Source organism: Cyprinus carpio, chromosome A22 (genome assembly GCF_018340385.1).
Source record: "Cyprinus carpio isolate SPL01 chromosome A22, ASM1834038v1, whole genome shotgun sequence".
NCBI classification, from domain to species: Eukaryota; Metazoa; Chordata; class Actinopteri; order Cypriniformes; family Cyprinidae; genus Cyprinus; species Cyprinus carpio.
The window spans coordinates 11903498-11975586 of NC_056593.1; the positions used below are offsets into that span (position 1 = coordinate 11903498).

Here is a 72089-nt window from a genome sequence, read left to right on the forward strand (position 1 = left end):
GAGGGGAAAAAAAAAAAACACCACAATACCACAACTGGAACAACAGCAGATCTACTTCTGTCAGATAAATAAGTTCAAGTTTTCAATAAGCTCAAGTTTTTGCTAGCAGTTCAATTTTACCTATTGTTCATAACCGACCAGCAAAAAAAAGAATAAAATATAACAATTAGTAAATCTGCTAAAAGACAAATACTTCCAAATAATATAAATTGTTTATATATTTAAAAATACAAATGTATACAAATAAAAGGAAATTTGCCCCCTATAAACAAGTCAACACGGTTATTTATATAGTGTTCATCTGTTAGGATTAGGGGTAGGTATAAGTAGGACTTTTTAGTCCCAACAAGGCGGCATCTATTTAATTATTTTAATAAATATAATAATTTACACTCAGTATTTTACAGAATATATTCTTGCATACTATTTTATAATGTATACCTTACTGAGGAGCAAAAGTCTGCCACTAAGTAAAAACAGCATCTATACAAATATTTACACTTAGGCCTACTGCAAAGAAAATACTGCTATTCTTATATAGTGTAAATTGCACTTAGTGTAAATAATATATTTTTAAGAAACTACTGCTATTTTTACATTGTGTAAAGACCACTACAGCATTGTTTTGGAATAAAAACCAAATTCACAGAAGTTAAAAAAATGAGCAATGATATATATGCCTTTATACTTCAATCATCAGTGGTATGATTTGATTCTTAAAGGGATAGTTCACCCAAAAATGACTAAGTAATGTGAACCAAGTAAATGTGTGTTTGATTACCAACAAATCTTCAAATATCTTCTTTCACACACACACACACCTGGAGCAGTGAGCAGCCATTTATGCTGCAGCACACCGGGGAGCAGTTGGGGGTTCAGTGCCTTGCTCAAGGACACCTCATTGTGGTATTGCTGGCCCGAGATTCGAACCCACAACCCTAGGGTTAGGAGTCCAAACTCTCTAAACCTCTAGGGCCATGACTTCCCCTGACGAGACACACACTGACTGACTGATGCTGCTGTAAACACTTAATTCTGATCTATCTCCTGATTCCAGCTCGTCTTCCCGTTCCTGTCATCACCAGTTACTGTCCTCAAAATCCTCCATCAGGATCATCAGCGTCCAGATGTGAGCTGCTGTGTTCAGTGGTGAATGTGGGTCATGTGACTCTCTCCTGGTACAAAGGAAACAGTTTATTGTCCAGCATCAGTGTGTCTGATCTCAGCATCAGTCTCTCTCTACCTCTGGAGGTGGAATATCAGGATAAAAACACCTACAGCTGTGTGCGCAACAATCCCATCAGCAACCAGACTCAACATCTGGACATCACTCAACTCTGTCACATATGTTCAGGTTCAGCAGAGCTAATACTTGTATTATGGATTATTTTGTTGATTTTATATTAATAACTTAAGATGGCAGAAATAATAAAGCATCTGTCGTCATTTGCCTTATTCCCGTCTTTCTAAACAGGTTTAATTATTTTCGCTATGGGGAGAACAAAAAATAGATTTTGAAGATTGATTGATTGATTACTCTCAAGTCTGCTTGTTTAAAAATAACCATTATGTTTGATCACTACTCGCTTTTCCAGAAGTCCCTGTCCATTGTTGTGATACAGTTGAAGCTGTGATCCGATTGGTCGTCACTGTTCTGGTGGGCGTGGCTGCTGCAGCAGCTGCTGTGCTTCTGGTCAATGACATCAGATCTACAAGAGGGGAAAAGAAGAAAACAGAACAATTCAAACTCAGTCATGAAAAAATGAGAACATCGTCTATATAATCAGTTTCACTAGTTCACTCTTCCATATTATTAGCTGAGGTATGAAATGCGTATTTGGCGTGCTGTACGGGGTAAGGCTCCGAGCTCGCGAATGGCCCGAACCTAGAGTACCCCACTTCCCCGTCTAGTTGTAAAGTGAACTTGAAGTGGAGGCGTTGGGGTGGAGGAGGGATGCTGATAAACCGTCAATAGATAGAGGTAAATCAGCGGAATTTATCCTAGTGGTATTGATTACTTGATTGTGCTCCACCGGTGTTGATTAGGCTAATTATCTGACGCGCTCCTCCTCCCGAACCTTGTAATAAAACATAATTTAAATTCTGGATGAGATCAGTGAATCAGGTCACTATGTGATGATTATGTCATTATCAAAACATAATTAACAATAGCTGATTTTCTCGTAGCAACTAAAAGCAAACACTGACCCATCATAACTGTGATGAAACATTTTCAAAGAAAACATTAACATCTAAACCTGTTTATTCTCAATAATGCTGTGTTGAGATCTTGAGAGGTTTAACGTCTTCAGTCGGGTCTTAATGGTTAGAGAGTGTGTGTGGTGGCTCCGTGTGTTGTGATCACTTCTCACTGCTGTGTGTGTGTGTGTGTGTGTGTGTGTGTGTGTGTGCACTTGAATGAGTGACACAATGGGTGGCACAAATACTCAGTATGGGACACCACACTTGGCTACAGTATGTCACATCATTTTCACTTTCACTTCTTTTTTATGTCAGCTGATTTCATGTAAGTCTGTGGCTGGAAGTAAGTTAGTTTGTGATGTAGGCTTAATTATTTATTAAGTAATTCATTTTTTTTAGATACACAGAGTATTTGAGTGGTGTTTAATTTTATGTTAATAATTTTTTTGTTGTGTTAGTGGAACTAACATTACTAACAGAGTTTAAAATATTAGTTTTTGAATGGTTTAAGGCAATTACAGTGATATCACTTACGGTGAAATGAATTACTTATAGCTACATGAATTTGGAATTATTTTCAATTCAATTCAGTTCAGATTTATTGTGTAGAGCTTTTCCACAATAAACATCATTTTAAAGCAGCTTTACAGAAAATGCAAGTGTCTTCATTACAATCTGTTATCAGAAGTGAATGTTTAATGCACAAATTAGCAGTTCAAGATAATTGAATCATACAGTTATTTATTATATATCTAATGAAATGAAAATACACCAAAATACAATTCAATAATAAAACCAGCAGTGACAGCAAACTGCAGGAAATCTGAAGATGACGATAGTTGTTTTATTATACACAGACATTTATCATCTTTCTCATGCATAAATAAATTTAATAATACAACACAAACAGTGACAGAGTAATTTTTGTTCTGGAAGATATTTGTCCCATTCAGTTTCTTTCTCCATAATGATGTCAAAAAAAAAAAAAAAAAAAAAAAAAAAAATGTTTCTCCTGAAAGCATATGTATACAGATGAACTACAACATTACAAACTTTTGATTTGAAGGAGGAAAATAAAAACATTTGTACAAGCAAAACAAGACCTACTGTACATACTGTAAAAGAACATATAATTAACCTGTGATGCAAAACTTGCCATGCTTCTCTAATTTATTTTTCTTGTAATTTTTTCATGTAATCTGGATTACATAATCAGATTCCAAAAACTGTACTTGTAATTATATTACATTTTAAAATCCTCATAATCAGAGTACAGTTTTTATGATAATATTACATATTACTCACACTCATTGCTGTCATTGCTGCTTTCAAGTAATGCAGGAATTCCTAAAACTTTTTTTTTTTCTTTCAGATAAACCCCTTCGACCTAAAATATTTAGTTGAAATCCCCTGAGACTTTTAACAAGTTGATTCAAAATGAATCTTAAAGTAGTCAGAATACATTGCCTAAAATAAATAATCAAGCTTACATTACAAACTGCAGTTTTCTTCATGTAATTTGTAATAAGTAACTACACTTTGCAAGTAATCTCCCCAGTGCTGCTTACAGGTCTGTGGTTTATACAGAATCATTTAATCAGTTTCTCAATGGAGAAAATGAATGGGAATGCCAGAATGGACTTCCAAATATTGAGTAACATTACAGACATTACATTTCAACCTCTGAGGTATAAATAGAAGTAACAGTAACAGCTGCATCATCCGGATTTCTAAAAATGATTTCCCTCCTCCAAAACTTTAATCTGTTCTGTTGAGCTGTAAATAGGGTTGTCGCAGTGAATGATTTTACCTTGCAGTAATTTTGAGTGTCTCAAATAGCGTGATATGCAGAATTATCACCATATATTATAAGTGTGAGTGTATGTGTTACAATATAATGAAATCATATTCAGAAACCAGTGAAACCGTAACCAAATAGTGTTTAAACAAGAAGTGAAGTGAACAAAAGAGAATGACAAAAATAACGGTCCCACCTAAAAGAACATAAACATGGACAATAAGATTGTTAGGGCTATTGCTAGCCAATATGTATAACAATTACTTCTGATCTTCGAATCTGACTAGACTTTTATTGATATTTCCACCTGTGCAGCTTTCTAGACTGGCTGTCAGTCCATGCAGTTACATTGTTGTTCCACAAGGTGGCGGCAAGGGACTGTGTTTGAGTGAGTCTTTAAAACCGTTCACCTATTCAAAACACAGATTCATGCAAAGAGAGATGCATTAAAACGCGCTGTTGAAATCATTTTTAACTTTGGGCATCACTTTAGAAGACTGCATCGATGCTAAGACAGAGATTTTGCTTTCCTTGGACATTGACAACCTATTTTCACAAACATATATGAATTGCAAGTTATCGCACATGCTCTCTCTCATTCGCTGTCTGGTTTATAGTCAAGTGCAATTATACAGAGCATCTGAATAAATCAGCATGGTACACATTATGTTATTATTACTAACATATTGAATATTCAGTAGACATGCACAAAGTATAAAACAAGATGAGCATACATGAAAAAAGAAAACACGCAGAAACCACGGTTTGCATACCGCTGCGGTTTGTTCGTCAATAGCGCGGTATTACATATTGCGGTTATTGCAACAGCCCTACCTGTAAGCAACAGTATCTGTCCTTCATCTTATTTTAATAATTATTGTCATAAAGTGCTTATGATGCTCATCTGCTACATTTGTTTAAAAACATTTGCTAAATGAACTCATTTTACTGCTAGTGTCACAGTTAACAGATGGCATAATAACTAATTGTAATTGCACACATTTTCAATGCCCAGACTTCGCCTGTACTTCATCCCTACTTCCTCCTCTGACCAGCACAAAATTTTACAAGCAACGTTATAACCAAAGCCCTACCAATGTCCTACTCTTGAAAACAAATCCCCCATGGAAACCATGCGATTGGAAGATAAAACAATAGAAATCACAGTAAGAGCCCGAAAAACAATGACATAACCATGATTAAATGATTACATGATTATAAATGAATAAGTTGTTTTCACCAAAAAGAAAACTCACTCATACGGCCTAACAATTAGTGTTTTCCAGTGTTGCAATTAGTGTCTTCTCAAGTTAAACAAAACCCAGAATGATACGTTCTTCTAAATTTGCATCCATGCTAAAATTTTTCAAAGTCGCAGTGAAGATTGTTTCTGCAGCATTTTTTTCTCATTTTATAATCACACTTTTGGGGTTGTCTGTAAGAAAACAATGAAATCACAGAAGGTAAAGTTAGAGAGACAAACAGTGCTGTTTGCAGTCACAATCAGACCCAGTCAGCACATCTGTCATCTATCAGTGAATTAGATTCAGTTGAAAAAGCTTTATTTGCAATTAGGATGATTTGTCTGTGCAGGTAAAATCAAACACAGATCTTAGTGTGATGTACAGTATCTTACCTCATCTGTGGGCAATCCTTTATACATGTTTTTCTCCCTTTCTGCTGTGAAAAAAAAAAAAAAAAAAACAATCACACCTAAACACAATTATTAAATTATGATTTATTATCAGGAAACATTTGGAATGTCACAACTGACCAATCAGAGTCAAGTATTCCAGAGAGCTAAATAATAATTTGCATAAAGCACATGATGTTCTCCTCTCACTCAATATCAGCATGCAATACTCACCATTTTTGGAGATCTTCTGGCGATAGTAAATCACAGCAGCAGCAGCTTACAGCAGTCACCAGCAGCAGAACAGCAGCACATATTCCTGCTACAGCAGCTGAAGACACACCTGAACCTGGAGTGAGAAAGAGAGACAGTCATGAGTGTGAAAGATCCTCACTGTGTTGTTTATATACCATATTCATCTATATATATATTCAGTTCTCTGTGGAAACTTTTTGCATGTTCAAAAGGCTTTATTCCTCCGTATGTGACCTCTTGATACAAAATTGTTGCATGTCAAATTGTCATGTACTTTTACATTTGCTTGCCACAGCGACATGTTTTCTGTTTGCCTTTCTAGTACCATGCATGCATGGTTTGTTGAATTAAATCTTAGGAGGAAACATGTTATGGTCTTCCCAAAGAATACAGTTGGTAAACAGTGCAAATTATTTTTTTTTGACATCTTTATTATAAGTAGCAGGTGTTAAGTTTGACAAACATTACTCATATTATTCATCATAGATCACTCATTATTCAAATGAACATTCATATTTAAACAACAGCAAAAACAGCATTTTAAGTGAACTATAAAGTCAAGTTCTCATTAAGAACAATGCATTTATATATATACTCTAGTACATTATATGCAAGAAAAAAAAGGAAGGGTGAAAATATACTCAAGACTCTCTTCTCCACACGGGGCTCTTCAGTCCTGACTTGATCAGAACAGAGCAGCTGGAAGACACAAATGAATAAAGATATGAAGAAATACAAATAAAACACAATGATGTTAAAAAATTATTGCCTTTTGGTAGTTCTGCAAGGATAAAATCACTTACTGCAATATTCCCTTAAAAAATAAGAATCATCTAATTTAATTTCATAGGACTTGAAAGAAACTTCAGTGATACATTATATAGTATGTAAGGTCGTCATTACAAGGTTCTTAAAAGACCAGTTATTAAATTATAACTTTAATAACAGCCCTCCATCCATCCATATCTTATCCTCTTGTGTTATGCAAGATCACAGGATTTCAGTAATGACATATTTAATCAGAAATGCAGTTTTATGTTCAGAATTCTGTTATAATTATCCCTACTATTTTATTATAATAGAAAAACCACAGATTCATTTTCTAATATTTAAAGTCCTTAAAAAAAAAAAAAAAAAAAATGAATAAAAAAAAAACTAAGGGTAAATTACATTGAGTAACTCACCAGTCACGATCATACTGAAAGTTTTTATGGTGTCATCATGCGTGATGCTGATTTTTTTTTGGTGTTTTTGTGCTGTCGCACTTGCGGTTTTCTGTTAAGCTTTGCCTTTTTCCTGAACTCTCGCTTCTGATGATCTCTGGCTTCATAACGTCCAGTGTGTTCAGATCTGATGTCAGTGATGGTCAGAGATCCAGTCTCATAGTCCACCTTCAGTCTGTCTCTGAATCTCCCGCCTTCACCATCATATAAGCAGCTCGTATTGGGACGTCCATTGATCAGAGCTATGCGAGTGTCTTCAAAATACCACAGCACCTTGTCATGCTCTTTTTTAGTGGATATCAGTGTGTAGAGTGGACCTGAATCTCCCTCCATCACTGTCACCACATCATCACCAAAAACACCTGGAAACACAAATAAACAATAACTCAATAATGTTGAATTAAATCTAAAAACGAAAAGGAAAGGACGGTAAGGCAGGGTTAGGGGCTTTGGGATAGGAAATATAAAAACAATAGAATGGAAATCCCCCCACAAAAAATACAAAACCAAGCCTGTGGGTCTGTGATTGTCACGATATGCTGCCAGAAGGAGCAAAGGAGCGATGGATAAACAAAACTGTCATTTATTAAATTCAACACAGGGACAATCCACACTTGGAAGGGAAGGAAGACGCACGTACACAACTGGTAGACCTGACAAACACTGCCTGAACAGACCGGGGCTTAAACTTACACCTGATAATTGGGAGGCACACCGGTGAACAGAATGACTAATTAAGAGACAATGTGGACAGGAACAGGCTCAGGAACGACCAAATAAGGGCACATGAGGGGTCACGGGGAGCAAAACACAAAGACTGTCCAATCCTGACAGCTGTTCATCAAGGACAATGTTGTTTAGAGTCACAGATCGTAGCAGAAAGGTTCTGGCGGGACATATTATAAAAAAATTTAAGGGTTTCCCTCATGGAATAATTTTAAAGATTTAGTATTAATTATTATTTAAGTTTATTTTTTCTTTAAAACATATATATATTATATATATATATATATAATAGATATATATATATATATATTATATATATATATATATATATTTTATTTTTATTTTATTTTTTTTTCTGGAGAAATCTAGAAAATGAAACGATTTCTTGAGGTAGAGAAATATTTACAGCCTTAGATATTTCAATATTGGTAGAGATGAAAAATCTATAATTTTTACATACTCTCCTCATGCAGAGTTTTATATTTTAAAAAAGTAAATGCATCAATGAGCACAGAGTACAATTAGAGTATACAGAACCAGAACAACACAGAAACGGTTTTTTTTTTTTTTTTTTTTTTTACATTCTCTCTAGCCTACATGTTTAAACCAGTTTTGTAAGAATGAGAGATGTAGGTGTGATATGAATAAAGCGATCAGGCACTTTCCGCCTACAGTCCGGAACAGGAAAGAACTAAATAAAATAAAATACAATAAAATAACAAACGGTCCAAACACACCTAGAACAAGGCAAATCGTGGCACTTTTATTTCTAAAATATACTAAAATTGGGACTAAATACAATACATACAAGATAATACTGAAGTGAAATTTCATTTTCCATCGCTGAAAACGTTTTAAGTTACAAATGTAATAAATGTCTTACCAAGAATGAGCAAACCGAACAGAGTGAGCACAAAACAGCATCCCATCATTGTCAACAGCTGAGCCTGTTAGAATTAATTCCAATAGTGTTGCTCTACTTTAGGATAATTATGGCTTTCTTTTCCTCAAAACGCCCCCGCGAGAACTTGATATCCAGTGTGTAATATAAATAAACTTAGGATAATAAAAAACATGACCTATTTATCCAGATAAAATGACAATAATCGTTATTTTGTGTTGTCAAAAATAAAAATACACGCATATTTGTTCGCGATTCTAGCTAAGAATGAAAGAGAAAGTAAAATCTGCGTGATACCAAGCCCAGCTGAGATTCATTGGAAGTCCCTTTGAATAAAAGAACGGGAATGTAACTCATTGATTAAGCGCAACACTGTGCTTTTCCTTAAAAGAAAAAAAAAAAAAACCGTGATTCACTGAATCAAGCAGTTTAGACAAAGTGAAACCAGCAGTAGTCTTAGTTATTCACACAATTGTAGGCTACAGAAACAAACTTAATCTCCACTCCATACAAACTGTAACCCTTCCCAGTGTGTGCAACGAAACATTTACAAAGGGGTTGCACATTCGATTTATTCTGATTAATTTAAAATTCAACATGTGTCAAACTTTAAACATACAAACACCATTCTATAATTCAGTAGGAAATGATTAGAACAATATCTCCGCTACATTCTCCATAAACAACATGCGTATTATCACATGAACTAATGCAGACTCATAAAATCAAGGCATGGCCCGATTAATACCACTAGACTTGCTTCACACACTTTTCAAACACCTCGGGAAAAAATACACAAAACACTATAACATATCTCACATATTTCCCAACATCAAACCTGAAAAGCATGAATGAATAGTTTTGGTAGTGCATGGCTCACACGCATCACTCGAACAATATTAAGAATAATCACACTGATCCAAAACCCAACAAACAAACAAACATAGTATATAGTGTACTCCTACATACATTTCTGCCTGTTTCACACATACTCCGTCTGCAGTGCGTGTGCAGTCCGTTTGCGTTACGTATACGGTGCAGAAGCAGCACGGACTGTGCTTTCACGCAAGACGCGTTTGCAGTCCGCTACTGATCCGCGGCTGTTTAGGCCATAAACATAACATTTGTCCTTTATTTTGATTTAAAATCATGTAAAAATAAAAAAAAAAAAAAAAACGAAAAATAAAAAAGCTTTTTCAGCATTGTGATACTCTATCACAGATACAGTAACAATCTGTCATAGACATTAGTTTAAACTCAAATATAAACAAGGTATTACTTATGCATTTGACTTAGGTTTGTATAATAAGTTGCTCAAGCAGGCGGCATTTAAACATAACATTTAGCCTACTTTTCTTGTTAGGCTATCACAAACATTTAAAATTAAAACTCACCACTGACAGAAACAGTCGACTCTTGATTCTTTTGCATTTAAATCTTTATTACAAGCAATCCCAAGGGTCTTAAAGAACTTTGTTTTTCTGCCTCCATAAAAGTGCATATATTGTTGCCTTGTTTATCTTAAAGTGCCCTTTTGTCTTGTTTTTAAAATAGCCAAAAAGCCACGTGTGTGACTTTGAAACACAGTAGACTTTAATTGTATCAATTTATTGTGAAATTACTGCATTTCCCGTGTCAATCCATGTTCATTTTTAGCGCAAACAATGCTCTCACACTATAATTCAGCGCGTGCAGCACAGCAAAAATAGACTCTACACAAAAAATAACACCACACCTCCACAGCGCAAAAATGGTTCCTAAAAAAAAAACCAAACCAAAACCACACTGCAGACGGAGTATGTGTGAAACAGGCGTTACTCATTGCCTTACAAAAGCACAATTTCAGTTGAAATGCAGTGATGAATCCCTCACTAATTCTGGGGAAACGGCAGGATTCATAAGCTATACCCTTCATGCATCATTCATGAACTCTTAAGTTTAAGGACGTTTATTTTTAACCTTAAACAGAACACAGTGCAATGAATCATTAAAAATACAGGTAAAACCTGTGTAATATCAATGCAGAAAATTCCTGCACATTCACAAAATATACATTGTACCCTATTTGTGGAAAAAAAGATACATCCGATTTGTGACCCACTTATGTTTATAACTATGTTAAAGTTTCCTGTTAGTAAAGAGCAGTGTTTTGTGGCTAATGTGTCAATAAGCCTCTGTGGTCACAGCGCTTTATGTGGAGGGTGGTCAGATCCTGTTGGGGGAGGATTCACACACTAGTTTGTTATCTCTCTTCTAGCAGTCTGTTTTTTCAGCATTTATAATCATACTGTGCTGAAAGAAAATGGTTTATGTTGTTATTTTGTTCTGCATGTGTTTGTGCAAAACGCTTGGTAAGTAATAAATGTACATGTTTTAATAAATTTATATATATGAATGTTTTTACTGATTTAGCTCATGCTTTAGTCGAATAAGATGGATATACATTCGCTATTATTTTCAGATATTCTGAAATCGAACCAGTATTAAAAATCTGGTTTGGATTCGAATCTATCATCTCAGAATAATTTAAGGACAGACTCAGATTCTCCTACCTTTCATATTTTAATCTTGTGTTAATTTATTTCTTCTTTTATTTAGCTTCTTTCTTGTCTGTGGTGCTCTTTTGTGTTCTTCATTTTGCTTTTAAATAATTACAGTGTATTAAAGTAAACCAACATAAAGTTATTAACCCTAAATCTGTGACAAACTCTGTATTCTTTGCGTGTGTTTGTTGATACAGATGGACTGAACCCAGTGTCAGTGATAGAGAGAGATTCAGTCAATCTAAACTCTGGTCTTACTGAACTGAATGAAGATGATGATCTGATTCAGTGGAGGTTTGAATATAACAAACTTTTATAGCTGAAATCGATGTACTGGCCGACTGAGCAGCATGACTGTATATGATGATGCTCTTGATGGAGATTCAGAGACCTAGACCTGAAGCTGCGATGATCAAACTGGATCCTCTGACCATCACAGACATCACAACTGAACACGCTGGAGTTTATCAAATTAAAATCAACAGTGTGATCAAGAATTTCAGTCTCACTGTTTAATGGGAGTTTTAAAATTTTTTAAATTGCTATAATTTAAAATATATCCTAGTTAATTTTTAATCTTGAAATTAATATATATCTTGAGAGACACATTTATGTTTGACTTTTCAGGCTTCTCAAATAAAAATAAAAAAATAAAAATAAAAAATCTAATCACAATCACAAAAACAGCCCTCTTATTTACTAATAATATAATTTAATCCGATTTTACTGATCTTCCTCAGCTCGTCTGTCTGGTTCCTGTCATCAGCAGTAACTCTTCACAATGTTCTTCATCATCATCATCATCATCATATTGGTTCATTGGTGTGTTCAGTGGTGAATGTAGTCAGTGACTCTCTCCTGGTACAAAGGAAAACAGTTTATTGTCCAGCATCAGTGTGTCTGATCTCAGCATCAGTCTCTCTCTAACCTCTGGAGGTGGAATATCAGGATAACAAACACCTACAGCTGTGTGCTCAACAATCCCATCAAGCAACCAGACTCACCATCTGGACATCACTCAACTCTGTCACACGGGATATTAATATACAATGGTGATATTAGCATTTATTCACTGATCTCAGTCTACTGATCATGTGCTGAAAGGATTGGACAGTTTGCCCTTACACAAAGAAATTTAGAGGGTGAATTACAGTCAAGTTGGTGCAACTTGATACGCAAATTAGTAGAGTGAACCAACAGTTGTTCTATCTACATTCAGCTACTCTAACAAATAATGTGTTTGTATCTATTCGGCCACTTCTTTATAACTGAACTTGCATGAAAATAAAATGCACACATTAAAAACGGCTGCTTAGAAAGTAGTTATGAGTCAGAACTAAATGGTATTAATCTACAGGCCAAAACAGGCTTCCACACACAGTTTTTCAGTACATTCAATCCCACTTTCTCTGACTTTACCTGTGAACCAAATTTGACCATGCAAATGTGTATGGTAAATGTGACTCTGTAATAAAGGTGGGGTAAACGAGAAGGCAGGCAAAGAGACTAAATTGCAAGATCTAAATGTAAGAGGTTATTATAAAAAAAAAAAAACAATGGGGAAACACAAATGAGGCACACCTGGGGAGAGAATCACCTGAGAAAACTACAAAGAACTACAAACATGGCTCCCGAGACAGGAAGTAACAAGACATAGGGAACATGTAGCATTTGATATTATGTTGTATTCATGCCATGTTGTAATTACCATAATTCCGAGTTGACAACACGTGACATTTTACTTAAAGCTTTCATTGTACTTGGACTCAGAGGTAGTGCCTAAATAAACCAGGCGGTGGATTTTCAATTATCGTTCAGACTGACACTTTCACCCACACTAATGATTGTGTCTCTCTATCATTACAGGCTCTGGATCTCTCATAGTGCTGATCTCTGTTGCTGCTGTTGCTGGATCTCTATTGATTGTGGCTGCATTCGGGATATTTCTCATGCGTAGGAAGTGTAGAAAAACCGATCAAAAAGGCAAGTTGTTTGGCTGTTATCTATAAAATGACATTTGGCAATGCTCTACACTCGTCTAGCTCAGAAAAACAGATTCTGCATTTCTCAAATTGCATTAAAAAATACTGGAAATACAAAGACAGAAATGCACTTCTGCAGTAATTTAAAGATACAGTAACTAACTTGACAGCCCTGTGATAAACAACACATATGTTATGAAGAACCAGAATCTATTTAAGATGGAGTAGTTGCTGTTGTGTTTAATGCATCTATTATTATTTTTCAACAGTTTCAGACTCCTGAAGAGATCATTTACATTGAGCCAACATTCACAGAAGTCAAGCGCATAAAACAGTAAGATTTCCTGTTTCAGCTGATGATATCACTGTTCAGATTTTTACTCAACAACTTAATGTATTCACTCTCAGGTGCAACAGCCTTAAAATGGAACCTATGTACCTTATTTACCACTAAAAGCTTCATAGTATGCACCTTTTAGGGGCAGATGATGTACAAAGTTGTCCTTCTTAAGACGACTGCTCCAGTCAACAAGATGTTGCACCTCTATATTTTGCATACTGTACATACTGGTCCTTGGCTGCATTCCCAAAAGCATTATTAGCTTAGGTAGATTGTAGAGACCATTTATGGTAGGCCACTTCTCAACCTGATCACTGATCACTGTTACAAGAAAAAACAAAATTCACACTGAATCTCCAATGTATCATCAGAGTTTTTATAAATATATGTATTTTAATATTATTATTGTATTTTTTTTTTTTTTTTACAGAATGTAAAAGAGGAAGCTCAAGTAGAGTATGCACCAATTGCCATGAGAAGATAACATATTTTTTCTAAGTACCAGACCTGACAAGCAAGTTCTTTAAAAATTATAAATGAGTATTGGGATTGTTGACAATCACTACATGTAGTATCTAAAGTCCTGTTCACACCGGCAGTGACTAAAACCATGCACTTTTCCACGATTTCCAATAAATGACAGGCTTGCACGCAGAAGTTTTGGATCTGTTGTAAACTTCGGATGCAATTAAATATTTTCCGAGTACTGTGAATTCGGATATGCTTCTTTTGTTGCATACAGATTCAGTTCTACTAATGCTCACAAATCTGTGTTTTTATAACAGTAAAAAGTCTTTTCTTGTAGCCTAATCTTAATGTAATATCGTGCCATGACTATCAAAATAAAACATTTTATAGACGCACCTTACTGGTATTTAAATAGTATTGAACTTTATACTTGATCATACAGACACTGCATTAAACAGGAATATTGACTGAAAAGTGTTTCTGTTGCTACAAGAAAAACATCTGTGTATTTGACACACATTGCATAATCCACTTAATGTGGTAAAGTAGCCCACGCAAAAAACACGCTAACTTCAGTACAGGAAACAGAAAGTGTTCGACGTCAGGTCTCTGTTTTTTAATTCCTCTCCCAACTGAAGGAGGCAAATCCACCTTTCGGTTAAATGCTTCTGAAGATGAACACACCTAGAGCTAATCTGGCTAAAGCAACGAGGAAACACGCCATTTAGTAGTGGTCAGTGTACTGCTATGTACAGAGTTGTCAGACCCTCTTTGGAGGCCCCTGGCAGCTCTGGCCCACATCAGCTCAGATTTTTGAGTCAGATTGAAACCTGCTGTGCTCGGATTTCTTTACAGCTATATAAACATTATGGTCAAAGCTGTTGGGCGTATTAAACGGCTTCTTCATGAGAATATATGCTGCTGGACTGCTGTCAGTGTGTGTGTGTGTGTGTGTGTGTGTCTAAGGTGTTAGTTGTGTGCTGTGTGAATAGCGTGGGGTTTAGGGCTTTTTCCATACCTGTTCACACAAAGTCTGAAAAATAAAAAAAGAGATTCAATTCACATAGCAATATCAATGTCTAAAAACTTTGACATTGATATTGCTGTGTGAATGCAAAATGTGAAAATTTTCTGCAGTGTAATGTAAAATATAAAAAATTGATACGTATATGCATATGCATATCTCTCCATGACATGCCTGATCAGCAGTGTTAGTTTCAGTTGCAGCTCCAGTAAGAGAGCTACATTTCTGAGAAGCATTCTTGACATCACACCTTTTTGTCATATCCTGTATATGACAAAAAGGTGTGTCAACAAACCTTTTATTTTTAGCGCCTGATTACAATTCCTGTCAATGTCAAGGAGTCATTTTAAGAAGAAATGCAATCTGTGATTTACTGTTGTAATGTTTATTTATCATGCTGATGTTCAGAGTTTCTTTAGTTTTCAACAGTCTTGGGAGTAACAAATTAAAAGTAGCAACGCTGCTAACAAATGTTTTTATTTTGTGTTTAGTAGCATTTCAGTGTTGCTGTCCAAAAGCAAAATGCAGCAACTACACATTAAGAGGTGATAATGATGTCATACATGCCATCACTCATCTTCACCTGGAAAAACTTGTCTATTTTAAACCGCCTCCAAGAAAAAAAAAAAAAAAAAACTCAGTGTGGAAAGATGATTACACCATCTAAGAGGGAACTGGCCATGTTTACCAGACAACTCTTGACACTTGATACTTGTTTCTGCTTGTCTCTTGTTGTTTCTCGTTCCACCTCTTATCTGACAAGTCTTCAGGTTTGAGTCATTCTTTCATCATGTGACAGCCCCATAAGCTTCATAGACTGTATAAAAGGAGTTACCCTGGCAACACAATCTGTGTGTATATTATTTTTTATTATTTTTTTTGTCTTTATGATTTTAAGTGTACTGCCTTAATGTTTTATGTTTTGTATTGTTTAATAAAAAAAAAGACTGTATAAAAAGGCTTTAACCTATCGTCGTTCTTTTGTCACGTGATGTGACAGCATTGGATAGAGAAATTAATTTACAAGCTTCATTACCAACGGGTGCATAGTCATTATTATTAGCCTATCATCATTATTATAATTATTATTTACTCTTACAGTTACTGCATTTCTCCTCTCAAATTGTAGCTTTTTTACTTCTTTACAGTTTATATAATGTGTGAATTTCTGTCATGATGGTTATTTTCCATACACTGAATGTTGTAACAAAGGTAATAAAGAGTTGGTTATTATTATTATTAAGTCTCTTTCCGGCTCTAGACTGCATTGGTTATGCTTATGGGTCTGTCACGTGATGAATGAACGACTCGAAAAAACCAGAAGATTCATGAGATGAACTAATCAATTCTCTTTCCGGTTGTCATGGAAATCGAGTCCCCCCTCAAAATCGGGTCCACTTAGGACCCCGAGTGATCCGCAATTCCTGCAAAATCGCAATAAGGGGACTAAATTTCTCGGGGGGACTTGATTTCTCATGACACCGGCTCAGACTGCATTGACTGAAACAGTTGAACTACTAGACTAATTCCAGTACAGAATCTAAAGAATTTTTGCGCATGCGTGACTGAACGAACGAACACTCCCCCGAGACGACTCGTTTTTCCCAATCCCATTAAAGATTCGTTCAAAAAATGTAAATATAAACTTTTCTCTTCTGTGAGCACTTAACTGCATCCTGGGGTGTATTCCAGAAAGAAAGCTTTTTTTGAAACAAACACCTGGGGTGTATTCCAGAAAGCGGGTTTTGTTGGAAACTCAGAGTTTTGTTGAACCTCCTTTCTGGAATGTCGCCATTAAATATGTAAACCTGAAGTATACTTATTTTTTGAGTCTGGACAACATAAATTGTTTTTTGTAGCATTGATATTCACAATTTTTGCTTTATTGTTGATTTTTGATTTTCTTCTGACAGAACACTTCCACATCCACTGTTGTGCGTCCTACTGTGATCGATTCTTCGATTGGTCGTCTCTGCTCTGGTGGGCGTGGCTGCTGTTTCCTGATTTATGACACTCAGATCTCACAAGATAAGGAGACAAGAAACAGATATCAACAAATATTGTGATGCATCTTGGAATTTTGATCTGTAAAGAGGAAAATAGATGATATGAAAAGGATTTGAATTCAGATATAGTTATTAAACAAAATAATTTGTGGATGTAAATGGATTTCTCAAGTTTTTAGTTTTTTTATTTTATGTGGAAAATTTAATACACACTATGTGAGAAAAAATAAAATAAATATGTATATAAATAAATAATAATAAATATAAAAGAGTCTTTCTTCATAAATATTCCAATTCATATAGGCCTGTCCAATTTTAGAAGGATGGTATTTTTTGAAACGCTAGTGATGACTTCACAGCTTGTTACATAGCTCCTCCCTGTGGACATGTTAAGAACAACAGTGAAACAGTAAAACTATTTTTTCTGTAATTAAATACATGTCGACATTCACCACATTAAAGCAGATAATTTAAAAATAAAGACACAGAAAGTACAATATAGTGTGTGTCCAACACAGAATATCTCAGAAAATAAGGTGAACTCAATACGGATGCTCAATTATATTTCATGCATTCCGCTTCTAATGGGCTTTTTAGAAAGGCAGGTATGAGGGGGCCATTACAATACTCCACCCTGCTGGTGATATATATACGATATAGAATATATATATACAGTACAGGTCAAAAGTTTGGAAACATCTCTTATTTTTAATGTTTTTGAAAGAAGTCTCTTCTGCTCATCAAGGGCAGCCTGCATTTATTTGATCAAAAACTACAGCAAAAAACAGTAATATTGTAAAATATTATACACACTTAAAATAATAGTTTTCTATTTGGAATTATACTTAAAAAAATATATATATTCCTGTGATGCAAAGCTGAATTTTCAGCATCATTACTCCAGCCTTCAGTGTCACATGTAACATCCAGTCTATCACATGATCATTTAGAAATCATTCTACTATTCTGATTTATTATGAGTGTTGGAAACAGTTCTGCGTCTAATATATTTGATGAATAAAAGGTTAAAAAAGAACTGCATTTATTCAAAATAAAAATAAAAATCTAATAATATAGATTCTAATAATATATTTTCTTACTATCACTTTTTATCAAGTAACACATCCTTGCTGAATAAAAGTATTGATTTTTTTTTAAAAAAGAGAAAGAAAAAAATTACGACCCCAAATTACTGACCAGTAGTGTATATTATTATTACAAAAAATTTATATTTTAAAAAACATAGCTCTTTTTTTTTTTTTTTTTTTTTTTTTTTTACTTTTTATTCATCAAAGTATCCTAAAAAAGTATCACGTTGTTCTGAAAAAATATTAAGCAGCAGAACTGTTTCCAACTTTGATAATGAATCATCATATTAGAATGATTTCTAAAGATCATGTGATAATGATCCTAAAAATTTCAGCTTTGCATCACAGAAATAAATGATATATAAAGTATAATAAATTTAAAACAATTATTTTAAATTGTAATAATATATCACAATATTACATTTTTTTTCTGTATTTTCGATCAAATAAATGCAGGCTTGATGAGCAGAAGAAACTTCTTTCAAAAACATTAAAAATAGGTAATGTTTCCAAACTTTAGACCTGTACCTGTATATATATATACAGTCGTGGCCAAAAAGTTTTGAGAATTACATAAAATATTGGAAATTGGAAAAGTTGCTGCTTAAGTTTTTATAATAGCAATTTGCATAATACTCCCAGAATGTTATGAAGAGTCATCAGATGAATTCCATATTACTTCTTTGCCATGAAAATTAACTTAATCCCAAAAAACTTTTCTTGCCACTGCATTGCATTGCTGTCATTAAAGGACCCTGCTGAGATCATTTCAGTAATCATCTTGTTAACTCAGGTGAGAATGTTGACGAGCACAAGGCTGGAGATCATTATGTCAGGCTGATTGGGTTAGAATGGCCAGACTTGACATGTTAAAAGGAGGGTGATGCTTGAAATCATTGTTTCTTTTTGCCATTGTTAACCATGGTGACCTGCAAAGAAACGCGTGCAGCCATCATTGCGTTGCATTAAAAATGGCTTCACAGGCAAGGATATTGTGGCTACTAAGATTGCACCTAAATCAGCAATTTATAGGTTCATCAAGAACTTCAAGGAAAGAGGTTCAATTCTTGTAAAGAAGGCTTCAGGGCATCCAAGAAAGTCCAGCAAGCGCCAGGATCGTCTCCTAAAGAGGATTCAGCTGCGGGTGTCTGGTGCCACCAGTGCAGAGCTTGCTCAGGAATGGCAGCAGGCAGGTGTGAGCGCATCTGCACGCACAGTGAGGCGAAGACTTTTGGAAGATGGCCTGGTGTCAAGAAGGGCAGCAAAGAAGCCACTTCTCTCCAAAAAAAAACATCAGGGAAAGATTGATCTTCTGCAGAAAGTATAGTGAATGGACTGCTGAGGACTGGGGCAAAGTCCAATTCTCCGATGAAGCCCTTTCGATTTCCGATTGTTTGGGGCATCTGGAAAAAAGGCTTGTCCGGAGGGAGAAAAGGTGAGCGTCTACCATCAGTCCTGTGTCATGCCAACAGTAAAGCATCCTGACACCATTCATGTGTGGGGTTGCTTCTCATCCAAGGGAGTGGGCTCACTCACAATTCTCCCCAAAACACAGCCATGAATAAAGAATGGTACCAAAACACCCTCCAACAGCAACTTCTCTTCCAACAATCCAACAACCGTTTGGGTGAAGAAAAATGCATTTTCCAGCACGATGGAGCACCATGCCATAAGACAAAAGTGATAACTAAGTGGCTCGGGGACCAGAATGTTGAAATTTTGGGTCCATGGCCTGGAAAACTCCCCAGATCTTAATTCCCATTGAGAACTTGTTGTCAATCCTCAAAAGGCGGGTGGACAAACAAAAACCCACTATTCTGACAAACTCCAAGAAGTTATTATGAAAGAATGGGTTGCTATCAGTCGGTTTGGCCCAGAAAGTTGATTGAGAGCATGCCCAGTCGAATTGCAGAGGTCCTGAAAAAGGAAGGGCCAATACTGCAAATACTGACTCTTTGCATATAAATGTCATGTAATTGTCGATAAAAAGCATTGTGAAATGTATGAAGTGCTTGTAATTATATTTCAGTACATCACAGAATCAACTGACACAAAGATCTAAAAAAAAAAAAAAATCAAACTTTTTTAAAACAATATGGATAAGATATTTTATATTAAGCATTGTTTTTTACCTACTACTAAAATTCAGTTTGCCCTTAATGAAGACTGGGCAAGTTATTATTGCAACATAAAACATCAGTTCATGAACAGTGCAAACAATACAAAAAAAAAATACAAACAACAACCAAACAAACAAACAAAATAACAACAACAACGAAACTAGAATTTAATCTAAGGGTTCAGCATCACACACCTGAGATTATATCCCTTTGGTATGTTGTTCTATCTTCTATTTTGCATGCCACATTATAATTAAACTTAAAAGTGGATATTTCATTTATTTCAATGTTAGTACTATTTACTTATAGATCCACACACACAAAATGTTGTCCATTTATTTTTGCATCAAATTATTAGATTGTTTTTTTGTCAAATTCAAATGTATTATATGTATTTTAAATAATTAAGACTCTGTCAAACCAAAGACTATAGAATCCCCAGGAGGACTTGAACACAGGACTATAGCACGGAAATAGGATGTCATTGGTCCTGGCTAACAGCAGGTCGCAGTAATGCATGCATTATTTAGTTTTTGATCCACCGTTTAAAATGAAGAAAGAAGAAGAAGCTCTTATGACAAGTATATGGAATGTCCCTTTGATTAAGCTCCCTCGTGCAGTCCTGACAAGAGATGCATATTTTCAGACACTTGGATTGCAAACCTGGTTTGTTCTTCTAGTGTTCATTCTAAAATACATACTGTTGTGAAGTATGAGTACAACTTTATTCACCTTAGTTATTTGCCGTGGTTATTTTTCTTGGCTACATGAAATACCACCTTGGTAGCTAGTATGTTTTTATGTAGACTAAGAAAATAATCACAGTGAAAATCTATACTGTTTCTTTCTTTAAAGTGGGATCAACTAGCAACATGCATGACGTTACATGTATATAAAATATCTGTCCAGTACAAAGTTTGTTTGAGTGACAGAATAGATGGACTTACATGTAGTTCTAGATCAGCTGTAACACACAAAAAAAAAAAAAAAAAAAAAAAAAAAGAAACACACTGATCGGCCTTGTTTGCATGAAGAAATTGATGCTATGAATTGCTATATTACAATATTACTTTTCCTAACATTACAGTAGACTGCCTATAAAATTGCATTACTTAATATATAATACATAAGCACTGTGGTAACTATCATTTTTTTTACACTCATTTGTTTTGACTTTTAAAATATAATTAGGGCTTGGGACGTATGTTTCTGTGTTCTCTTCTGTTTCAGGTTGTGTATCCCTTTGCTTTAATGGCAACATATCAGAATGTGTTGCCTCCAGTACCACTGTGTCCAGCGGAGAGCAGTTTTAAAGGAGAAATACAGTCAAATGTGCCTTTAGTCCTGTTTTAACCCTCAGATGTCCACTCAGATATATGGTTGCCAGTGTTCAGATTGTAAACCTTCCCTTCTAAGCATGACCTGAACCATTTGGGGGACCATCCCTTCTATAAGAAAACAATGAATCAGAAGGTAAAGAGAGAGAAATTAACCATGTTTACAGTTATAGAATCTCAGCACGTCTGTCATCAATAATAGGTTAATAAGACTGAGTTGAAAGGTTTTGTTTCCATTTCTGTTCAGTCAATGGAAATATAAAAATACAGTTAATGTACAGATACTAAAGATTTCTCCAAGCATTTTGAAGATGCCATGCATTTACTCTGTCTGAGTTTTTCTGTCTCTTCATGTAATCCCAGGCTGACTGGATGATGGTGATATCAGATCTCTGTTTGCATTATAACATCTGTTGTCACAATCTTTGTTAATATAGAAATCTCACTGGAAGATTACGATTAATGGCAAAAAGAATGTTTGGAAATTATATCTTCTACTGGCACCCTAAGCAAAAGATACATGTGACCCTGGACCACAAAACCAGTCATAAGATATATAAATAAGAAATATAAATAAACTTTTCATTGATGAATGATTTGTTAGAATAGGACAATATTTGATTGAAATGCAACTATTTGAAAATCTGGAATCTGAGGGTGCAAAAAAAAAAAAAACAAAAAAAAAAAAAAAAATTAAAATTAAAATCAGAATATTGAGAAGATCGCCTTTAAAGTTGTCCTTAGCAATGTATAACTACTAATGATTATACGTTTTTGAAAATTGTTTACAATAGAAAATTTACAAAATATCTTCATGGAACATGATCTTTATTTAATATCCTAATGATTTTTGGGCATAAAGGGAAAATTTATCATTTTGAGCCATGCAATGTATTGTTTTTTTGCTCCAGGGTCCTATATATAATTGTCTTAAACATTTTTTGGTGAAAATTCTAACATGTCATTTGCATACTGTATATTTTATACATGCTACAGTAGTACAATATCTTACCTCATACTTGGACTGTCAACAGATGCTCAGACTTGTTTTTCTTCATGTCTTCTGTTAAAAAGATAAAAAATCACAGACAATTAAATACTAATTTTGCTTAATGAAGATGATGTTTTCCTCTCACTATAATACTTGCCCTTTTTAGAGCTCTTGTCACGACAGTAAATCACACCAATAACAGCTGCAGCCACCAGAATAACACCAACAGCACATATTCCTGCTATAAGACCTAAAGTCCGAACTGAATCTAGAACAGAGGAAGATTATTGTTAGTGCATCATTCATTGGATAAATTCTCTTAATTGGACTCTTTTAGAGATACATGGTAGAGAAGTGAAAGACTAATTCCTCTGTTATAAAATATAGAGATCTTTCCATATTGGAGATGGTTTATGAAATAGGGTATATTGCTAAATCGTTTGACTGATTATTTTTCCCACTTTATGTCAGGCATAAATAAATAAAACAACACTTTAGATAAAAACAAATAAAAAAACAATATAGTAATAAAACTAACACTGAAATCAAAACTGGCACACTTGAACATTACTGAAAGAGATCAGAAGAGGACTATATATGAAGCTGTCACCCTTTGTAAATAAACTAATACATGTATCATCTATTGTAAAATAAATAAAAAAAGGAAGCGAATAGAAAACATACTCCTTTTACACTTCTGTTCATTCCCCTCACTGTACCATTCTTTATTGGATTTGTCAGGACCAGACAGAGAGGCTGGGAAACACAAGGAAATAATAATAATATATATACATAATTAGAATTTGTACATATTTTTTTTTATTCATTTATTGTTATATAGCCATTTCTAGCTGCAGGAAACCCTTTCCAAACACGAACAAACCACCTGCAGCGTCTTGTTACTAATATTGGTTGCATTGTGGCATAAAAAAACATATCACCAGTCAAAGTGATCAATTTGATAAAGGGTCTACTAATTATAATATTTTGAATATCATGAAAATGTTGAATTATTCACAAAAGATGTCTACGGAAAAAGACTGTAAATGTGTTTTGAATGTTTTCAAAGAAAGAGTCTGAACCGGTTTGATGGTCACTGTTCAGATAGTTCACATTCAATCATGTTTGTACTGTAAATGCGGAAAGGGCATATCTCTGAATGACTCACCACTAATGACTGAATCATCACTAATTGACTCACGACTGATGGACACACTGAATGTCTTTTACAGTGTCGCCAATGTTGATCTTTTTTTTGATGATTTTTGTGCTGTCACACTCGCTGTTGCTTTGGCTGGTTTCTGAGCTCTTGCTTTTGATGATCTCTGCTTCATAGCGTCCAGCGTGTATACCCCTGATGTTTGTGATGGTCAGAGATCCAGTCTCAAAGTCCACTTCCAGTATGCCTCTGAATATCCCGCCTTCACCATCATACACACAGCTCTTACTGGGATCTCCATTGATCAGGGCAATGAGGGTGTCGTTAAAATACCACAGCATTTTGTCACGTCCTTGCTTGGTAACATCGCTTTTCAGAGTTACAGAATCTCCCTCGATCAAAGACAGCAGATTTGATCCAACCACACCTGGAGACAAAAGTAAACAATAATTAAGTGTGTGTGTGTGTGTGTGTGTGTGTGTGTGTGTGAGTGTGTGTGTGTGTGTGTGTTGGTGTGTGTGTGTGTGTTGTGATTTTGATCAGGGCAGGCAGGCTAAATGAGGAGAAGTGAATCTAAAGATGCATTCACGCCATGTTGAAATTTAATTTTGAAATGACAGCGTCACGGCAATTGGGAAAAAATTGGAGAGGCAGATCTAAATGCAACACTTTGTGTCAGGAATAGCTGAGAAAAACATGTAACAGTGATTTAACACAAAACAAGGAACCCATCAAACTGAAGGCAATATATACACAGGATAATAAAATCTAAATGAACCCTTTCGTGCATGAATTATTATCTGAAAATACCTTCTACTGCCATGTCTTCAATATATATGAGTGCCATTGTCTTGTCTCAAGAATCACATCAGGAAAGTTTTTAAGGCATTTTTATTAAAGACATTAAAACCACGATGGATTATAATACTACATGATCTCTTGGTGCAGATTTTTTAACTACTTATTTTAAAACATTCTCAGATTTTATTTGACACACAACACAGATATGTCAAATGCAAAATTATAATGCATCTTCAGCTTCATTCTTTAATTTAATTTTTAAATCTGAATGACTAAAACACAAAGAACAATGTACATGTTAAAGTGAGAACTGGGGCCAGTTTCAAAGAAACAAAACAAAACCTATCTTATTTCTAGTTTTACAGGCAAGTCATCTATTTTTTTTTCTTTAAGACTGAATATCATTTTACTTCATATCCCTAAACTACACGAAATTATTCAAAACAGCGACGAGAAAAACAGAAGACAAAGGGTTAAGTGAAAGACAGAGTTCAAAAAAAAAAAAAAAAAAACCTAAAAATAGGAACGGTTGAATATCCTTGTAACTTACCATCAAGGACAAAAACAAACATAGTGAGCATAGTAAAGACTTCCATTTTTTTGTTTTTGTTTTTTCTTCACTTGGTCAATCGATTAAATTGTATTCAGACACATTTGCTACGTCTGATCGATGTCTTCTTTTCAACGATTAGAAAGCAGTTCTGTTAAAAGGTTTTCTTCAATTCAGTGTAAAGATAGAAAAAGACACAGGTGAAGAAAAAAAGAAACAATAAAGGACAAGTATTAGGCTACATATTGGTCGCGATGTTCCTGGTTACATGATTGTGACAGTATCCAAAGGTGATGGGTGTGTTTTTATTTAGGAAGGCGAGGCAAATTGTATAATGTCAACAAGCACGATAGCTTACTTTGAATACGATTTCTTTGTTAGCCCTGCTGAAGAACATCTTAAACCAGTCTCAGCTTGTTTGCTGGTTTCAGCTATTGTGCAGCCAAACAATCTGTTTGTTAACTGCTTTTAAAACCAGCTACACCACTCTAAACCAGTGAAGAGCATTTATGTTAGTTTATGTTAACATTTAAAGCGTGTGTATTCGAGTATGCAGCGCATTTTAAGTTCCATTTCGTTCCTCATAAAATTACGTGATCGGTGGCAAAGTGTCGTGTCGTTTTGTTATAAATTGTCCTGTGAGTAGGCTATGCCACCCGAAATAGTAAAGGGGATTTAAAACATAACGAAGCAAGTGCTGTCTGATTCACGGGAAGCTCGCAAAAATGAATGTGGGTGATGCATTTACGCCCGTGCGTAATTTGTCCGAAGCAACTTTTAACACAAACAAATTGATAATTCTTCCAAAGCAACTTATAAAACAACCAACTTGGATTTGGAAGAGACACTGTCCAAAGCAACTTAACACATGCGAGTTAGCTACACATTTTCAATTCGTACATTTTCTAATGCATTTGCTGTATAGTAGCCTATAGCCATATGTCAATGCAGCTTCAATGAGAAAGACAAAACACATGTTCACCACTGATTTGCAAATAGGTCCGAAACAGAAGAACTGAAAACTGAAGAAATAATTACAAGGTAAACAACACCTCTATGATTACATTCGAACACAAGACTTTTTTTTAACCACACTCAAAGGAAGTTTCTTTTTTTTTTTTTTTTTTGGAGCGAAGATTGAATGTGATTCACGGTATGCGTCACCAACAGCTGTTTTGTTATCTATCAAAGTTAAAACATTCTTTGGTCACATTCATTTACAAAGAAATGTAGTTTGACCTGATGCATGGAAAAAAACCTGTGCGCATTTTTGGTACAAAAAAAAATAAAATCTCCATTTCCTTTCTTTTTAATATGAAACTCACAATCTGACTTCCTTTTTACAAAAAAAATTAAAAAAAAAAAAAAAAAAAACAACAAACAACAAACAAACAAACAAACAACAACAACAAAAAACCCGGCTTAACTGATGTTTGAAAACAGTCCAGTAAGAGTCAATGTACACATTATTCTTACTTAGGCTATCACTCATAGACATTAATATATGCTATTCTAAACAGTTTGAGCATTATAAGTGAAGTTGTGATTTTTTAAATTATTACTAATTATTGTTGTTCTGGTGTGTGTGTGTGTGTATAAAGATATACACACGTTTTCTGCCACTATACAGTGAGTCTTAATAAATGTTATACATTGTAACTGTAATTTAAGTGAAACCCTAGTGTGTGTGGTCAGTGAAGGGTGTAATAAATGCTATATTAACCTTAATTTAAGTGAAAACCCACACACTCACAATTAAATCACACTTCTGTCTAAACAGACAGCATGACTGTATATGATAACGATACTGACGGGAGATTCAGAGACAGACTGAAGCTGGACGATTAAACTTGATCTCTGACCATCACAGACATCACAACTGAACATACTGGAGTTTATCAACTACAAAGCAACAGTGTGATCAAGAATTTCAGTCTTTCGGTCTCTTGTGAGTTAAATATTGGTCTTTTATTTGTTAGAGCTTTAAAGTATATATATTATAAGTATTTGATTTTTTTTTTTTTTTAAATCTTGAAATGATCAAATCTGAGATACGTATTAATTTAATTCTCTCAGTGTAATAAAAAAAAAAGTCTCTCTCTACCTCTGGAGGTGGAATATCAGGATAAAAACAGCTACAGCTGTGTGCTCAACAATCCCATCAGCAACCAGACTCAGCATCTGGACATCACTCAACTCTGCACACATGTGCAGGTACAGCAGTGCTCATATTAGTGATTATTTACTGAGTTGATTTTAATGACTTGAGCTGGTTTCAATGATAAAAGACATGTTCAACATTTTATTGCGTATAAAGGACATTTATTGACTATTCTTAAGCTATGTTCCTTCTTTTCTTTACTTTTTTTTTTTTAGTTCAACATAAACATCTCTGTCATTCGGATTAATTATATACATATGTAAATATTTACTTGCCTGCATATAGAACATCACCACCCTTTGCTGCGAAATCGGAATAAACTAAAAACTTGTTAATTAATTTGTAATTTAATTAATTAAATTAATTTTTATTATAATTAATTTTAATGTAAGGCAGCAAAATAACTGTGATGTTCACTTATTAATAGATCACACCAATCATTGTTTCTGTATTGTTACAGACTCAGCATCTAAAATAATGAAATTAATAAGTGTTATAACAAAAAATAATATACTTTAATAGTGTAGTTCCTTTTAAACTGTTTTCTTGAAAATGCCAATTCATGTTATCACACAGGACTACAACTTCCTGACTTTGCTCAAACAAGATATAACAACAATCCCACCCCCCCAACCCCCACCCACCCACCCACGTTGTTACACTTGTGGTGTTCCCAGTCAATAAATAAATAAATGAATAATTAACAGCCTACAAAAATTGCTTATAAATTTCTAATAATGTTACCAAATACTGCATTCAATCTTTTTGTTCTCTTTCAATTAGCACAGCTTTTGTGTTTCTTCTTGGAACCGTTTGATCGTAGGCCTTATTTTTCACTCAAAAACTAAGGTACACAAAATCGGGTCAATGAGGCCAAATTAGGTATAGGACTTTCAGCACATCACACAGGTCAATGTAAAGAACACACAATAATATATGTACATGTGGGATTTGGCAAGTATCTATATAGGTGACACTGGACAGGACTATTTAATTGTCTCACAGATGCTTTATTAAAACACACTGAAAACATAAATGCTATGTTGTTTTAATCCATTATTATTATCACTGAAACAGTGGAGACTAATGAAGACGAGATCACTTACATTGAGCTTACGTTCTACAAAAGAAAAGCACAGAAACCGGTAAGATTATTTATTACTAATTCATGCTGTGTGTATCATTTAAACAGTGTGATAAACACAAAAATACAAAACAGAATCATATTAGATATGTTTAAAATTCATAAGATCGTTATTCAGTGCGAGAAACAGTGACTCATATGTCATAATACTCAAGAGACTTCTTCAAATGTGTAACTAAAGACTAACATATCTACATTAGTTGATATTTCCACTGCTCACTGAAGTATGATGTCACAGACATACATAAGATTGAATTATTATATTTATATTTTTTATTTAAATTGTTTTATTTTGTTTTTTATAGGATGTTAAAGAGGAGGATCGTGTAGAGTATGCGCTTATCGGCAAAAGAAGATAATCAAGCAAATACCAGCCCCGCTTTGGTGACTTTCACAGGAAGCTCCTGTGACAACCTCAGAGCCTGTAGTTTCATCTAAGTTCTTTAAAACTTGTGGACTGAGTGCAATATTGAAGTGCAATATTCAGTGATGGACTAAAAAAAATTGTGTGGCCCACTGGAACATTTTCATGTTTGACTCTTAAACCCCCTTAAAGAATTTTTTTTTTTTTTTTTTTTTTAACAAATCGCAGAAACGAGAAACATTTTGTGTCCTCATTTCATAAATGTCTGAGTTATCTACATCTGTGTAGAAATGTGGTCTGATCTACTTGTGGACAAAACAGGTTCTGCATGAACATTACTTCTGGATGTTTGTGGTTGACACTTGACACAGACACAGATGCCGCTGCTGAGATGTCATTAGTGTAAGGTTGAAGGACTTTTTTTTCTTTTTTTTTTCTCTTTCTAATATGAAACTCACAGTCTGACTTCAGCTTTAACAAAACAGACTTTATTGTGAAATACTGATTCTAACAGACAAACAATTCACTCGGATAAAACAGTGTGTGATAAAATATCAGTCAATTTTAAGTCAGATTTATTTATATACTTTTCACAATACCCATTATTTCAAGAAAACATGATGTTAATGTTGTATAATTTGTTAATATTGCTTCATGCCTTTTATAGTCACACTTTGCAGATTTTGGAATAATATAGTTTTTATTTTGTGATGATACTAGACAAACGAGGTGTTTTTGTTTTCTTTTTTTTTTTCTTTCTTCAGTAGTATAACAGTGCTGCCACCCCAAAGCAAAATGCAATAACTACACATTTTGTCAAATTAGAATTTTTTAAACTTTGAATGTCATTTTCTCGGAGCGCCATCTAGGGTCCAAAATAAGACTTCACCTCTGGAACAATAACAGCTCTACCTGACGAGTCGCGTAAGATGCTATAAAATACATCTCAAAGTAGATTCAAAGGGCCAATAATAAAGATAAAAGCATCCGTTTTTTCTTTATTTTTTCTTTTATTTATTAATTTTTTTAAGTAGGCTATATTCAAATGAAAACATGTCAATTAAAAAAAAAAGTGTTGAACCCAAGTTGATCCTAAATGCCACACTGTGGTAAACATGATGGCCCTGCACCTTTTTTTTTTTTTTTTTTTTTTTTTTTTTTTTTTTAGTTTGTTTGTATTTTTACCTAAAATTGAATATTTCATCAGTTTGATATGTTTTCTATGTTCTATATGAATAAAATATGGGTTTATGAGATTGGCAAATCATTGCATTCTGTATTTATTTACATTTTACACGGCCTAAAACTTTTTTTACTAGTAAGCGCTTACCTTAGAGTCGTGGCCTAATGGTTAGAGAGTCTTACTTGTAACCCGAAGGCTGTGGGTTCGAGTCTCAGGTCTGGCAGGTATTGTAGGCGGGGGAAGTTAGTGAGTCCATGTTAATGTACTAACCTAAATATAAAATAAAACTATAGTTAAAGTTAGTGAGTCCATGTTAATGTACTAACCTAAATAGCTAACTGTTCTCACCTCATGTACAGTGTACATAAACAAGGCCTACATTTCAGTGCCTCTCCATATTCAACTGGTTAAATGTAAATGAATTTAATCTTAACCTACTGTACATGAATCCTCGATGTTGTCATCTGCGTTCGTGACGACCATAACATGAAGCTTCTCCGCTTGCATTGTGATCTATAAACCCTCGCTTCCAAATGAATCTTGTTACCCACCATATTTATTACACACCATACATATATTTAGGAGACAAGAAATGGCGGATTTTTCCGGGGGTTTAATAAAAAATTCTTCAAGCACTGACACACCACATACTGTACAGTGCTGTTGTTTCGTAGTGTTTGTTGTAAATCAGACAAACAGATTCATTCACACTTACGCTTTATTTTATACATAACATATCAGGGCCTACCTTTATTTTACATAGTGCTGATTTCTGCTGCTGGATCTCTGTTGATTGTAGTTTTTTTTTTTTTACAACAGTCATTGACAGATTATAAATGCATACTATGAAATGCATTACACAAACGGCAGCAATCATTAAACAATACTTTGGCTATAATCAATTATAATGTTCAAATCTTAAAACCATGATCAGTATGCTCTGTAATTTGACTGAACTAACGCTCCCATTATAACCAGTGAAGTTGTAGTTGCATCGTGACGCGTCTTTATGGTTTACGGATAGAACAATTAAAACACACATCAAAAATTTTACAACAATAAAACCTTCACTGCACAACCCAATAACTCTCTCCCAGTATTATGTGGAAGATATCAGTGTCTTTGGTTCATGCATTTAGTACACCAACTCAAACGTAAAAAAGGCTATGGGTTTTTATTATTCTAACCTCTATCTTAAATCTCTCCTTCTACATGTTGAGACACATACATACACAGACCACTTCACCTGAGCCAATCAGCGTCCAGAAACCTTGACCACATGACCCCCCGCCCTGACAGAGACTGAAGTTCAGTGCAGTGGGATACGGGGTCGGACACTTAAGTTTATGCAACATCATTGTTTTTGGACTGTTTAAAGATCGCCTTTTGGACAAAGTGTTGTGCGTGAATGCAAAAGTAAGTTTGAATCACTAACTATATAGTCGATGAGAGACTTATTCACCTTTGTATACAAGTTATTACGTCCGTGAGGTGACGATATCTATATGTGTATGCGTGCATTTATAATCAGCGTGTAACATTGTGAACATTGTAACCCTGTTGTTTATATGCTTATATACATATGAGTGCTAGAGTAACATTTGTTGTTATTAGTACGAGTTAAGTTCCCATTTGAAACAGGGTTCGCTGCATTTCTTTATATCTAACGGGTATACTGGTTATAAACATAACTTTCTAAGCGCATGCGCTCTCGTAGCTCATACAGAGTGGCGCTTCACAAGCGGCACGGCTCTAATAAGGTGTCAAGTTACAGCTGTGCACTGCTTATAAGATGCGAATTACAGCCTTCCTTGTATTCTACATGTCTTTGGCTAATAATGTTCATGTTTAATTACTAAGCTTTATCTATTGTGCTGTTATAGCCAGTTTGTTATAATATTTTTTTTTACTATTATCATGTATATTATGTATATTCATGTTTATGTCACTGTTTCATTTTGTAGAAAAACCCACAGCCACGACCAAACAGTCTGTTGAGTGGTGACAATAAATGGGTTAGTCTTATAAAAAACAAGTGCATCTTCGTTTCGTCTCTAATCGGACAGTCTTTGGTGGGTCAGTACCCCGGCAGAAAACTAACAAAACTAAAACTCAGACATTTCAAACATTATCAACCTTATTCGCCCATTTTAAAGATAGCAGCTTTCAGTTTGACTCAGAAGCTGAACAAAACTGATACTGTGAGATGGCAGACAGTTTTAACCTTATCCTTTTTTTTTTTTCAAACACAAACATTAAGAACTGAATAAATACACATCACACAACAACTTCAAAATCAATAGACTTTAATTCAGTTTTACCATGAAATGTAGTTAAACCACACAATCTCACAAAATATTCTTCTACTTTTAGCCATTTAACAAATTCAGACAACTACCTTACAAAAAGTATGTTACATTTTAAAAATATAGAATATTTTCACACATTAAGAATGGCTAATGTATTAATAAGGGCCAGCTGAACTATAACATTATGTAATATGCAAATGCAGCATGTGAACTAGGAGGGTCAAACTCTGTTGTGGGAGGACTTAGTGAGGGAGATCAGACACAGAACCGCTGAACAAAAATGGCTCACATGTTGTTTTGTTCTGTTTGTGCTGCGGGAGTTTGATTGGTAAGTTGCTGCTGTTGTTAATATAGGGCTGGGCCGATAAACGATATCACATCGAATCGCGATAAAATTTAAATCGATAACGATGATAAGCTCCGGACATTTTCACTCGATATGGATTGATCCAAGAACCAATCACACAGCAGAAATATGCGACAGCAGCGTGCACGTGCACGTCAGTACACAGTCCTACCGCACTTTGCAAGCGAACTCGAAACGACGACAAAAGACCCCAAAAATGAGTGGAAGTAGCGACGAAAGTGAAACTAACCTCGGGTTATCATCAACAAATGACGAAATTGTCGACAAAAAGGGTAGCACGAATTCCGTAATATGGAAGTGGTTTGGTTATCTAAAAAGTGACGAAGCGCAGATTAAAACGATCTGTAAAATTATGTCGTCAGTTTGTAAAAACCAAGACTGGCAACACAACCAACCTATTCCATCACCTAAAAAAGTATCACCCAAACGACCACGCCGAGAGCATGAAAATGCGGGCCGATGCTACTCCGTCAACAAGCAGGGCTAGCAGTGGGGCTGTACCGAAGCAAAAATCGATCGTGTCGTCTTTCGTGGCTATTACCCCCTATGAGAAGAGTTCCAAAAGGAGCAAGGACATAACCAGGGCCGTTTCTTACTTTTTAGCAAAAGAAAATGATGCCCCTAAGCACAGTGGAACAAGACGGGTTTAGGAAATTAGTTAAAGTGCTCGACTCACGTTACGAACTCCCTGGCAGAAAATACTTTTCCAAAACCACACTGCCTCAGCTATATGAAGAGTGCCGCGAAAAGCTGGAAAATAATCTAAGGAATGTGAAATATTTTGCCACTACCTCCGACCTATGGTCGAGCAGAACATCCGAGCCATATATGAGCCTCACCATTCATTACATTGACGAGGAGTGGTGTCTGCAATCAAGATGCTTGCAAACTGCATATTTTCCGGATGACCATACTGCGGAAATACTTTCTGCGGGTCTGGAGGATGCACTCGCATCTTGGGGCCTTAGCGAGGACCGCAAGGTGTGCATCACAACAGACAACGGCGCAAACATCGTCAAGGCTGTCTCGCTTAAAAACTGGACTCGTCTGCAATGTTTTGGTCACCGGCTACATCTAGCCATTGGTAAGTTAACCATCTAAAAAATTTAAAGTTTTCAGTGCTAAACAGCATATGAGGATTTATAAAATATCCTAATTGATTTCACAGCATTTAAAGCTATATCACGTTTGACTGCATAATTTAGAATATGCTGTCGTATTCACACTGTCCTAACAAACACCAACTTGCGTGTGGTTGTGTGCTGTAAAGGCAGTGATAAATAAATAAATGGTCGCGTAGCCTTGCTTTACGCTATTTGATAAATATGCATATATATTAAGTATGTTAAATGCCGTTAATGTTTTAAAATGTAAGTAATGCATCTATTCCACAATAATAATGTGATAATTTCTCATAATTAATTCCGTTTTGATTCAGTTACATTTCTGTTGACATTAAAGTTGTCATGGCATGCTTAAGCTTAAGTTTATTGTTGCAGTAACTAGCCTTTATTTAACTCAGATTTGTAGGATAAAAGACAGCCCTAGTGTGTAAGGTCTAAATGTAGTTTCTCGCTGATTGAAAATCTCATAACATTGTAATTTATCATCACAAAATAATTTATCATCACAAAATAATTTTTATCATCACAAATAAGTAATTTTTACAATCGTCTTTGCCTTTTAAAGATTCTAAACATGTACCTATATTGTTTTCTTTATCATCAGAGGGGAGTATGAGAGACCAGAGAATCCAAAGAGCCATGGGTGTGTGTGCAAAAAAAGTTGTCAGTGCTTTTTCCTTCTCTTGGAAAAAGAAACGAGAACTAGCGGTCACTCAAGAGGAGCTCAAGCTGCCAAGGCACAAGTTGATCACAGAATCACCCACCAGGTGGGGGTCCCGCCATGCCATGATAGCACGAGTGCTAGAGCAAGAGAAGGCCATTGCAAAAGTTTTATCAGCTGATAAAAAAACAAGGCACTTGGCTCCCTCATGGCAGGACATCGATGTTCTGGAGTCTGTGTGTAAGGCTCTAAACCCACTTGCTGATTTCACTGATGCCCTTTCTGGTGAAAAATATGTGAGTGTGTCGTACCTGAAACCTGTACTGCATCTTTTCAGTGAGGAGGTCTTGAAACCTGTAGCTGATGACTCGGAGCTCACCAAGACCATCAAGGCTTTTGTCCTCACCTATCTGAATGAGAAATATGACAACGCTGCCACTGATGATCTTCTGAGCATAGCATCCCTTGTTGATCCTCGTTTTAAGACACGCTACATCAAAGATGACAAGGTTGAGGCTGTGAAATCCAGAGCTGTAGCTCAGATGCTGGATGAATGTCAGAGCACATCGCAAGCTGCTCCTGCAGTCCCATCCATTTCACTGGGAGGAGGCAAAGGTGACGGTGCTGCTGCTACACCAGCCAAATTGCAGAAGATGACACTGGGCAGCTTTTTCAAGAAGTCCTACACCAAGTCTACTGCAACATCTGATCTCACAGAACAGCAGGCTATTGAAGCTGAACTAAATGGCTACCTGCAAGCTCCTGATGCAGACAGCGAGGACCAACCCCCTGGAATGGTGGAAGATCAATTCAGCAATATACCCCAGAGTGAGCCTCCTGGCAAAACGTTACCTGTGTATTCCTGCCACCAGCTCACCCTCAGAGCGTGCTTTTAGCACAGGTGGTAATATAGTGTCCTGCCACAGGGCAGCTTTAAAGCCAGACACTGTGGACAGACTAGTGTTTCTGGCAAAAAACCTGTAAAAGTTTACAAATTGTGTGCACTAGCTAAAAGTTGAATATTTTTGTTTACATTTTGCAAATTTTATCTACCTCTTAAAGCCAGACACAGTGGACAGACTAGTGTTTCTGGCAAAAAACAAACCTGTAAAAGTTTTACAAATTGTGTGCACTAGCTAGTTGTTGTATATTTTTCATGTTTACGTTTTGCACATTTAAAATACCTTTTAAATCCAGACACTTTTTACAGACCAGTCTTCCTGGCAAAAAAAGAAAAAAAATACAACTGAAAGTTTTACAAATTGTGTGCACTAGCTAAAAGTTGAATATTTTTGTTTACATTTTGCAAATTTAATCTACCTCTTAAAGCCAGACACAGTGGACAGACCAGTCTTCCTGGCAAAAAAAGAAAAAAAAATACAACTGAAAGTTTTACAAATTGTGTGCACTTGCTAGAAGTTGTATATTTTTATGTTTATATTTTGCACATTTAATGTACCTCTTAACGCCAGACACTGTTTACAGTTAGTCTTCTGGTGGGAAAAAAACTGTAATGTTTACAAATTATGTTTACAATAGTATTATGTTTACTTTTTGGAAATGTGTAATTTTTTTTTTAAATAAACTATACTTTTAAAGTGTAATTTAATGAACCCATCTCATTTTTGTGGCTTCAGTCATTCAGGCATACTATTTTTAAGCTGGAAGCATTAACAACTTGTATCGAATATCGAAAATCGTTATCGTTCAATATGGATATTTTATTTAGAGATCACATTTTTGCCTATCGCCCAGCCCTAGTCTGATTGGTAAGTTATAAAATACATGCATCTGCAGTCACCGTAAATGTCTAAAAGATTCAAAGAAAGTCATGAGACAAAATTTGTCAAATATTCAGCACAATTAAACTGTTACCGCACAATGATTTTGCTCTACAGCAGATAGATTAAAAAAAATCAAGGTGTGAAATCTATTTTATCATACAGTATATATGCCCTTTCATTTTGTGTCTCTGCTGCTGTTGTGATTTTCTTCAGTTCATATATAAATGATTAAAACGACAGCTGATTTCAGGATTTGTAAACCAACAGGAGCTTTAATCTGTGACAAAACCCCTTCATGTTCATCAGGTGCTGAGACAAATGAGTCAGTGTCAGTGATGGAGGGAGATTCTGTCACTTTAAAAACTAATGTTACTGAGATACCTGAAGACAATGACATAACATGGAAATTTGGAGCTGGAAAGTCTCTCATAGTAAAAATCAGCAACGATAAAACAACATCCCTCACCATCAAAAACACCACAAATAAATTCAAAGACAGACTGAAGCTGGACGATCAAACTGGATCTCTGACCATCACAAACATCACAACTGAACATGATGGACTTTATGAACAACAGATGAGGGGACCGAAACTGACATCAAAAACATTCAGTGTTTCTGTCTATGGTGAGTAGAGATCATTTGTCCTGTCTTTTACATATTCTTGCTCTTATAGTTTGAGGTGACAGATCAAACACTTACTCAACACACTGAACTGAAAATAAACTTTTGTACATTTACCCATATTTCAGTTTATTCTCTCATGTTTTGCAGTTCGTCTGTCTGTTCCTGTCATCAGCAGATACTCTTCACAATGTTCTTCATCATCTTCATCACAGCAGAATTGTTCACTGCTGTGTTCAGCTGTGAATGTGAGTCATGTGACTCTCTCCTGGTACAAAGGAAACGGTTTATTGTCCAGCATCAGTGTGTCTGATCTCAGCATCAGTCTCTCTCTACCTCTGGAGGTGGAATATCAGGATAAAAAACACCTACAGCTGTGTGCTCACAATCCCATCAGCAACCAGACTCAACATCAGGTACGGCATGTCTGAGGTATGTGATTATTCACTGAGCTGATCTCTCTTTTGTTGTAGATCAGACTGACACATGCACTTACATGAATGATTATCATCACAGGCCCTGAATCTCTGATAATGTTGATCTCTACTGCTGGATCTCTGTTGATTGTTGCTGCAGTCGGGATCTTCTGGATCTGCAGGAAGCACATAAAAGCTGATCAAGCAGGCAAGTGTTTAGTTAAATTACGTGTAGCTTTTTAGCTTCAAATCATTTTTATCAAAAACCAGTCGTAGAGCAGAGCTAATGAAGGTGTAGGACCATAAAATGTTCATCCACTTATATCCCTCGGTCCGAGGGCTACGATAGGCTGTCCTACATATGTATTTGCATACTTCCATGCACACTGTTTGCACAGACATGATACATCATCAGCACGCTCCATATAGAAATAAAATCATCATTATTATAACATCACGATAAATCTAAAACCTCAAAAAAAATCAACTGTAGTGTTTTCTCACTTGTGAATGAGACATGAGGTCATCTGGCAGCATTGCATTCAACCCTCCATCAACACTGCCTCTCATCATGTCGCTGATTAGCCTCTGCTCTGTCTGTGTGCATTCATGTGTTTTGGAGGAGGCGTGGCTTTGGAGAGTGATTTGCAGGGAGGGTGGGATCTTATGCTTTAAGAGCTAGCTTGCTATTGCTAGCCTTTCCAAAATTGCCTACCCTACCTTTAAAATTAAACGTGTTAATGCTGTCAAAAATAATTCAGCATTAATTTAATTGTATACATTAAAAGTGAAATTGAAAGTGGCGTGACATACAGCCAAGTACGGTAACCCATACTCAGAATTTGTGCTCTGCTTTTAACCCATCCAAAGTGCACACACACAGCAGTGAACTCACACACACCGTGAACACACGCCCGGAGCAGTGGGCAGCCATTTATGCTGCGGCACCCGGGGAGCAGTTGGGTGTTCGGTGCCTTGCTCAAGGGCTCCTCAGTCGTGGTATTGAGGGTGGAGAGAGCACTGTACATTCAGCTCCCCCCACCTACAATTCCTGCCAGTCCAAGACTCGAACTCACAACCCTTGGGTTGCAAGTCCAACACTCTGACCATTAGGCCACGACTTGCAATTAATTTAAATTTGACAGCCTTAATAATACCATGATGCAAAGAAACAGATCTAGTTAATATTGTGTTTTGTTGTTTTAATGCATCTTTTATTGTTGTTGTCAAAACAGTTCAGACTCATACAGAAGAGGTCACTTACACTGATCCGACAATCCACAGAAATCGGTAAGACAAACTATTCCCAATTTATGTTACTCTGTCTAGTCTCTGTCAACTAAGAAACTTAAAAAAAAAAAAAAAACAGTCATTGGTTATCAGACCTTCTATATCAACACTGCAGTTTTTTTAACTTTCAGTAGGTGGATATGACATACACTCAAAACAAACAGTTTGTTCAATGAACTTAATTTAACAGAAGAAAATATTTCCAGAAATGAAACAATCCAGGTTTGTGTGTCAGCTAACTACTATATAGCAGTATCACATATTAGTGTAAAACATAATTTATTATTGGCATGAGCTGAGTTATTTCTCACTGAGTAATAATTGTGCAACGCACACCAAAAGCACAAGTGCTACTCTTCAGCAAGAATGATGAGCATAACTCAACAACACACACAGAAACTCTTTTAAATCCCCAACAAAAAAGGAGCATTAAACACTAAATGAACACTTTAAAAGTCTTTCCTTTTGCTGAAAAAACACATTTACTTCAGTTAAAATTTAAACCATTTACTCTCCTAATGATGTGCTATGAAACACATGCTGGGTAGTACAGATTTTTTAATCCAAATACAAATGAGTTCTGTTCTACAAAAGCTCTGTTTTACAAAAATTAAGTGGACTTGAACCTTGTTTGTGCTTACTTTTTAGCAGAAAGAACCGGTAACCCATCTGAAAGCAAATCAGATCAGATTTTGAGTGTCGCAATTCTGGCAGTCACACAATACATTATATTGTATATTCATGTGAATCAGTGAAGCCAGAAAGTCACAGAATCTGTCTTTCTAAGAGAGTCACACTGTTTTTTTTTTTTTTTTGTTTGTTTTTTTTTAGTATTATCCTCTCTTGTGTGATTTTCTTTTCAGCATGTTAAAGAGGAGGATCATGTGGAGTATGCACCCCATTGCCATGAGATGATGATCTTCAGTGTGTTTTCTCATATCAGATCTGCTTTCCTCCTGCAACAACCTTAGACTTTGAGTGTTTGGTGTGAGTTTAGGGATTGGTGAGAATCACCACATGTAATAATAAACTAAAGACTGATTATTGAAATTATCTCCTAAAAATAATTTGCCTTTGTCTTATCTGTACAGGAATTGTGGTTTGATCTGCTGGGTCGGCAAGCAGCTTGTTGCATGAGAATATGTACTATGCTGGAAGACTGTGATGTCTGTGTGGGTGTGTCTGAGGTGTGTGTGTGAAAGCAGCTGAAGGCATTTTTCAATTCTTGTTCATATGAAACCATTTGACTTTGCTTTAGACAAAAACATTTTTATTATAAAATACTAAATCTGACAGATAAAAGATTCACTCAAACTAAAAAGCAATATTACTGCGAGATCTTATTTGTGCCTGAGAAATATTAGAATTCAAGGGCATGTATTTCTTTTATATACATCTTATTATTATTATTATAAGAGAAGCACATTTTTTTAAGAGGAACTGTTCTTGTTCTCACATCTTTTTATAAAAAAGAAACAAAACAACATTCTACTAAAATAAAATTATCATTTTCTCACATCTTTTTATAAACATGGCTCCAGACAATAGCATTTTTTTTTTTTTCTTTTTTTTTTTTGGGCAAAACATTCTGTTGCAGCTGAATACCATGAACAAAAATCAGCATAAAGAAACCTTACACAAATCATTTTTGCCTGTGGTTTTAACAAAAATGCCACCTTGCAAAAACACACTGGACTAACTAATATATAGATTTAAAACATTTTTAAAGGCAAGTCAACAGTCAATAATAAAATAAGAAAAAATTATTCAGGAAAATAAAATATTTGCCAAATGCAATACATATTTCATCATATTGATATTCATACTGGCATTAAATGCACAGTTTAATGGGTAAATGAATATATCACAGAGAGAAATGCAACAAACACACACAACAAAAACATTAAACATAACATGAAACTATCTATGGAACACATGGAATGTGTTTTCAAAATGTCTCAAATGTCTCAAGTCAGTTTTAAAGACAGACTTTTGGGTGCCAGCTCAGCATTTCCCAGGTTGAGCATAAAAGGCACCTGATGTCTGCTGGATCAGTGACCTGAAAGATAGTACACATATTTTACAACACAGTTTACTAAGGATACACGCATGTATTAATCAAATTTCTGAACTTCCCCCTACAATTTGACTTTTTTGGGCCCTGCATGGAGGTTTTTACACACCCTGACATTTTGCGCTTATTTCAGTTACTTATTCTAATCCCTTTACATACTAAAGTCCCATTATACTGTAGGCTATTTGACACAAAAAGCACACCCATTCCAGCATCAGATGTTGTCTTCCTTTTTTTTTTTTTTATGATCTGCTGGAGTCACATAAACTGTTAATGCAGACAAAAAAAAAAAACTGATTGTGCTTGCACGTCCATGTACTAAAGAGGATGAATTAACATCAACGTAATCCAATTCAAACATATAACTGTAAAAAAAAGAGAAAAAAAAAAAGATAGGTGACAGTCGTGAAAGTGGAGGTCCTGCCCAAACTTAATTAGACTCATGTAATCATGATGTCACACCCCATTTTTATAGCATCAAATAAATAAAATCAAAATATGTTTGTAAAGTGAGCCACTGGATAAGGAATGTTTCAAGACCAATGAAATTTTTCATCGTGTTTTCTTTTTCTCCTGTGAAAATGTTTGATACACAATGATGACATGATGTTTCACAGATAATTACAACAAGCATAATACAAAAGGATATCATCAGCAAAACCTGAAATAGCTAAATGGCTTTACTGAAGAGCAATTACTGTACACAATCAAATTTAAGTGTCACTAGCATTTGATAGTGGATGTGGCAAAGAAGCTGCCAATGATCAAAATATGGATTTGAAGACATTGAAAACAATTTGAGGAATATGGTTGAAATTGTGAATATGAGCCAGATGCTGAATAGATGGAGAATAATTGGTAGATGGGTGTTATTTGCACACACACCAACAGGTGGCTCACGTGAGGTCAACATGTGTCAACAGAACCCGGAACTATGCAGCGCTAAATATATAGCATCAAAGTACTCATTTATTTAATTTTAAAATTAAACAAATGGAATCCTGATAGTATTACCACTTTTTACAAAATGTAACTGTAATTCTGAATACTTTGCTTTTTGATGTAACTGTAACGGATACAGTTAGTAAATTTTGTATCCTGATTACGTAACTTCTGATACATGTATTCCGTTACTCCCCAACCCTGGAAACATGGAACAGCTCACTTATTTGATTTTATGGTAAAAAGTTGTTGTTTTTTTCGTGTTTACTTTTTTTTTTTTTTTATTTACAAGAACAATGCCACCTGTGGCTTTAATCCAGCGTGATCGGCATAGCAAAAAATACACTTAGCTTAGCGCCGAAACGATGGCTGCTCTGCCGCTTCTGCTCTGCTCCACTACTACGCACTTCCACACACCACTCTCTTGCATGCAGTGTGAACACTCTAACCTGTGAAGATTGGTTGCCAAAAAAAAATATGCGTTGCTTACGTGTGCAGTGTGAAACCGGCTTTAGTTTACTGCAAGTAATGTGATTCAGTGGTCTTAGCTCACAGCCGGGATCATCGGATGTCTTTTTGACGTCATCCCCCTGCGTGCTCCCACCGGATCATCGGATGACGCTTTAACATCACTCCCCGGCGTGCTCCCAGCTGGATCATCGGATGACTTTTTTTAACGTCACACCTCTGCGTGCTCCCAGCTGGATCATCGGATGACTTTTTAACGTCACACCTCTGCGTGCTCCCCAGCTGGATCATCGGATGACGTTTTAACATCACTCCCCGGCGTGCTCCCAGCTGGATCATCGGATGACGTTTTAACATCACTCCCCGGCGTGCTCCCAGCTGGATCATCGGATGACTTTTTGACGTCACGCCCCTGCGTGCTCCCAGCTGGATCATCGGATGACTTTTTAACGTCCACGCCCCTGCGTGCTCCCAGCTGGATCATCGGATGACTTTTTACGTCACCCCCCCCGGCGTGCTCCAGCCAGATCATCGGATGACTTTTTAAAACGTCACCCCCCCTGCATGCTCCCAGCTGGATCATCGGATGACTTTTTTAAACGTCAAACCCCCCCCCCACACCCCGGCGTGCTCCCGGCCGGATCATCATATGACTTTTTAATAAGGTCACCCCCCCCCGGCGTTCTCCCCGGCCGATCATCGGATGACTTTTTAAACGTCACCCCCCTGCACTGCTCCCGGTCTCGGATCATCGGATGACCCCTTTAACGTCACCACCCCGCGGCGGAAAAAAATCTCCCGAGCCGGATCATCGGATGACTTTTTAACGTCACGCCCCTGCGTGCTCCCAGCCGGATCATCGGATGACTTTTTACAAGTCACGGCGCCACGGGGAGCAGTTGGGGTTCAGTGCCTTGCTCTCAAGGGCACCTCAGTCGTGGTTCTGCCGTGCCAGAGACTCGAACCCACAACCTTAGGGTGTTAGGATGTCAAACTCTCTAACCATTAGAGGCCACGACTTCCCCTGGACCGATTTAAATATATCAGTTTTCTAAAACTGTTCAAGTGAAAAAGGCACTGAATGACTACAATGATACTCACCAGTGACGCTAACACTGTACGTCCTTTATGATGCTGAAATCTACTGCTGCTGAGCTGTAGTTTATTAAAGTCCAGAGTCTTTGGTCTGGTGTTTGTGATGGTCAGAGATCCAGTCGATGATCCAGCTTCAGTCCTCTGTCTCTGAATCTCTTCAGTACCCTTTCATACACTGAACATCTGTACAGATCTTACTCTGATCTCCACTGATTTTGAGCGATGCGAGTGTAATTAATAATACCACACCTTTAAATCATTTGGTGGGTTTTTACTACATCAGAATCTAAAGTGACAGATTCTCCCTCCTTCCTGACTTTTCTCTTCATTTTTATCTTCGCTGACGGCAGCAAAGAAACACCTGAAAACACAAACCAAGAGCTGCGGGAGCATCTTTTTAGGGAAAACATCACATAAGATTCAGAGTATATGTAAGTAATAAAACATGCCCTCTTGACTTCGTCTGGAAAGCATCATTTTATTAACATTTTTGTGCTATTAAAAGAGATTGAAACTAAATACTTTGCACTTTGGATTCCTGGTGGGAGGGGAAAACATAAAAAACTGACTGTGAAATAAGAGATGGATTTAAAGAGATGATCAGTAGAAGGTAACTGAAAAATCTATAATAACAACAAATAAAAAACAAAAATGTTTGTAAATCATACTGAACTAAATATTCAAATTTAAATCTGCAAATTCCACTTTAACAGTAACTGTGGTTTTGATGAAATCGTCTATATACTGTATGTGAATTAAAAATAAAATCACATCTAAATGTCACTGCCACAAATGATAACTAAGAAACATATTAATGAACTGGACTTGCACATACAAGAGTAATTTTTAAAACATGACTCACCACCATGAACAGTAACACTGAAGCTCTTTTTTCACTGTCCATGCTGCTGGTGCTTATCAGTAGTTTATAAACTCCAGAGTGCGTGTTTGTGATGTTCATGATGGTCAGAGATCCAGTCTGATGATCCAGCTTCAGTCTGTCTCTGAAATCTCTCAGTATCTTCATTACACTGAACATCTGTACAGTTATAACTCTGATCTCCATTGATTTGAGCGATGCGAGTGCCATTAAAATACCATCTAATTTTCTCTTGTTGGCTTTGTCTCTTAACATCGGTGTGTAGAGTGACTGAATCTCCCTCCATCACTGACAACTCCATCAATATCAACACCAGATGCACCTGCAGAAGAAATGAATCATTATTTTTAACCAATTCACCATTTCTTCCAATGAATGCAGATTCTATTAAATAAAAACTGCTCTGTTCCACCGCAGTTGACAACATTAATGTAACTCTTTGCCTTGATGAGAATCCTTTAATAGCACACAAATGAAAGGTTCAAAGTTTACACACCCCTGATTCTTGATACTGCCGCGTCAGTACCTACCAGTAAGTCACTGAAATCTGTTATTTTTGTGACAGTTGTTCACAGGGATGGACTGGGATTGTGAAAAAACAGCCCTGGAACTTTTCTCCAAACTAGGCCCACCAAAACTACAAACAGTCGCTACTATCTCTAATATTACAGCAATTCTGTCGTATTTATGGCAAATAACATCACAAAACCCATGGTGACCCTTCTGACAAAAACAATAGAAACCATCACATAAATTACAAAACCATCAATTTTTAAAACCATTAAAACCCATTAAATAATGGTATCATGTAGAGTGTTTTTGGACATAGTAACATTAGGATGTAATGGTTTTAAAAAAACAAAGGCCACCAACAGAAGGTGACCAATTAACAGTAGAGAACCAACAGGCACCATAACAGGTTTTCCATTAAAACCAATACAATTTTCATTATAACCAGTTAAAACCATTAAAAATTTTTTTTTTTTTTTTCCATATATATATATATATATATATATATTTTTTTTTTTTTTTTTTTTTTTCAGTAGGAGATGTGTATAATATTTGACAATAATAAGCATAAACCTAGAATCTAGAAATCTGAAAACACGGAATTATTCCTGAGTATTCACATTTCTCTCTCTCTCTGTGTGTGTGTGTGTGTGTATGTGTGATGTTAATTAGACTTATCATCTAACATTTTCTAACACAATAGGCCTATCTCTGAAATGTAACCCATTGTATAATCGTTGTGTGTCCCTTTATGAATGAATGGACTATTCATGTCAGACAATGCGAAGTAATAAATAGCAGTAAACGTTCGGACTAGGGGTGTCCTGGGATTTTAATATAGTGCTCATAGGCTACATGCTCTGTAGCAATGATGGGGCAACTTTGATAGTGATGAGGGCCAGCATTTTCAAGTCCACACACCTCTTTACATCGTCTTACTCAATTTCCTTTTTATTGAAAGAAAATTAAAGTGCAATTAATTTGTTTTTAAAGATTTTATTTACTATAAAACTTGTGCAGTTGAGCTAATTCAGAAGGAAAACTTTGTTGTCAGTTTACAGCAATATCACCCCGACAAATAAACATCTCAGTTGCATTGTCTGTAAATTTGCAACTAACAAATTTACAGAGGTCCTGTTTTTTTATTACAGAACATTCTCAAAACAACATAAGAGGACAGTTAAAAAGGGCTTATTGAAAAAATAAAAAATAAATAGTTATTCCAAATGGTACCATAAAAATACCGGGTAACTTGCAGGATTTTTTAAATAAAATTTAAGCGCTTTAATTTCAATTTCAATTTCAATTTCAATTTTATTTGTATAGCGCATTTACAACAGCCTCCAGGCTGACTGAAGTGCTTTACAGAAGAGCAAGAATATTACACATACATGGAAAAACAGACCAGACAAAAATTTAAAACCCACCCATTTAAAAAATTTAAACATATCACAGTAGTCAATACACTAAGGTAAATAAAAAAGTCTTTAGCAAGGACTTAAAAATAGACAAGGAAAGGGCCAGTCTGATCTCTAAAGGCAGGGGATTCCAGAGTCGTGGCCCAGTCACCGCAAATGCACGCTCCCCTCTACGCTGTAGCCTAACGCGAGGGACCACCAACAAGCCTGTCACAGGAACGTAGGCTTCTTGATATGCAGTATAAGGATGAAGAACGTTCAGATAAAAATAGACAGGAGCTAAGTTCAGATAAATAGACATTATAAATGAAGAGGAGACTTTAAAGTCTATTCTCTGACAAATTGGCAACCAGTGACAGGGATCTAAATTGGCAGTGATGTGTTCATGTTTACGACACTTTAAAAGAAAGTCTGGCTTACAGCATTTTGGACAAGCTGAAGTCACACAATTGAGATTTAGATATACCATGCATTATAAAGAATTGCAGTAATCTAGACGCGACGTAACAAACGCATGAACAGCCATTTCTAGAATTTTTGGAGTGGAAAAGTTTTGTAATTTTAGACAGTAAACGAAGCTGATAGAAACTGGATCCAATAACAAAGGAGATATGTCTATGCAAATTTTAAGTGTGGGTCAATAATAATACCTAGGTTTCATTCTGCACCCGTGAGGATCTAAAAACGGATAAAAACTTTCTAGCTCCACAGGGCTTATACACTGAGAGTTCGTCATTAGGACCGAAAAAATTATACCTCTGTCTTGTCCTCGTTTAAGAAGAGGAAATTTTTGGGCTAGCCATAATTTAACCTCCGCTAAACATTGGAGAAGAGAAGTGATCGCAGGCAGAGTTGTTTTTTTCTTAACTGGAAGATAGATTTGAGTGTCATCTGCGTAGAACATTTAGAAATCGAAAGCACACATGTTTTCTTAGAATAGAACCCAGAGGTAAGCATGGTAAAGAGAAAATAGAGAGGGAGCTAAAATAGAGCCTTGTGGAAGGCCACAGGTCAGATCTCAGTCAAAACTTTCTGTTCAGATAGGGTATGACTGAAAACCATTTCAGAGCGTTTGCTTTTAGAACCTTACCCAAGACTCTAATCTAGATAATTAATAAGTAGGTGGTTCTATGGTATCAAAAGCAGCCGGATAAATCTAAAAGAATATAGAAACCACAGAGTCCCTCTAAATCATTAAGAGAGGTAATTATCATTTAACACTCTCTCAGGGCGGACTCAAGTGGGGCTGTGAGCCGACTTAAAACCAATTGAAAAAAACATCATAAATAGAATTACTAGTCCAACAACAGCTGTTTTGAAGGTTGATTCAGCCAATATTTCTCTAAAACTTTATGAAATGAAAGGCAAAAAGAAATGGAGACGAAAATTTTTTTAGAACAGTGGGGTCCAGTGAAGGCTTCTCTGAGCAGAGGAGTGAACTTGTAGCAACTTTATAAGTCGGCAGGGAACAGAGCCAGTTTGGAGACACTTATTAAATAAGAGACAGCAGACCTGGCCACAATCGAATCAATAATTAATTTTAAAAAAAATTGGGTGTGAATGATATCGCTAGAACAGAATGAGGGTTTAAGATTGTCAATCACCTCCTTCAATTCCGAGAGACTGATGGGTTCAAAAGCATCCAAACAATGCAGAGGACCCATGGACATGATTGGAGAGATGGTTAAAGTTAACAGGGGGGCAGACACCAAGTCATTAAGTTAGTAATTTTGTCACTAAAATATCTCAAGAAGCTTTCACAGAGAGCATCAGAGGCAACAGGCAAGTGTTAACAGAAGGATTGGTAACAGATTGAATAATTGAAAAACAAAACCCTAGGTTTAAAGTGATTAGTCTCAATAGGTTATAAAAAGGATGCAGCTTTGCGCAGACTTAGCTGCAGTGCTGGTAAGAAGTAAGAGAGTCTCTGAACATTTGAAAGAGAGATATTGCAGCCTGTCTTGTTTCCATTTACGTTCTGCCTTTTCTACAGTTTTGTCTTAGGAGACGGGTATCAGAGTTTTGCCACAGTACAGATTTGTTTCTTGCTTGTGAGGCTTAAGGGGGGGCAGTTGCATTTGCTGCCTTAATGCCCAGGCAGAGTTAAAGAGGCTAAAGAGATGTTGATCAGCATCCAGGTCAGCTAAACAGTGGATCCAAGTGCAACGGTGCAGCAACATTCATGCAAAACCTCAAGTTGAATCGAAATTTGTGTGCTAAACTGTGGAGGAGTAGAAAGCGAGAAAGACTTACAGTTGTATTTGAAAAAATAAGAGAGCTCTGGAAGAGACAGTGTGAATAATATAGGCTTATGGTCGGGAGATCATAACAATCTGAGAGCAACAATATCAGTCACAATCAAGCCCATATGAGGAGTACAAGATCCAACGTATGTCCCTGCATAGGAGTAGCGTCACTGATCCACTGGGATAGATTAAAAGCATCTGATAATATTGAGAAACTCATGTGACAAGGGGTTAGACGGACAGCAGGGCATGGATATTAACGCTTGCCAACCAATAGAAAGCGATCATAATTTGTGGCAATATTGCTGATCAGTTCAGTGAAATGCTGTTGAAAAACCTTAGTGCAGTTGCGGAGGATGGGTAAATCACCACTAGACAGTACAGGACCATTCAGTCCAAGTGAAGAAACTGAGATTCAAAATGCTGGAAAGGACCGTTCCAGGGACAATCGACAGATGCAGAGAAGAGAGCGTTCATTAAAATTGTTGACTATGGCCACCTCCGCGCCACTGTCGATGAGGAGAGTTAAAAAATGCCTTAAAAAAACCTTTTAAGACCTGCTCTTCACATTTCAGACTTTAAAACAATTTTTAAGAAAAAAAAAAAAAAAAAAAAAGCGAAGCAAAATGTATCAATTATTAATATTAACTAATTAAACAGTTAGGCTATTTATTAAAAAATTATATTATTATATTTTTTTGTCAATCCACAATCTGTTCACATTTAAAAATATACTGCGGTCAAGCCAGCTGCGCTTTGAAATACACGGTCAAAGCCCGCCACACTTTTTTTTTGTATTGCGCGTGTAATCATACACTTACGGTTATGGGTGCTGTGAGCAAGTCAAAATGCAGTAAAGAAGTTGTCTAACACATGTTAAACCTTTATACATTTGCTTATTTTTAAACTTAATTTTAAATTTTTTTAGTTTTTAAATACGTTATATTTTGTACATAAAACGTTTGTATTGTAAACATTAATTATTATAAATTGTTTATTCATGTTTATAAATGTTAATGTTAATGATTTTTCATTCATTGTTTTTTTTTATTTCATGGTTTGTTTATATGTGCATATATATATATATATATATATATATATATATAGCTATATATATATATATATTATTATTGTGTGTGTGTGTGTGTGGTGTGTGGTGTATAAACAAAATGCATCCTAGCAATTTGCACTGTCCCATTTTTCCAAACCACATAAAAAAGTGTGCTTTAGAGGTTAGCAGCTCATTCTTTCAATTCATATGTTGTCAGAGTGACCCGAGAATCAATTAATAAAAATGGTAAATATTTTGTACTGTATAATTTTGGAGAAAATTAAAGGCAAATTCACAATTCCAAGTTGTCTAAGGGAATTAAAACACTTTTACATAATGTCTCATTTTCAAACCTTAATAAAATACTCCTAAGCAATCTGAGTTGCATAATGCATGTTTACACCATGTCCTATTTTCAAACACTCATAAAAAATCTTTCCTTTTATAGGTTGGCTCGTGTCTTTCAACTGATCCTGTTCACAGTCCCACCCTGAACTATTATTGCTGTATTAATTCAAATAATAATAAGTAATTTACCATCTTTGGGTATCAGCAGCTCCTTTGAATCTCATTCAGTTACTGTTACCTACCCTTGTCTATAAAATACATTTTGTAGTTGTCTATCGACCCCCCAGGACCACTAGGTAACTTTTTGGAATGACTGGTATGTGTGCTGCTCTCAACGCTTTCCCTGAGGATGGTACGCTCCCCTAGTTATGCTTGGAGATTTCAACATCCCCTAGATAAACCTCATATCTGCTGACTTCCCACTCTGCGTACTTCTTTTTGATCTCAACCAGAGTGTCAACTTACTGCTGACTCCACAAATCAGGCATACCAACTGGACCTTATTTACAACGACCACTGCTGATGCTCCACTGATCATGTACTGGTTACTCCACTGCACACCTCTGATCACTTCCTCCTCACACTTAACCTCAACATGGTTCCTGATAGCAATCACGTAATACCATTCCACATGTCATCTTTCGACGTAACCTACGCCTCACTCTCACCCTCCCGGCTATCTGCAATGGTTTTCATCTTGGCTTCTTCCCCTAAACTGTTTAGCCATCTTTTGTTGCTAACAGTGTTATTGCCGTACTGTGGGGGGGGTCCACATTTACATCTGAGTTTAGTACCCCCCCAACTGTTTGCCCTTGTCTTCCAGGCCAGCCCGTCCCACCCCTCCAAACACCTGGTTATACTGATTGTTCTACGTGAGAAAATCGTTCTAAGCTTAGAGCGTGCTGCACCACGGGATGTGGCGCACCATCCAAAAATACTACTGACCGGACTGTGTATCCGTCACTCCTCTAGTTACCTTACTCTGCTAATGTCTCCAAGGCTTAAAAAAAAAAATTAAAAACATCAGTGGATATAATTTCCCACACCAAACAATCCATCAAGCACATATCACCAGCAAACCAGTATACTCATTCACATCCTTCTCTTCACTTCTCTGACGGCAGAAAGTCTCCAAACACATCCTTTCTAATCAGTCATACTAATTGTCCGCTTGATCCATATTCCATCTCAATCTCTAGTCAAGGCATTTCTTCTTGGCAGTTCTCCTGAGTACCTTGCACTCGCACTCACATCATTTAACATTATCCCTCCACACGGTGGTTTTCCCTTCATCATTTAGACCAGGTCGTGTCATATTTGCACTCCCTACTTACTAATCGATTAACCCATGGTCTCAACCCCAACTCTGTGTTAGAGAACATACAGACCAGACTCCCTTTTTCCTTTCATTGCAAAAAACATTGAATGAAGCTGATGTTCAACCAAGTCAGTGCCTTTCTCACACACGTACCAACCTCCATGATCAGCAACCAATCTGGCTCAAGAAGTGGACATTTCAAATGAGGACTGCCTTGCTCTCCAGTTACTGAAGCCCTAAGACTGGCGAATGAGCAGATGTCCAAATCTTCAATTACTTATCTGGGTGCAGTGAGTCTATCCTGCTGATGTGGACATAGGCACCACAGATCCTCCTGTCAACCTACTGACAAAGGGGCATCTCAGGATATCCCGCACTCCCAGTGGTGTGAGTCTTACCTATCCGGAAGATCGGTCCTGTCAAAGTATCGTTGGAGGAGAGTGATGGTGTCACAAGTCGCAAACCAGCTCACTACTGGGGTGCTCCAGGGCTCCCGTTCTTGAAGGACAATCACCTTAAACTCAACCTTGCCAAGGACAGAACTGCTGGTGGTTCCAGCAAACCCATCGTTTTCATCACAATTTCATCATCAAGTTAGGCACTTTATCAAAACCATGGATACTTCTTCAAAAACAGCCAGAAACCTTGGAGTTCTGATTGATGATCAGCTAACTTGCGAAGACCCGTTGCTAAAAACTGTCGGGTCCTGCAGATTTGCTTTTATTTCAACATGAAGCCGATCAGGCCCTTTTTTTCGGAACATGCTGCACAACGTTTCGTCAAGCTCTTGTTTCTGTCCAGGTGGGACGTATGTGGAATGCTCTCTTGGCAGGGCTTCCAGCCAGTTCTAATCCACCGCCTTTACAATTAATCCAGGCACGCAAGCAGCAAGATATAGTTTTTGTATGAGCCGTAAAGAATACACGTCCACGTCTCTGTTTACTGCCCCTTTGCACTCCTGGCTCCCCCCTCGCTGCCTCGCCCCCCTTCCCCGGCCTTGATGTTTGCCTCCCCCCCCCCCTCCCCCCCGCCTGTCTCTGCCCGCCTTTACCTAAATTCCTTCTCCTTCAGGCCTATGTGCCCTCTCGCCGCTTGTGTTCTGCCCCGGCCCCTCGCGTTGCTGTGCCCCCCTCCCCCCCGCCGCCCCCCGGTCCCTTTTACGGGCCTTTTCAATTAAATGTTCCTCCTCTGGTGGCCCTGCTCTGCCAACCCTCCCCCCCTCCTCGCGCCCGCGAGTCCTTCGCCATCTTACCAGCCTCGGCCTCCCCCCCCATCTCTTCCATCTTTATTTGGACCTCTAAACTTTCCCCTCACTATTCTCCTTCTCTTCTTCACCCCCCCCCCCCCGCCACCGCCCCTACCATCTACTTGTATCTTTTTGCTATTCTCTATTATTTTCATTTATTCTACCCTTGCTACCCAACATGACCATGATCCCCTCGCTTTCTCTCTTCTTTTCTCGTCTGGTTTTTTCGTTTTCTTTCTTATATTCTTTAAAAGCCCTTGCTACGTGTACTACGTTACGCTCTCTGAGCTTGTGTTCTCGCACTTCTATCTCCTTGCTTTTTGGTTGTTTTTGCTTGCCTTCCATTGTCCTCACTTTGTAAGACGCGTTGGCCTCTCCCCGCATCTGCTCCCTGACCTCCCTGTCCCTGTCGCTCCTGTCCTTACGGCGCCCAAAAAAGATCGTCCGGCGCGTATCTTTTTGAGGTGCCCGTTTACCCTCCGGACCTGGCACCCCACCCCTCCTGTAGCCTCTTGCCTCCTGTTCCCTGTCCCCTCCGTGTTTGCCCCCTCTACCTTATCTATTGTGAGCATGTCACACCCCCGACCTCGTCCGTCTTTTCTAACAACCTTTGATCCCACCGAGTCTTACTCTTGTACTCTCCCGAGCCCCCCCACTTTTTCTGCCGTGGATTGGGCCAAGCTGATGCCAGCTGCAACCGCACCCATCTTTTGTTATGAGTGTTGGTAGCTGAGGCTGCCTATTGATTATTGGGAGTGCTTTTGTTTAGGTGTTTCTCAAACACTATACAGTTACAATGACCTGCCCCTCGCTATGAATCCCGTGCGTCGGCTGGCGGGTCACTCTGACTACCCATCTGGCTTAGCCAATGCCGGACCTGCTGCTCCCCCATACCCGGCTCACTAGCACAACTTATTACGGAAGAGATGGGTGGCACAAAGGGACCCGCTGGCACAATTGTCGGAGCCATTTTGTTTGTGTATGGGGGACTGGTGGCTTAAGTTTTGCTTCTCAATGATTCACTAGCACGTAAATGGCCTTGAGACAATTCCTGAACCACGTGTGACTCGTCCGGGCAACTCTGAACACCTATCCCTTGATGCAGGCATGAGACATAATCTATACGGAACACATTTTTTGGAACGTTTTGGGACACTGATGACCCAGTGCACTTGCTAGAATGTACTTTTGTATTTGGGGGTGATTTTGCTTTTAGTTTTCCCCAGCGCCAAAAATATACCGTACCTGGACTTGAACATGAATCCAGTGCTAGCCAGTGTTACGCACACTCTGACCTACATCTGATTTGAAAATCATGAGGCTACACCTATCCACAGGCCCCCTTTTATGAGTGTTGTCCCAATGTGCCCGTGCACTGCTTAGGATGGATTTTGTTATTTGGGGTGATTTTGCTTTTAGTTTCTCTCAAAAACTATACAGACAATGACTTGAAAATGATACAGTGATAGCCGGGTCATCTGAATACATATGCTTCTTTAAAGAATGACCTAAACCTATCGAAGGGACATTTTATGATTGTTTAAATATCGGAAATAAAACCAATGTGCAACAAGAGTTTGATGTGTGGGTGATTTTGCTTTAGTTTTATCCCAACACTATACAGAAAAAATGCTGAAAATGGAAGACAGTGATAGACAGGGTCACTCTGAAACATATGATTTGAAACGAACGGAGCTACCCTATAACGGAACACTTTGTATGTGTGTTGGAATATGGGCCAGTGCAATGGGTAGGATGCATTTTGTTTACCCACACACATATATTTCATATATATAGTATAATATTATTATAATATTTATACTATATATATGATATATTGCACTATATATGCACAATTCAACACCAAACATGAAATAAAAAACATGATGAAAATCTTAATATTAACATTTAACATAATAAACGATTTATAATAATTCATTTAACAATAACAAACGTTTATGTACAAATATCCGCAGAGTTTAAGAATAAAGCGCTTGGTGTTTGCGTGATTGTTCATTTATCCTAGAGTGCAGCCTATGACTGCATAATTAAGATGTTCATCAAACTAAATACATTCAATGTTTGGAACAACACTTTTGTAAGTAGGGGCATTTTGAGGGCTCGTTATTAAGGCTTACTATCCTATACTGATACTGGATAAAAGAGTTGCTCGTATTAGTCTTCTGTGTACAATAGGCTATGTCTAGCACACTGTAAGATATTTGTTGTCTTAATCCTATGCGTTTGTCTTACCGTTTATTCAGTCATTGTTTCATTTGCGTCATCTACAACAATTCCGAATGCTGTTGGTCCTGGAATGGGGTAAGTATTACGACTTGAGTCTCTCCTGTGGCTGTAACCCATTTCTGCAAAAAGAGATTTTCGCTGTCTATTTTCTGCACTAAGCGTCCTCTGAATAAGAACATGAATGGAAACGGTTACGTTGTCTTGCTGTGCTCAAACACTAAAGTTTTACCACAATACTGCAGTATATTGACTAACGAATCATGTCAATCATCCTTTTCGTCTAATCTGTTATTCTTTTACTGTTTCTCAGGACATATTTAAGGCAGAGTAGCTCTAAGCAGCTATGTGGCATTAGTTGCCTCTATTTAAATAACTAGCTGGCGCTCTTTTCTGTGTGGTACATTTAAAGTATTTGCTTGAACTTGCAATGTCAAGGCCTTTCTATAGTCTGAGTTTTCGAGAGATGACTTCCTCTCAGATTTCCTCCTAAACTTCACAATGCTTGGACTTAGAGGTCTAATTACTTCTATTCTGTTATTTAGTTTGTGCCCCGTGACTTTAATGTCGTGGACAGTTTATGCTCATCTCGTATCTGCTTTAAAGTTCTGCAGAAATCTTTGTTGTAAGGGCTTTCTTTACAGGATGCCTTTACAGGATTCAATAGCTATTGAAGTTTTAATTGGCTAGTAAGGCATCATGTTAATGTACAGTGTTCTTAAATCCTTCTGCAAGGGTAATGTATCAAGATTTATTTTTTTCTATCTCTTTGTCCTAATTCCAAACCATACTAATATTATTTAACTGTATTCATGCGATCTGGTTTTCTTTGAAGGTCACCGCTCGTCGGGTTTTCCTATGGTTAAATGGAGTCTATCAAGCTTTTGTGGTGAGTTAAGCCAGAGAATAGTTCTGTTTTACAGTTCCGATATTTATGCTTATGTGTTTTTTACACTTTCTGCATAACAACTTAATTACTTTTTTGATCATCTTACTAACCTTGGCATTTCATACAATGCAACATTTAGATTCCATGGCTGCAGATGCAGAGAAACCGGGGCTCACACCTCTTCTTTACACAGCTCACTCTTTGGACTGGCCCTATTATGAACGCAGGCTCTATCAAGCTAAATGTATACGTGGTCCTATTCCATTTGAGTTGCTAGGTAAGATTCGGCTCAGTGCCTCAGCAGGCATCTTAACGTCCTGTGAACCAGAAGTTGCTGCCGACATATTCAGTGTAGTGACGTATTCCAGCTGAAATGGAATATTGAATAGAGGGCATAGTTTGTTTGCGCTCCTGGTCTTTGTCTCTCACTCATAGCAAACTAACGCCTGGAGGGGGTTGTGTTTAAGGATATTTCTGCCCAACCTGTCAAACTGACATCATCAGAAAAACGAATGCACTTCCAGAGCGTGAGTAATTGTTCAGATTTTGATTAAAGATTACGAAGACAAACAATTTGATTAACTGTGACATCAAGACATAGCAATGTGCGCTAGGTAAAGTTCAATTGATATCATGCGGACTTTAAGCTATAATCAAGGCTTTTTTATTTTTTTGCATCTACTGGTGTTGGTTCATTTCTCGCAGGGGCGTTGCACAAGATCCCGGGCACTATGCTAGGCAGTCCTGATGGGCCCCATGCCCCTCCCCCATACTATATTAGTTTTTTAATTCCTACATGACACAATCTGCGTACTGTATGCTAACCAAACAAGACTTGATTCAGTCATATTTTATTTGAAGAAGAACAAGACAAAGGGAACAGATAGCTTATATGACATTGCAGTGTTGCTCAGTAAATGCCACTGATGTTAGCCTACTATTAATGCCATAAACGTGCTAAATCATCATCTTCACACTTATCATGAGTCTGGTCTATAGTCTCAATTTTATTGAGGAGAACAATTATTTTAATTACGCTACATTACTTCAAGGCATAAATTTAATCTTTAAAAATGCCGTTGTAGTTTTGTACATTGAACAAAAAGCTCCATTCATAATAAAGACAAAAAAACTTGTGTCACTAGTCAGTGCAATCAAACAAGTATTCACTATCTGGAGAAAAAAAGGCAAATGAAACAAATGCTATTGCTTACATACTATAGCTTCCTCAAAATGTATAGCTTATACTGAAGTTATTCCCCAGTAAATGCCCACTGGCCGTGTCTTTTTGCTGGCAAGGTCATTGATGAGGTCCTGAAAGTCCAATTTTTTTGCCAATTGGCTTTCAATGGAGAGAAGAGCAAGACTGTTTGAGACTATCCTGGCACATGTTGACCTCAAGTAGTTTTAACAAATTTCAATTGCTGAAAGCCCGTTCACCACCAGCAACAGTGACTGGGTGGGTGCAGAAGAAAACCTCAGTGCAATACAGATTTGTCCAAAAATGCTCTGTAGCTGTCAGCTTGTATATGTCATTAAGGAGCTGAAGATGAGGGACTGATATGAGGAAATGTGGCCTTTGTATTGCTTTCAGGTGCGAGCATTAATCCTCAAATTCAGCCTGTGAGGTCTTTGTGGTATATCTTGTCAGAGCCCGGGCATGTTACTTTTATTCTCTTCTTCTGACATATCTGCCAACTTCAGAGATCGGTGCAAATGTTTCGCATATGGTGGCTGGTGGTCTGGAACCTTGCACCTAAATCACCTGATTATGCTGTTCATTGCAACAAAAAAGACCTGGTTTCTGAATACAGTTGACAAAAGCATTCTCTTTAGTTTCATCATCTTTCTGAACTCTCATCGGCGCATACATTTCCTTTTCCTTTTCCGCTTCTCTTCACCCTGAAATTGAGCAGCCACGAATCTCCATGGCTAGGGCTACTAAGCAGGCCTCGGCAAGGAGGGAGTCCAATCACAATGAAGATCCTGCCCATTCCTCTTGTAGTGCCTTGATGTTTTGCAGCCTCAAGTGGACAAACGAATATCCCCTGCTGAAGAATCTGGTTACGATTTTCCATGGCACTTTAGTACCTTACCCCACACAGTGAGTAGAACAACTGCATCAAAATGTGTGAAATATTTTTTTAGACTTTTACACTCAGACCTTGCCATCATTTGTAAGGCTGCATGTATCTAATACACATTTGTAGTGCTACCCGAATAGAGGGTCAGGTGAGTTGCCACCACTAGTTACCGCAGCAAATCCTGTCACTCCACATCGATTGTCAGAGAGATGATGAAGAGAGCATCCAGTTTTTCCTTCAAGATTGGCCCTCGGGATCTGGACTAGCGCTAAAGAAATTGTATAGGCGATTAACACTGCCAAGCAATGTTTGAGTGCCTCGGGGCATGACTGAGCTCGCATGTACACCCACCAAATTGAGGGTATGGCGAAGCACCCCCCCTCAGGGGGAGTACCGTAGCAAGTGGGTTTTGTTTTAAAATCTCAGCTTGCACACCTTTTCCCTTTCCCTGACATGTTGGCTCCATTGTCATAACCCTGTCCCCTACAGTCCTCTAATGGTATGCCCCTGTCCTGCAATACTGCCTGAATCATTTCAGAGATTTCCCTGCTGTCTTTTTAATAAAAGTTTTCAAATAGACAGAATCTCTCGGTTATCTCCATACATCACTTTCTACATCTTGATGGACATATCTCAACAATAGCACATTCTGTTCAGTGTGAGAGATGTCTGGTGTTGAGTCACATATCACTGAGAATTAAATTGCAGCTTCTCTTTCCGCCAGGATAGCGTTCACCCTCTTTTGCCACAGAGCTCAATGAATTCATTCTGCGTCTCAGGACTTAGATAGTGTGTTAACCTTGACCCATCTTTCTTTTCTTCTTTTTCCCTTACTTTTCCAGGTGCTCGTGTAAAATGGGATCATAATGTGCCAAACAACTCTTAAAGTGCCAAGAAAATGCCCATTGTGGACATCATTCTAATTTGAATTTTTTGCCTCTGAATGCAAGTTTTGTGATGCCAAAGTAGGGTCACATGCAAAAGCCTCTGTAGAATAAGCCTTATTCTTTTTCTATTTCTGCCAATAGTTGTCTTTGAAATGTGACCATCAACTTCAGTTGCTGCCAGTAATGATGCTGAAGGCATTTTTCCATTTCACATAGCACTGTTTATGAGGCATGTTTGTCTCATGTGGCTGGCAATTTGTTGTACATCTTTGCCATTTAATGTGGTGCCAATTTAAACTCCATCCTTGCTGTTCAGAGCACTTCCTTGACGGCTTTGTCAGCGTCATGAGAGACACAGAAGGCATGGGATGCAATATAGAGCCCTCTGCACTCTCACTATGAATAAGCCAGTCTCTCTGATTTTTTCCACGGCTGTTTGCTGACTTTACAAATTCAAGATAAATGGGAAATGGTTTCCCTTCCATATCTTAGGTGGCATTTTGGGTTTGTTTTCTCTGTACCTTTACTTGCCAGCCTGCATACTATGGTGTCTCTCTGATCATTAGTTAATTTATCTGGCCATAGTCATGGATCCTCTGACAAAAACTGGTCTGAATTGCTCTGCTTACTTTTCCAGTCCCTCTCCATCTCGCATTGCACACTGTGCTCAAGAGCAACACTCATGCTCCCTGCTCTCTTCACTTCCACCATCATCCTCAATCACATCTTCTCTATCTTCTCTCTACATGCTAAGGATTACATTTCAATATTACCTCTTATCCTAATTATAACCACTAAAATAAAACACACTATGATTGTTAGTGAATCACTTAACACCTTCAGTCAGAATGGCTACACATGGTTTGCTTTCATTTTGAAACATATATTAGCTCACCTTGTCTCAAATCCAAGGAAAGAGAAATGAAGGGTCTGTTTGCTACTCCACTCCCTGATGTGTTACCAGTTTCTGAACTGAGGGCCATGTGTTTCACAATGTTTAAGATCTGCTTCTACTAATCTGACAAATATAATGTTGTTCATTTTCTAAACATTTGTGTACATAATGTAAAAGTTAATTTCGTAATTCAACTTAAAAGGTGAAACTAATATATTACATATACTCATACATGCAAAGATGAGATGATTGGTAAGCGAAGCCTTTATTTGTTGTAATTTTTGATGATTATGGGCTTACAGCTATGAAAAACCTTTATTCACACATACAACTGCAAATTTTGAATTTGGGGTTTTCGTAAAGCTGTGAGCCATAAATAATCATCAACAAATGAAAACAAATAAAGGCTTGAAATATCTCACCCTTTTGCATGTAATGAGTCTACTATAATATATTAGTTATACCATTTATACCAATATATTAATATATGAACTATATTCTATATTAGAATTACTGAAATAAATGAACTTTTGCACAATAATTCTAATTGTTTTCGAGATTCACGCTGTAGGCTACCGATGAGCTAACAAGCTACACTATGACAGCTGATTATGCCTACTATTGCTATATTTTTAAGATATTATAGCCTATTATTTAAAATTAAACCATGTTTCAAAATTACGCTATTATAATGGTGTTTTTGTATTCAAACAGGCATTGTTAGTGTAACAGTTTATTTATGTAACGCCGTTTCCCTGAGATTACATGTAAGAACCAAATTTCCATCTGAAAGTGTATGTTTCTGTTCTGCTCTTTCAATGGTTTGTCCCTCAGTTAATTTTTAGCACCTAAACGATCGCTTGATTCGCGGGAATATTCAAGCAGTTTAGCACTATAAATTTGTTGTGTTCTATTTTTTGCTCACCTTTTCTTTGAAAAGAAGTCAGTAACCAATTTTGTTTCCCTCATTTTGTTTTCTTTCCTCTACTCCCCGTCTTCCTTTCTTTTTTGGTTGGCCTGATTTGGCTTTCTGTCTTTGAGAAAGACATTTCTACAGCGCTCCACAACCAGCACCAGATGCTCAACTAAACATAAACAAAACTGCGCTGCAGATGGACAAAACCCTTTGGCCGCCTTAGCAAGGGGGGTGGGATCATAGACCGGCAGTCAATCAACCAAGTTATTCAGTCAATAACTACAAATTTTAACGTTTCAATCTGACATTCATTATGACATTTAATTAGGAAAAATAAAATATCCAGGTAAAGTAAAATATATTTCCAGACTTTTCAGGGCCTCTCCTCCTTTGTTGGGCCCTGGTAATCAGTACTGGTTTTTTAACCCCCAGTCCGACGACTCGTCATTCTTGTTCCTTATACCTATTGACTTCGGTCTTACTTGGCTGGTTTGCGGCGGCCACATTACACTAACAATCTTGTGGCACCTATTTGCATAACTCTGCTATGGTGGTCATTCAGTTTGTCCATTACTGTTTTTGAAATTTGGCCTATTGTGGCCTTCACGATTCCACCGCCTATTGGGTCGTCCGCTTAAACATTGAGTATCTCGGCTTTTGTAGGTCCATGCTGATCGGCTCACTTTCTATTTTTTGGGAATCGGTTTTTCCTTCCCTCGTGCGGGTTCGTGTCATTTAGATGGAGTTCTAGGTCAAGCGTGCAGCAGAGTCTAGCCTAAAGAATGTTCATGTATTCTGTGTATACGCTCCTTATGTCCCGCTGCTGGAACCCTAAGTTCTAGCCTCTATCATTTAACTAAACTAATGGCCTCTTTTTACTCCAATAACGGTGGGTTTAGAAGTCCTGTAATGCCGCCATCAAGCTGAGAAACTAAAATTCAAATTTTGTATTTTATTAATATTTATCAAAATTCAAATTATATTCAAATTTAAAATGCATAATTTCAGGTAAGGGTGAAGAAAACCTTGTTGGCTTCGTCTTCTCCTGGAGTCACAAGAGGGTGCAATTGAGCAAATATCACTAATGCACTTTATTTCAAAGCATTAGAAGACATGACTGTGAAGTGAATATTATTTAAATAATGTTTAAAACCCATTAATAATTAAGTTGCTTAAACAACTATAATCAAAACAGCATCATGTATGTATGCATAGTTTTAATACAAAGGACGGAAGCCTCACACAGAGGAACATTTTTCATTTAAAACATGAGAGGCAGTGGGATGGGGGAAAAAACCCACCCCATAAAGGTAAAGTCTCGAGATATGTTTTTTTAAAAATATGACTTACATTAATTTTACATGGCTTTTCCATCTCTGTGCGAGACGTGAGTCCAACGGTGTCCCTCTAGACAATGCACGAATATTCCAAAAGTGCATGATTTTGCATTCGAATGTGGGTTTTATTTTAAATTCGATTATACTCGAATTCAATTTTTTTTTTTTTTTTTTGACAGCCCTAGCCCTCCGCTGTTGACCTTGAGTTCAAACATAAACTATAAGCGACTTGGGCAAGATCGTCATCCTCGGTGGTGGCTCAGCGGTTCAAAGTGGTCCTACATTAGACCTAACCACAGAACCATCTCAATGGAATATCAGGCTGTCCTTCAAGTAATCTATATGCATACGGTGGTGGTACAAAACTGCTGCTTAACTGTCCTTGTTCTTTCGGTGGCCTTTCGTTCATGGCCTTACCCGCTGTTAACCCATCTCGTGGTGTCCCCAGTTTGGTCTGTTTTACATGGCCTTTTCTCCTCTGTGCCACTGGAAAAAAAAGGCATTTCAATTCTACGGCCTCTAGGCTTTCTCATATGGCCCATCTTGGGCATCTCCATCTGTGGCCTAGCTAAGGCTTTTCGCCGCGGCCTTAGCAGCGTTTCCACTTTTCTTGCCAAGTTGGTTGGTGCTTGTGCGTGCCAGGGCCATTCCACATTTCCACTGTCACTTTCTGTTCGGTGCTTTCCTCAGAGCCAACTGCCCGGGTTTTTGCCCGAAAAAACCTGGCAAAGCGTGCCCAGCTGGGGCTAGAGGAAGGGTTATGAACACAATGCGAGTTTCTCAGTGTCTGGATGTGTCAGTGCCGTGGATCATTTCAGAAATCTAACAGCTATAACACCGCATTAAAAACTCACTTTCAGTCATCAGCGAGTGTTTAAAAATAACTGGATCCGATGTGGATTATAATCACCATACAAGGTCAATACTTCTAAGCGATTGCAAACAGACTATGCAACTCTAGCCGTTAACTCACCATAGTACAACATGGTAAATACGACCACTTGAACAGACATCGACGTCAGCTTTCGTATTCTCTATCAAATGTGTATTTATTGTAACATCTTTTATCTGTCATAGTCCGTCGCGAGTTTAGCTCTCTAGCCATGGTCATTAAAATATAATATTTTGGTTCGGGAGCTTTTATAAAAATATAGAAAATTCTTTCTCAATATGATGTAGGTGACTACAAATACAACAGAAACCGACTTGACGAATACAGGCGATGTTCATAACACTTATTTCTGTGTGACTATTTTAAATCCTGATAAATTAATTCATTATGATCTATTATCAACGCTATAGTACACACAGCTGCTTTTGGATAACAAAAAAAAAAAAAACGGGCCCGCTTTTTATCATGTTCGTTTGTGAATCGCTTGTGTCCAGTGCCTTATTTCTCATTAGTTTTTCTGATAACTTCCCTTTGTTTGTGAATGATAGGTTGCGTGACGTTGTTCCTGAGAGGTGTGTAAAGGCGGGTTGTTTATTGAAGCCACAGTGGACCTTCTACCGACGTGGAAACTCACCTATTTTGCCGCAGTGCTACAAGCCCTAGGCTATTAGCCCCGCCCGCCTGTTTAAAGCACTGGCTTGCACTAGCCCACGTGGAAAAGGGCCTTTCCATCTTCTGTGGCCCTTGGGGCCGTTCCCACTTGTGCCTGTCGGGGTCATTCCATCTTCTGTGGCCCGCGCGGGGCTTTCTCTGTGGCCTACTCTCAGTATGGCCTATCCGGCCCTCTGTCACTGTCTGGCCTACTCGGGGTCCGATCCGGCCTAACGTGGCCTCTATCAATATCCGTCCTTCTTGCCTCTATCACTATCTGCCTATTTTGGCCTCTATCAATACCTGTTCTATCATGGCCGCTATCATACTTGGCCTGGTTGTGCCTCTTATCACTGTCCGGCCTATCGCGGCCCTCTCCTCTACTCTATAAGCTAATACTTAAACTATAATCTATACATTCTTAATGCTTTTATATCTCTTAATTATAACTATTAAATCTTACTTTTCTTCGTTTTTTTATTTTTTTTTTTGTCCATATGATCTAGGATCTTCTTGTAAGAAGTACTCTTTGTCTTGGGTATTTATCTTCTTTCTTTTGGTATGCTCCGCCCTGCCTTCGCTTCAGCAGGATATCTGGGACATCTACACGTCTGAGTCAAGCTTACAGATGGGCCTATGCAAATAATTCTGTTCTTTTGTTATGGGTTTGTATATAATACTTTTAGTTTTAATCTTCCCCTCTGAATCTTTCTGGTAGAAAATGGCAAGCGTCGCGCAAGTTCTCCTAGGAAGACTTAATGCCAACGTCACATATTAGCATTTAGATCTACCATCGGCACTCAACCGAAGAAGAAAAGCCCCTACTTCACCCTTCATTGTGTGGCAGTACTACTGCCACAACGTTTTCCCCTCCTCTCCCCACCACCACAGGTTGGCCCGTCCATGCGGGGTATGCTCCAACCCTCCCTTCATCTTCGGCAGGATAGCTTGAATCTAAAACGTCTGATTCAAGCTACAGATGGGCCCTTTCCCCAAAATTATGTTCTTTGTATTGGTTTTGTAAATAAGTATTTTTTGGGTTTATTTTCCCCTCCTGAGTCTTTCTGGTAGAACTAGCAGTTTCCCCGGTAATGGCAGCACAAAGCACGCGCCTGACTTTGAACGTGCAGTGCTCAAGTTTATTTAGTGAATCATAGCCTTTGTAGTTTAATCTACATACTAATTTTATATTGAAATTTCTTGTTTTTCTGTTTAAGCCTCTTATAATTAAGACTTTATGTATCATTTTAGAGTTTACTTGGCCTTAAAATTTAAACCAATTTAATTTAAGACTTTAAGGAACCATGGAAACCCTAAGAACATAGTTTCAGTGCAAACATTTCTGTCATGCATTTGGCAAAAAGCTTTTGATGACAATGCCATTTTAACCTTTGATTTTTTGAGGCAAGTGCAACTCGGGCGTCCCTGTTGTTTGTGCGTAGCTGTTTGATGACGAATAACAGATTCCAACATATAATTATCCCTTGAACTTGGTAAAAAGATAATGTGTTTACCATCTTGACTGGAAAATGCTGTTTCATGGTCAGTTTTTCATTTATTATTTGCTAATTTAAAAGTGGAATGTTTACATTGGAGTGGATGTCCTATTACACTGAAATTAATTCGGGGAGTGGCGGAACCCCCTCCTGGTTGGAGATAGTATTGAAAATCATAAACTGAAAACAATCTTTTAGGTGACTTATTTCAAATATTTTAAAACTGATCATCCTAATGAGTCTAAAGGTGACCCAGCGGGCCCTACTACTGCGGGCAATATACGGGAGTTTCGGTTTCTTATAAACAAAAATAGCACTATATAAACTAAATAGACACTTCTGCAGAATGTCCACAAAACAAACACACCCCCAAAATCACCATATGACCATTCCAACCCCAAAATAAAAATTTGGATTGAAAGGCCGTTCTGGCTTCAAAGTATGTTCAAAGTACCATTCTTGCAGCAATAACTATTTTGAACTAAATGAAGATTAAAGGGTTAGTTCAGCCAAAATGAAAATTATGTCATTAAGGGCCCCACCCTCATGTTTTTCCAAAACCTGTAAGACCTCCTTTTCATCTTCAAAAACCCCATTTTAAGATATTTTAGATTTAGTCTAAAGAGTTTTCGGGGTCCCTCCATTTGAAAAGTAGGGTTTATGGTTTTACTGCCCCCGTCCAAAAAGGAAATTTTAAAAACATCATAAAAAGTAGTCCTTTTGTGACATAGAGGGTAAAAGTTAGAATTTATTGAAGCTTTGGGGAAAATACTTTTTTTTGTTTCCAAAAAAATAAAAAAAAATTTTACAACTTTTTTCGCTTTTTTCTTTCCCCCGGTCTTTTAGGGTGGTTTTCACAACAGTGCAGTGATGAGCGGGCGAGGGGTTTGCGGGCGTGTTTTTTTGTTTTGGGCGAAAGGAAAACCGTCAGCACGTGTCGTCAAAATTTCACAGCATTTGGCGTTCAAAACGGGGCCCCGGGGAGAGAAAAAAATTTGCTAAATTTAAAGTCATAATTTTTGTTATTTTTTGGACCCAAAAATATATTTTCGAGGCTTAAATTTAAATTCCGGACCCCTGATGCCATGGACTACTTTGATGAGTTTTTTCCCTTTTCGGGGCGTGGCCCGGAAATCCGTAAAATTCCCTTTCCCTCAATGGGGGAAATCGGGAAAGTTTCTGGGGAACTAAATTTTAAAATATTTTTTTTAAACTGTTTTTTCAAAAAGTTTAAAACGAGGTTTTCTTTTTTTGGGAAACAAAATTTGGGGGGTGAGTCTTTAATGACTTTAATTTTTTTTTTTGGGAAAAAACAAACCCCTTTAAATTTGTTTTGGGGCTTATGATGTGTTTATTAAAACCAATAGTTTAAAGAGTAAAGAAAAAAGGTCAGAAAGAGGCTCTTTAATTTCACAAGAAGATGGGGGGGCCCCTTTTCCCTGCGCCCTAACCTTGAAAAAACTCAGTTAGTGGGGAAATCTTTCCAAAAAATTATAAGGCAGAGAAAAAAAAGGGCGGAGTTGTCCCATTGGTTTTGGGGGGAAAATTTTTGCCCCACATGCAAAACAGGTAATTTAGTTTTTGGAAACAGTGATTTGTTCTTGCTGTAAATTTCCGTTTTGCAGGTTTTGCAGGGGTTTTGGACCATCTTTTGGGGGGGCCTTCCCAAAAAGTGTAAGCACAAAAAAAGGGGGAATTTCAAACTTTGCATATCTATTTTTTTTGTTTAAAACCCATGAAGCTGCATTTTCCCCCTTAAAGTAACAGTAAAATGTTTTGAAAAATTTAATTTTTTTTTTTCCGCTTAAAAACCGATTTACCCCTTTACAAAGCTTTCTTGCGCATGCTTTTTTTAAATTTTTGGGTTACAGTTTATGTACACTTCCAAAAAATTTTTTCCCCCCTTGTCCCCCCAATTTTCTTTTTGGCGTCATTTTATCTTCTTATATATATTATATATATATATTTTTAAAATAAAATATTTTTATTAGGGATGAAACGATTAATCGATGTTTCGATTAATTTTTTAAAAGGATTTAAATCGTTTTAAGGGCTGTCGATGGGGGGGAAACCCGTTTTAATTTTTGGGTTTTTGTTTGCGGCTCTTTCGCGGGGAAAACTTGGGGGCGGGGATGTAGTGAGGGTGGGGATATAAAAAAACATTTCATTCATTCATAATTTTTAAAAATTTAAAACCCTTTTAATGTTTTTTTAAATTTTAAAAAAAGTACTTTAAAAAATAAAAACCAACAAAAAATTTTTTTCAACAAAAAAAACCCAATTTAGAAAGGAAAGAAAACTAATTTTTTCATTTCATTCAGATAATTGTTTTCATATTTGGCTTTGGGGCTGGGGGGGCCCCAAAAAGGGGACGGGGATAGTTTGAAACGTTTTTTTTCTTTTCCAAACAACTTTTAATTCGTTCCTGGACTTTTTAAATTTTGGGGAATGTATTTTCATTAATTTTTTTTCCCCCTTAAAAACCCCATGTTTTAAAGGGAAAAATAAGGGAAAAAATTTAATTTAAATCAAACCAAATTTTTAAATTTTCTTTAAATTTTTTAATTTTCCCTTTCCCCATTTTTAAAAACCGGTTTTTTAAAGGAAAAAAAAAAAAAAAAAATTGGGGAATGTGAATTTTGGGGTGGGAAATTTTTAAGTGCCCAAACGGCAAACCAAAACCCAAAACCCGCGTAAAAAAAGGGGTATGGGCTCAAAACGGCATCCAGAGGCTTTGTTTCGCGATTAACTTTTTTCCCTTGTTTTCCCTTTCTAATAAAAAAAAGGTTTTACAAGAGCACAAATCTTCTGTTTTTAGTGTGTGCGCGCACAAATGAAAGTAAACACTTTTGCGGAAAAGTTTTTTTTTTAATTTATTTTTTTTATTAATGTCTCCGCTGTTTCGATCGCGCCGGAGCCTGCTGCACACGTACATTCTAGCGATTCAAACTTACATCGCAGTCTGTTCATTATCAAAATCAACTAAACATTTAAAAGGTTACACTAGTCAGTTTAAATAGACCTTATACCGGCTCACTCTGCTGTTATGCCAAGGACGTTTTTGCTCATGTGAAGAGAATGATCTTTTCCGTCTATATGCGAATGCTGTTAAGTACAAGCCAAGTTAACATTATAAATAATAGTTTAATATTCAAATACATTGCAAATATGGAAACATTTGGATTTGTGCCGAATGAGACATGAGCAATAACCTCCAAATAAATCTAGCCAAAGCCGCGCTCGCTCGTCCTCGTCTGCACACATGCACTGTCCAATATCTAATGCACTATGTGCCGGATTTTTAAAAACAAATAGGCCTACCGGAATGCAAAAATTCAAAATCTGACATTTGATAGGACAGAATCCAGCAGGATCAAATTAATGTGAGCAACAGTGTTTTGCTGCAGCAGCGCCGATGTAGTTCACTTAATGTGCAGCGCAGTCACACGCGGACCACAGTACCGTTTGGGATAATTTTATTTTAAATACCATAATGTCATTTGAAAACATTGCAATTGTGTTTTAAAATACAACAACGAGCACCACAAAATCATTTAAAGAGGCGCGTTCAGCGGTCTCCGTGCGGGATAGAAAACAGTCAACAAACTAAAATAAAATTACCTCAAAAGTATGGCGCGCTCTCTTCATTTTATCAAATGATCTTAATCACATCTATTCATTTTATAATCCTGCTACTAGCATTTTATTCAGACTAAAACCCCTTTAATTCAAGTGAGAAAGCGTTGTGTGTGTGTGTGTGTGTGGGGCCTTTGGCACATCCTGTCATGCCGGTGACTGCGTGCATGCAATAGAGCATTTTGCAGCATTAAGGTTAACGATTAATCGATTAAACGAAAAATAATCTAAACAAAGAAAGATCACCTAAAAAACACAAACATAAAAACCCCACCTCAGAGGCAAGATGAAATGAAAATACAACGTAAAATTTTCTAAAGATAGTAAGCTCCCCTCAGAGACACATTCATATAAACTCCTCCAATTGTATTGCGATTTGTTTGGCATCTCAACCGATTTGAACTGTCACATATTTGAATCGATTTTCAACCGGCTCGCGGTTAATCATCACATCCCTACTGGGGAGTGTTTTTGGCAGCATGTCAGATTTATGAAGCTACACAAAACACATTTCTAAGCATATTGTCTTATTGTTTGGCAAAAGGATCCAAATCAGACGTATCATAAAGGAGCACGCCGTGTACGAAAAGCGCTCCACTTACAGACGATGCTGCTGGTATGTGCATCCGGAAGTTCTGGCCTGTCATTCTCAGGAGGCCTTGCCCGTTCCCTGCCAGTGGACCTACCTCACCTCCGGCGCTCAGAGCACCCGCGATGAGCACACCGGCTCACAGGGCAACTCGCCCACCATGTCCAGTTCCACCACACCCTCCAACAAGAGGAAAAGCGCCAGCAGTCACTCCATCACGAAGTACATGAAGAAATGTGGCGACTCAGAACAGGTGCAGTGTCAGAATGTTTTTTTTTTTTTTTTTTTTTTTTTTTTTTTTGCTTACTACCCATTTGTCTACTGCTAACGTTGCTGTTTATTACACAATGTATTTAGACTGAGACCATGGAGACCGATGGCTTCCAAGCAGACACTGAAGATGATGAAGACGATGATTGCATCATCATTAGGGAACAATCTGGTTGGTGTATGTTGCTAATAAATCTTGACGACAAACAAATCTGTCAGAATTAGCTTGATAAATGTGTTTTTTCCACATAGGATCCTCTGAACAGGATGCCAACACATCCTTGCGACAAACCGAGAGAAACACAGAGCCCATGGACACAAATGCATCCGAAACTGCTGCTCTTGCCCTACCCTGCCTTACCCCAGCCACCGCCTGAGATCTGTTCCCTTCCTGTTGGGTTTGCATGCATGTGAACCAGACACTCAAAGTCTGGTCTACAGTTCGAAGGATCATACAGTATTAGAGGTCCCCGGAATGAATCATTTGTTTCCTCCTCTTTAAGTGGAGATGTGTTAGATGGTGTACTGCTCTTCTTCAGAGGAGAGGTCCCACACTCTCCTGGTACATTCATCAGGAGGTTGATGCTGTCTGCTGGGCTCAGTGCTTAGCACTATTGTTTTTAAATCCTGTAATATTTTTTTTTCTCTCAGAATACTTGAACTGGTGTGTCTTTCAAAAATAATGACAATTGAAATATATTGCACTTTTATATTCCATTTCCGTTTCTTTTTCTTCTACCCCCATCCTAACTTCTTTAGCCCATCAGAAGTCTTTCCCTCGTTTTCTTTTCCAAGAGTCTTTGTATAAAAACAGCATATGCCATTTGTTGCCCAGGCTGCCTTATGTGGTGTAAATACTATTTTTGTTTTTTGAACAATGGTGTAGAAGCTGAAATAGTATGTGGCCATCCAACACAGGAAAAAAAACAGCACTGGCATTTATTTTGGTGACGTGATTTCTTAATTGTCTCGAATAAACTGCGCCGTAGTTTGCTGTTGTAATGGGTTTTCCTACAAAGCTTGTTTAAATAAAGCATTATTTAAAAATGAACAACTTATAATATGCTGTAAACAAACATTTTCCTTCCATGTGATCACATGTACAAGAGTTGGTTTTTCACATAGACTCATCACATTTGACAATGCATTTTATTTTATACATCGCATGAAATGCAACAGAACACATTTTGAACTTGACAAAACAGTGTAAAATACAAGCACTGTTCATTTGTAATACAGCATGGTTTAATAAAAGAAACAAGCTTGTGACAATATTCTTCTGCAACGGAATCAGTCTAATACCCAAAGTATTCAGCAGGTTTTTAACGTAAAAGCAGGTGCAATTTTAACTTGATTGTGCAAGGTTTCCAGTGTCAACCACTTCACAAAAACAGTCCACTGTACTCCATAATATTGCAAACTTATTTGTTATAATTATAAACACTTGTTTGTAACACAATAATTTACAATTTTACTGCTAGTTATAATTTAACTAGCTTCTAATGAAGTAAAATTTTTGCATGTTGATGGTAAATGGTTTATCTTTGCATTTAAAAATCAGGTGGAGCTTTGATGCCATCACATAGCCTTTCAAAATATATTAAAAAAAGTTAATTCTATGTTAGTACTCAATTTAAGTTTGTAGAAATTAAAGTGGATCTCATAAGTATATTTTACTGGAACTGTTTGTTATGTTTACAAGGGTTTTTAAAGTAATATCAATTGAATAATTGAAAACGTTAAATTTTCTACTGTTTTCGGGTTCTATTTACACTGTTTTATGGTTGCTTTATGGTTAGGTTTAGTAACTTACTGTTTGTGACATCTGGAGTTCATTTTTACTCAAAATGACCCATTCATACTCAAACACTATTCACCGATTGTTACCGTCATTGTGTATGGTGTACCAAGTATTGAGGTCTCTGTGTTCATTTGGGTAATAATTATATTGAGTGGACATATTATCTTAAAAGGATAACAATCTGTTATTTCCTTACTTACAGATTTCATTTAATTCAATACTTAAGTTAACTTAAAATATAGGCCTATGTGTGCAAACCTTGCAAAAGAAAGAATATGAAGTGAATCTTACTTATTGTTTTTTACTTTTTTTCTGTGCATTAAATTACTGTTATTTAACAGCACACTTTTTTAATGATGACATGTTTAAAAAAAATTACAAAAAAAGATAAATAAAATGTACGGGAATTTCCCAAGTAAACTTAACGAAACTTTCTTTTAAAAGCTACAAAGAATTTGTTTAGGGTTTATTTTTATTTTTTAATTACTTATTTTTCTAACAGGGACCTAAAAAAAAAGATGGCCATTGGGCCTACTGATTTTCGGAGTTAAGCTATCCAATCAAAGACGTCAACAACCCTCAGCGGTAAAGTTTCTCTTTTAAAAATGTCTATAATTTTTAACTTTAAAATTTGTAAGGGTTTTTAAAAACATGTTTTTTTCTTTTTTCGTTTAAGGATATGTAAGTTTTACCAGCCCTTTCAAAAGGCACTTCTCCCCTCTTCAAAATAAGTAACAAAAAATATTTAATTTTTGGCCTTTTTTTATGCTTTTTTTAAAAAAATAAATGGAAGAGCACTTGTAACTCTGATCAGTTTGTATTTCAGATGCTGTCAAAATCCTAAAAACCCGTCATCTGCAAGAGAAATGCCCCTAAACACCCCCAAAATCACCAATTGCACGCCATGGGAGAAAACAATACCTGGGGGACCCAAAGTTTATTTTTTTTCAATAATTTATTTCAATGTAAATTGTTTTTTAAATGTTTTTTGCTAATAACTGTTTTTGACACTTCTTTTTGGTCCAAAATTTTCACATTCATTAAAAAATAAATTCCCAAAATTGACTTTTTTGTTTTTGTTTTTATGAAAAACCCAACGAAACGCAGGATATGTAATACCAGGCAGATAGGGGATAAAAAAAAAAACAAAATTTTTTAAATAAATTTCCGTAATTTAAAGAATAAAAATTTTAATTACTAAATTAATAAAAAAAACATCATTAAAAAGGTTTTTAAACACCTTAAGGTCATTGATTTCAAAGCCTGGGGCTTTTTGGAAACCCCATAAAAAGGGTTCTTTTAGCACAAAAAAGGTTTGCATTGTACAAGCTG

General features: G+C 36.9%; 1 protein-coding gene and 4 long non-coding RNA genes across 5 annotated transcripts; 2 read left to right on the forward strand and 3 right to left on the reverse strand.

Annotated features, from left to right (window-relative positions):
- Positions 1-2923: 2923 nt before the first annotated feature.
- LOC122134875 lies at positions 2924-7162 on the reverse strand. The gene is made up of 5 exons (XR_006153166.1): positions 7073-7162; positions 6530-6587; positions 5868-5982; positions 5637-5680; positions 2924-5435 (listed from the first exon to the last, which is right to left on the reverse strand). It is a non-coding gene; the product is annotated as an uncharacterized LOC122134875 (long non-coding RNA).
- Positions 7163-13526: 6364 nt separating this feature from the next.
- On the forward strand, positions 13527-14316 carry LOC122134882. The gene is made up of 2 exons (XR_006153175.1): positions 13527-13597; positions 14034-14316. It is a non-coding gene; the product is annotated as an uncharacterized LOC122134882 (long non-coding RNA).
- A 6828-nt stretch (positions 14317-21144) lies between these two features.
- LOC122134876 lies at positions 21145-22714 on the reverse strand. The gene is made up of 2 exons (XR_006153167.1): positions 22659-22714; positions 21145-21757 (listed from the first exon to the last, which is right to left on the reverse strand). It is a non-coding gene; the product is annotated as an uncharacterized LOC122134876 (long non-coding RNA).
- A 74-nt stretch (positions 22715-22788) lies between these two features.
- LOC122134874 lies at positions 22789-25442 on the reverse strand. The gene is made up of 3 exons (XR_006153165.1): positions 25148-25442; positions 23322-24223; positions 22789-22905 (listed from the first exon to the last, which is right to left on the reverse strand). It is a non-coding gene; the product is annotated as an uncharacterized LOC122134874 (long non-coding RNA).
- A 43165-nt stretch (positions 25443-68607) lies between these two features.
- LOC109065874 (chromatin assembly factor 1 subunit A-like) lies at positions 68608-70232 on the forward strand. Its single transcript, XM_019082874.2, has 3 exons — positions 68608-68939; positions 69044-69128; positions 69209-70232. Exons 1-3 carry the CDS (start codon positions 68847-68849, stop codon positions 69331-69333), a joined length of 303 nt encoding a protein of 100 aa, XP_018938419.1. The 5' UTR covers positions 68608-68846; the 3' UTR covers positions 69334-70232.
- Positions 70233-72089: the final 1857 nt, after the last annotated feature.

Excerpts from the sequence above, each read along its gene's own strand:
- LOC109065874 (XM_019082874.2), top strand. The coding sequence starts at position 68,847 with ATGTCCAGTTCCACCACACCCTCCAACAAGAGGAAAAGCGCCAGCAGT. Across the intron at positions 68,940-69,043 it reads AATGTGGCGACTCAGAACAG|ACTGAGACCATGGAGACCGA; the intron begins GTGCAGTGTCAG and ends CAATGTATTTAG. Across the intron at positions 69,129-69,208 it reads CATCATTAGGGAACAATCTG|GATCCTCTGAACAGGATGCC; the intron begins GTTGGTGTATGT and ends TTTTCCACATAG.